Source organism: Channa argus, chromosome 17 (genome assembly GCF_033026475.1).
Source record: "Channa argus isolate prfri chromosome 17, Channa argus male v1.0, whole genome shotgun sequence".
In the NCBI taxonomy this organism is placed as follows: Eukaryota; Metazoa; Chordata; class Actinopteri; order Anabantiformes; family Channidae; genus Channa; species Channa argus.
The window spans coordinates 1433060-1504008 of NC_090213.1; the positions used below are offsets into that span (position 1 = coordinate 1433060).

The 70949-nt window shown below is 40.8% G+C and overlaps 2 protein-coding genes across 2 annotated transcripts; one reads left to right on the top strand and one right to left on the bottom strand.

Moving 5' to 3' along the window:
- Positions 1 to 17719: 17719 nt before the first annotated feature.
- Positions 17720 to 56844, bottom strand: mei4 (meiosis-specific, MEI4 homolog (S. cerevisiae)). Its single transcript, XM_067482818.1, has 5 exons — positions 56737 to 56844; positions 54634 to 54879; positions 50924 to 51441; positions 41129 to 41260; positions 17720 to 18004 (listed from the first exon to the last, which is right to left on the bottom strand). Exons 1-5 carry the CDS (start codon positions 56750 to 56752, stop codon positions 17720 to 17722), a joined length of 1197 nt encoding a protein of 398 aa, XP_067338919.1. The 5' UTR covers positions 56753 to 56844.
- A 5088-nt stretch (positions 56845 to 61932) lies between these two features.
- LOC137102967 (5-hydroxytryptamine receptor 1B-like) lies at positions 61933 to 67312 on the top strand. The gene has a single exon (XM_067482920.1). The coding sequence runs from the start codon at positions 62399 to 62401 to the stop codon at positions 63548 to 63550; it is 1152 nt and encodes a 383-aa protein (XP_067339021.1). The 5' UTR covers positions 61933 to 62398; the 3' UTR covers positions 63551 to 67312.
- The last annotated feature ends 3637 nt before the right edge of the window (positions 67313 to 70949 follow it).

The window sequence follows — 70949 nt, forward strand, 5'->3', positions numbered from 1 at the left end:
GCGGTATAGGGGGCTATGGGCTGATGGAGAAAAGCAGATGAAAGACGAAATCTGTAGAAGCATCTGCCTGAGGTTCTGCTCAAAAACATGAGCTGCTTTTATTTGCTATGCACATCAGAGAACAGTTCTCACTTCTGTTAGTTTATAAAGCTCAGAGAAAAACACCCATTTCATATGTCCAAATGACCACTACAGCCAGTGGGACTCGGCAGATTTGTCTCTATATTGACATACTCAACAATAAATTACTTTTACTTTGGAAGGGTTGCTTTCACAGCCTGCATGAGCAGAAGGAGCAATTACAGCAGCCAGTAACTTAAGAGACATATGGCACTGAGATGTCTGTGTAAATGTGTGTTTCCTAAGCCTTCTTAGGGGATAAAACATTTTTATTCACTATTGTTCAATCCTATAACAGGACAGCAACTTAACTAAACCCTCTTACAGACAAAGCCTCCGCAAACAGCTGATCGCTCTAGTGCATTTTCTGGGGACTATTTTCACGTCAGATCAATTTGTGAGAGCAGGGAGGTCGATGTGGGATGTGTTCTACATCCCTGTTATTTGAAGACAGAAAAGCTACAGCCTGTGTTTTAAATTTAACTCTGGGGTGTTTTTATAATTTAACCTCAATGACAATGTTGACAATCTTTTAGGAAATTCACTTACTTAGGATTAGATGATGAGTTATGTTTGATAAATGTCAGGAGTGATAGAAAAGTGTGTAAACTGTGTTCCGCATCTGGATGAATCCTTAATGACACTTATTCTGAGCCTATCCCACAGCATCGTACCAGATGGCTGTGCCCAGAAAACATCCTGATGAGTTCCTCAAACTACCTCAGCGACTCCTTTGGATGCCAAAAAGCAGTGGTTCTACTGGGAGCTCTGGTATTTCGGTCATGAGCTAATGCTCACGTTCCAAGCTTCACCACTGGAACACAGAGTTGCTGTGTTCCAGTGGTGAAGCTCCACCCCCTACTATTATGAGAAGGTGGTAGGTACATGCTCTAAAACTTCCAGCACCAAGTGAAATGAGCAAATCTAAAGCTGAAATACTTTATTTAAAATTAGTGAATTATTTACACGTGGGGTTTCATTTAGTTTGTGAAAATAACCTTAATTATCTCTGCGAAGGATGAATTTTTACCTCTCCCCAAAAGTTTATTTGTATTCGTTTATGACTATTTGAGTTAAAACTGGGAGGTAAGTTCTGGGTTTAACATTTCTGACACTGAACAAAGACTTCATAAACACATTGTTAGTCTACACTTTATCATTTTAAATATTAGCTTAAAACATTTTCAGTATTTCCCACATGCGTCACACTATTTTGGGCTTGTGCCCCAGTCTGGCCGCCCCAGTAAAAAGATTCCGAAAAAAGCTACACAGCTCACAAATCACTCATGAGGCAACATTAGCTCAAGCCCGACAGATCCTTACACCAAAGCTGTAGAATATATTGATTCACATTCATTTGTATTTGGTTGCATTTGTTGTGAATTAATATTTCCCAACATCACTGCCAACGTTTTTGTTTTTGCTAAACTCGTTTTTTAAAAAGACTACGAGGAGTCTAATCCCCCACTCTCTTCAATTAATATTCATATTATTTAGAAATAACCAAACACTGCTGCATGTTTGTGAAATATTTGCATTGGAAATAAAAGACTTTTCCACATAAAACATGCAATGTGTGTCAGTTCATTTAAGATGCATGAAATAGTAGTAGCTAGATTAGAGTAGATCATCTGTTGAAACTCAAAAGCTTCAGAGGCTCCAAAATAAATGACTCAGTACGATGACTACAGTGACTTTCATGGTACATGTCCGTTGAATCATTACTGTCTCGGTGTCACTCTCACTCTTCCGAGCACGTTTTCACCTCCGTCGTCTTTAACGCCATGACGATTTTTATTGGAAGTGCAATGATGATCTTATTACCTTAAGGGTCTGGTGCATAACTGAGCTGGCAGACAGTTTCATGCAGCTTGAGCCAAACACCTTTGGCTGCTGAATCTACTGGAGCAGAAGAAGGGGGCCAATTAAAAAAAAACTAAATTTGTTTAGTATTTTTAATATTTTTTATTCTTTACAATTCAACATTTTTAGGCCAACTTTTAGTATTTTCCATGACATTATATCAGCTTTAACTATCACCGGCATCCATGAAGTCCTGCTGCTAGTTTGTCTAAAAAAGTTTAACAATGTAATAATCTCTAAAAACTTGATGCTACAGAAAAAAAGAAAAAAAAAAACACATTTTGAAAAGGAAAACAAAAACTTGCAAGGTTTATTTAATTACCAGGATATTATAACTGTTAATAGAAAGAGCTGTAATTACACTCTGCATCTGAAAATTTGTTGTACAGAAATTAAAGTTTTAGGAAACACTGCTTTTAGGCAGATGTGAAAAGAAATGAAAGTTTAAAAATATTTGACGGCCCTTAACTCCGCAGTTAGACAGTGATTGAGTGGTTGCTCAGTAAGAAAGATGCAGTAAATTGCTCTTTTTAGTTTACTTAACAAAAAACAATAAATGTGACTTGTTTGATTAACATTTGAGCAATCGATTGACAAAAAATATGGAGACGACGACGAAAGCTCGACTTACTGAAAACCCCAGGGTTCTGTATAAACCAAATGCAAAGCAGGGCATCAAACAAATGTGGTGCGATTGTATTTCTGCCAGTTTCCCTCGTTTCCCTCTTTTCTTAAGCTCTAAATAACAAAACTGCAAAAAAGAATGAAATAAACACGTTTCCCCACTTCTGTATTTCCAAACTAACCAAATGAGTTTTGGTGCAGCTGCCAACCTCGTTGAGTGATCTCGTGATCTTTGACCCCCCACAGGAGGAACAGTCCAACTTGCTGTCACACAAACTCATGCTCTGCTCTGCTAAGCAGCTGTTTTCATTCTCAAAGTCTAATTTATGTCTTTACAAACGTTGTTGTTGCTCCGTCAGCCTCCGGGGTCAATGCAGACTGTGTCAGAGAATACTAATAGCATGCAAATGCTTTTAATTATGCATTGTTTATTCCATTTCCCTCAAGCTATAGTTCGATTGCGAAGTCCGTATCCTTCCGTAGCCTGAATCAGACCACTTGTACTGAATCCAAACAGGATTTCTCTTGACACACTGGTGTGATAAAAACCAGGTTAATGGAGGTTTTCTCAATCATACAGCTTCCACTCAGGTGGCTTGTTGATGTTTTAAGGGAATATTATATTTAATAAATGTTCAGATAAATACTACCTTAAAATGTTTTAACACACCGATTAATCTACCAATATCAGAAATGAACTGTCAAGTCCTCTGGTAACATTTAGAGGCTGCATCAATAGTAGTGACCCACTGGGACAAAGATTTCAAGGAAAGTCTGACCTAAGTTTGTTAGCTGCTAAAGGTGGGAAAAAAGCCCCTCTCAAAGCACCACGAGGCGAATTCAAAACGTCCCTACCGATGGCACGGGACATGGCAGAATAAGTGACACTAACGTTTTTGAGACATTTACAAAATCCAAATAATCTTTCTAACTTCATCTTGTGTAACTTCAATGCGTCAACACACAGAACAGAGTTTGGACAGATTTCCCTGGAAATGCAACAAAAATGTTATGCACATCTACTACCAATGAGGAAACATTCAGACTTAGGTCAAAAACTCTATTTCAATTTTACAGCTCAATATTATCATTTGACTCAACATACAACAAAATGGACCCTCAAAATGGGTCTAACAAATTGAAGAAACTGTAGTAAGAGCAACAGAGGATGGATCCCTCTTGCAGGAGAGACATGCAATTCCATTAAAATGAGAGTTTAAATTCATTATACTGAGACAGGAAGTCATAAATACTGTACATCCTGGAGAAAGGATGTTTTCCTGAGACATAATTATTGTAAAAATTACACAGCCCACTTCCACTACAGGAAACTTGACCAGGAACCTTTTGAGAAACTTGGATCCTCAACCTATGTTTCCGTCAGAGAAACCAGAACCTAAACTTGTAGCAATACACAACAGTAGGAGTGATTGTTTAAAGCGAAGCCCATTCGCTCCATATCATATGTTTATACTACTGTGATTCTAACCAGCAGCTATAAGGGACAAAACCCATGTGATTCTAATAATCTCAATGCTAAACGTGCTAACAGTGTTGCTACTGACAAAGCAAACAGAGCACAGTTGTTCACAAGCAGGTAGGAGCTGAAAGGCTTATTCATTTTCTTTTGCTGCTTTGACTGAGCAGACAGCTCAACTATTTCACTATTACTCTTTCAGACTATTTCAGAAGAATATCAAACAAGCTTCTTGCTTTGTATCAGAGTCATTCTGCAGTGAAGAGAGACAGGGATTTACTAATTCATCAGAAACTAAATAGAGTGATTAACTGAGCTTTGCTGAAGGTCCCAGTGTCGCATAGTGTTTCGCTTTTCAGAAAAGAGAAAGTGGGAGTATGAGGATGTTGGTGTGCAAAAGAGTAGAAAATTAAGTTCTACAGGATCACATTCAGAAATTATTAACAGAAGCTAACAGAACTCTATATAATTTTATCTGCAGGCTGCATTATGACTGGAATGACCAGAAACTATTTGTTATTCATGTCATAAAGCAGCTATCAGATTTCAGACTCTTACATTTTTAAAATTTTCATACAAAGCATTAAATCAACATTAATTTTTTTGATATACAGTACCTAAAATTATGATTAAATGAGTTCCAGTCACCATGTGAAGCAACCACAAGGGGGCACAAGCCAGCGTCTTCTTGTGCCAGTGTCAATCTGGATAAATGCAGGGGGTTGTGTCAGGAAGGGCGTCCGATGTAAAACACGACAAATCAAATATTTGAATCGTGACTTCCACACCGAATTGGTCTGAGCCCGGGTTGACGACGACCGCCACCAGTGACCTACAGGGGGCTGGTGGAAATCGGGCTACTGTTGGTTGAAGACGAAGAAGAAGAGGAGGAAGGTGTGTTCGTAGGCAGAGAGAGAAGAGGAAAGCTAAGGATGTAGGACTGACAGTAGGGACTTTGAATGTTGGGACTATGACAGTGAAGGTTAGAGAGTTGATTGACATGATGCAGAGAAGGAAGGTGGACTTACTGTGTGTCCAGGAGACCAGGTGGAAAGGTAGCTAGAAGCTTAGGAGCAGGGTTCAAGTTGTTCTACCATGGTACCATGGAGTAGGAGTTATCCTGAAAGAGGAGTTGGTGAGGAATGTTCTAGAGGTGTAAAGGGAATCAGACAGGTTGATGAGTCTGAAGCTGGAAGGTGAAGGGGTGATGTTTAATGTGGTTAGTGGTTATGACCCAACAATTGTTAAATTCCATCAATCACCAGTTTGCCTCAGTGGGCTTTACAGCCTGTACAGCAGCATAAATTAAATCAACATTCATCTGCGCTTTGTGCTCTTGTGAGATGTGCACAGTCCATCTTTTTGATGCCTGTGTTTGTAGACAAGGTATTATGATTATGAAGTCAAAGCCAAGGGGGGTTTTTACATCACAAGCAGAACAAGCAAAATGAACAGAAGGTCAAACAGTTTGTATAAAATTGTGAATACAATTAAGAATAAAACAGTGCAGAAGGGCAAATAGTGCTGAATGTACGATATGGCTGTGAGTGATTTTTATGCTGTTCAACACCTCCAGAGTTTCAAGGGAATCTCCATGAACGTGATGTCTCTATCCAATACACCAATTTGGTGAATTTTAGTTTTTCCTTTTTTGATATAATAGCACATTTACATGATGAAAGCAACAAGTGTAAACTTAACTAAAATACCAGGTTCAAACATGATGTGCAAAATAGTCGAGGCTAAAACATGCATCACCTACAAGTTAGTCATGCAAATTAAATACGCTACAGCGATGTCCGTTCCAGAATATTCAGCTCAACACAGAGGAAGCATCTGCTTTGAATAATATTCCTCTCTGGTTTAACTCCGTGCAGCTCACTGATTTTTAGTATAGATGAAGCAGAAGTGTGCACTTTGTTTCACCTGCTGTCGGCAAACACCTGCTGGCCAACATTAGATACCAGATACGCAGGGACAGACATTTTTTAATCCGTCCCTGTCTCCACTTGGCTTCACCTCTCATAATCACAATATAGCTGAGATCATTGTTAGGAGCCATTTTCAGTCTGTGAAATCTCAGTCTTGAAAATGGCAGGATCCTGCTGCCAAACTGGGGCCTTGCCGCACATTTTTCTCCTTGTCCACGTGGGTTTGCTCTGGGTTTTCCAGTTGTGTCCGCGGTCCAAAGACAAAGGTTCATTTGTGCATCTAGTAGCTTTGTTTGTGGTAGAGCGTGATCTTTCCAAATCACCACAGCTAATGCTACACTGCCAGTGCTGGAAAGTAAATTCAAGTCCCCTTTTTCACGTAGATTTAATTATGGCTGCTTTGAGTTTTCCTCTAGTACAAATCTCTTTACTTTTTACTCCATTACATTTCTGGTCAGTTATGTTAAACATGACAATAACACTTCTTTACCCTTTTCACAATAAAACCCTTTTTTCTGGTTTCTTTATGAGAACAACAGGAATCTCTTCACTAAACCAGGATCAGGCAGGAACAGCATTAGTCCCTATGCAGTAATTGTAATCTTTGGTGTAGCAGCACTTATTATGCTGAGTCTGGGACTAATCTGTGTTTACCTGCATTAAATAAGGTGCAAACAATACTACAATATTACCACAGAAAAGAACTGAGAAAGATAAGTACTTTTAATTTTAATACTTTAAATAAATCATATACTTAGTAAAAGTTACTTAGTTTAAGTAAAAGGTTCGAGTACATTTTTGTGTATTTTTTTTTCATCTACCAATGTGTGTTGCTAATGTGCTTTAACTTTTTTTTTTTTTTTTAAAAAGGGTCAAAATACCTGTTGGTTTCTCAGCATACTTCAGATAACACGTGGTCATGTAGTTTAAATTTAAACAGCCAGTCACTGCCCTATGTTCTGTGCGCCCTATGTTCTGTGCGCCCTATGTTCTATGTGCCCTATGTTCTTGTGACCTATGTTCTGTGCGCCCTATGTTCTATGTGCCCTATGTTCTTGTGACCTATGTTCTATGTGACCTATGTTCTATGTGCCCTATGTTCTGTGTGCCCTATGTTCTGTGTGCCCTATGTTCTGTGTGCCCTATGTTCTGTGCGCCCTATGTTCTGTGCGCCCTATGTTCTGTGCGCCCTATGTTCTGTGCGCCCTATGTTCTATGCGCCCTATGTTCTTGTGACCTATGTTCTATGTGCCCTATGTTCTGTGCGCCCTATGTTCTATGCGCCCTATGTTCTTGTGACCTATGTTCTGTGGGCCCTATGTTCTATGTGCCCTATGTTCTGTGCGCCCTATGTTCTGTGCGCCCTATGTTCTGTGCGCCCTATGTTCTGTGCGCCCTATGTTCTGTGCGCCCTATGTTCTGTGCGCCCTATGTTCTGTGCGCCCTATGTTCTTGTGACCTATGTTCTATGCGCCCTATGTTCTGTGCGCCCTATGTTCTGTGCGCCCTATGTTCTGTGTGCCCTATGTTCTGTGCGCCCTATGTTCTTGTGACCTATGTTCTGTGCGCCCTATGTTCTGTGCGCCCTATGTTCTGTGTGCCCTATGTTCTGTGCGCCCTATGTTCTTGTGACCTATGTTCTGTGCGCCCTATGTTCTGTGCGCCCTATGTTCTATGTGCCCTATGTTCTTGTGACCTATGTTCTATGTGCCCTATGTTCTGTGCGCCCTATGTTCTATGTGCCCTATGTTCTTGTGACCTATGTTCTATGTGACCTATGTTCTATGTGCCCTATGTTCTGTGTGCCCTATGTTCTGTGTGCCCTATGTTCTGTGCGCCCTATGTTCTATGTGCCCTATGTTCTTGTGACCTATGTTCTGTGCGCCCTATGTTCTTGTGACCTATGTTCTGTGCGCCCTATGTTCTGTGCGCCCTATGTTCTATGTGCCCTATGTTCTTGTGACCTATGTTCTATGTGCCCTATGTTCTGTGTGCCCTATGTTTGAGCACACATTCGGGCTGATGAATGAAATCTGCTCTCCCAAGCTGTAAATTGAGGACGACCGCTGCTCATTCATCTTAATTTTACAGCTTTTTGCGTCGACAGGATATGAAAGTACTATTTTCTCTTCAGCCATGTTCGCTTGACGCATTAGTTCTCCGCAGAGCAGTGGTAATACACAGGAGGACCAGACAGCATCCATCAGTCTCAATATACAAAATGAGAACCTCTCTCAGTGTGACACGCCCGACTGAACAGTGCCGTGGTGCTGTCAGGATTTATGCTGAATATCACTTAAACTATGCACATTTATAGTTCCTCTTCTTTATCATTACGTGACTTAGTGATGATTTAATTTGCGATAAATGGAAAAATCCTTTTCAAAGGACAGCCCACCTTCACCTTTGCCGTTTGTCACTTTAATCATGTATCAACAGCCTATTTGCACTGAACTTTCAAACTAACCAAAGTTCTCATTTATAACATTTACAAAGGTTTTATTAGAAGATGATTACTAACTTTTTCCCCCCTTTCTGCCTGTTTTGACTGTCCACTAAATGGATGATTTTATCCTTAATAAAGCCTGGTCCTCCAAAGCTTCCCACTGACTGCATCTGTGGCTCAGACTTCTTTGCCGTCAGTACCAGGTGCTCTCTGCTTTCTATTATTGGGATTTTTGTATTAGGAACACAAGCAGTAATCGATGCTTATTTTCAATAACAAAGCCAGAGAAGATTGGCGCTTGGGATGCCAGTCCCACCACGGGGAAGGAGGTCGATGTTTGTTAAAAAGCTTCCCCACCCAGTGACCTCATCACCAGTTCGGACATTTTCAAGTGGAACCAGCAGTGATTGAATTGGAAAAACATTCTGCACCTGAGCCTAATTTACACTTAGATGAAAAGACATGAGCTTCACCATTATGCTTCATTCGGAACTGAAATGATATACTGAGCATTGCAAGTTATGCTTCCTTGCCGAATTACTGGTTGATCTGTGCCATCATTTATTGATCAATTGGCTAGTTTTTAGGAAGAAGAAGCTGGAACTATATTTTATTTTAGCAGAATTTATTTTGCGGACAAGGATTTCCTTTTTTTTTCCTGTACAATGTCCCGTTTGGTGTATATTTTAAATAACAATTCGATAACAAAAAAAGATTCTTTGAATAACAAAGGCCCCTAATCAAAATGGCTGATATTCATGTTATCATTCTTAAAATTTCACTCACTTATCAGAGCTGCAATCGATGCATTTTAGGTCAGTAATCACAACAATTGCAGTGGACAGTAGTTGGACGATGACATGAAATGTTGCTGCAAAAACGTTAAAATCCTAACCGCAGTTCAGAAAACATGTTTTAACAGCAGCCTTGTGTGAAACCGAACCATGAAAATGGTCACAAATCTCTGACCTGCCAGAAATCTAGCTGATCATTTGAGAACCAGATTAACCGTTCAGATAGTTACTCGGGTGTGAATGTATTTAAATGGCTCTTCTACATAGAAGTAATTTGGGGTTAAAAGCTCGAGATCTATATGTGTGTAATCTGTACAGTCTGCGCAAAAAGTAATGGCACTGATTGCAATTGGTTTTCTGCATGAATTGGTCATAAAATGTTTTCTAATCTTCACTGAAGTCACAAATATCAACAGACACAATAATTATAAGCTTTTGCCCAAGAAGTTACTTAATTTCAGCAGCTCCAGATCTGTCAAACAACAACAACTATTCAGAACAGATTTTTTTTTTCCTTTTCAATTTTTCCCAAGCATGTCAGGTAATGTTAAAATTCTGTTTCAATCTACCTAAGATAATTCTGGCCTTTGCTTTGCATGTCATCCCAGTGGGGATGTATTAAAAAGCTGTGGGAGTAGAGTGAATCATGAGGACTCATTTTCTAACTGGTTGGTTTGATCCAACTGTCTGTCAGACTTTTCTTAATTTACTCGAGTGGAATTTTCATTTCTTGCCATGCAGCTCTCTAAAATATTCAACAAATACTGAGCCACACTCGGCCGTGAAAGAGGTTGTGGTCTCTTTAGATTTGTTTGATCGTCTTCACCGAGAGTGCAGCTGAGCGTGCTCGTCTTCAAATAATCAATGTGAGTGAACCCTTGTTATATTTTTCGCAATTTATTGATCAGTTGTCACCTGACAGGAATGACCCCCAAACAGTGCAGGACCTTGTGAAGCTGCTAATTAATTTGTCGAGGTGTAAAGCTTTAGTTCAGTCGTTGTAGAACAAGAACTAGACGTTTAAAATCTCGACCATCACACTGTGTCCGTCTGCTTTATAATTCTCAGTAAGAGAATTGTCTCAGTGCCCGTCGTGATGAAGTCATGAAGTCATGGCTGCAACTGTGATACTTCAGGTGTATTTTTTACAGATTGTCATGAAAGGAGGTTTGGGGAATTTGCACATTCATGAACCCTAAATGTGGGTTTTACTGTGGTTTGTCACTTTCTGGTACACATGTACCTGTTTTTTACAAAACTATCCACAAATATGTAAATGTTTCCATCCCGAGCAGGTTTTTACAGGAGTCTGTATGTTCAGGCAGCTCACATTTCTCCTCCCTCATTATTGCAGGTTTCATGCTGTAGGTCATAATTATTTCTTTTCTAAATTATTTTCAAACTAACACTGATTTTGAAATAGGCTGAAACAGGTCAAAAGCGGGAAGGAAACACCTGTCAAAGGAAGGGATATGGTGTCTTGCAGCTTGCTTAGAATGTCCATGTTGACCCCTTTTTACCATAGAACGGGCCTGGAATTAGCAGGTGAGCTTCAGAACCAAACCTGGGTGGTTCTAATGGATACGGTTTACATCATGTGAACAGCCTGGTGTTTGTGTGTTGTTTAGTGTGGGAACAGGATGCACTATGGGAGTGTGATACATGAAGGTCCTACCTCAGGATTAACAGCAGACATCTTGGTGCCAGTTTGCAGAAGAGCCCTTCAGAGACCTTGTGTAGCACATGCATCAATGGTTCAGTTAACAGTATAACATGTGGTTAAAATGTTGGGGTTGGTCAGTATGATCCTTCCAGCATGTTCTGGTTCTGCCCCTCAGTTTCGAACTAGTTGCACGTGACTGGTTAACCTCTGAAGGCGAGCTGCCAGGAGGCATTGTAAAATGCCTTAATGTCATCCAAATCACGGGCTTGATTGGAACTTATATGATTTCTTCAAGAACTTTAAATATTCATAAACCACCTCAACTGTTTCCTACTGAGGCAAAGGAGCAACTGCTGTACGAGTTCCCTCCAGATGTGTAAGCTGTGTATCCAGTCTCCAAGGCTGAGCCTGGCCACCATCCACAGGAAACTCATTTTGGCATGTATTCAGATTGGTCATAAATCGACTGATAAATTGAAAGGCTACGATCTCATAATTTTATTGCAATAAACAGGAGCATGTATTGGGGTAATTTAGCAGCTGATCAATGACATTTGGAGATTTATTGCAGCAGGATGGTGGGTTGAGACAAAATAAAGTTCTTTGCAGCCTATGTGCATAGATCTGTATTTTTGTTTTGTGGCTTCAAAGGCTGGTGTGCGATTACTTACTCTGAATTCAATTTTCTGTTGTCTATTATTATTATTATGTAGTATACTATATAAGCATGAATCTGTAGTCATCCAGCAGCCCGGCCTGTTGGTTAGCAGTGCAGTAGTGGGCCAGTAATTTATACCAACTCACTAGTGCACTGGTTCAGTAAGTAATAATTACAGCCTTTTTAATTAAGCTCCTTCCTCTCCACTTCCACTGCAGCGTGACAAAGGAGTAATTATCTGCAACAAAACTGTCATCACCAACACACATTTTAGAGAGGACTGATGATGGTTGATGAGCTATTCTTGTTTGAACGTCTAAATCCCACTAAATATAGTCTTCAGCATTCACTCATCTGACCACACATGACTCAGAGAGAAAGAAGAAGCACAGAATTTAAATGTAGTTCAATTGGTCTTTGTGACATTTGGAAAGATCATGTGTCAAACTGTCAGAGAGCCCTAAAAGATGCTAGTGGGACTTTGATTTCTGTCAAATGTCACTAAAGCAGTGTCTCTGAAGTTATTGAACCAGTCATTAGGCCTTTCCCTGGTATCAGCTGCTAAAAATCTCCAAAAAGTTTTATTAGTTTTATTTAGGGCAATTCCTAAAGCGTTTTTTTGTTTTTTTTGTTTTTTAAATTCGTCTATTTCACATTAAATTGACCACAAGTGATTGGCAGGTGTTTGTGGTTTGTAAAGAGTTTGTAAGAGTTGCTTGTAAATCTCAGCTACGGTTTCTGAAGTCAAGTGGTTACAACAAAGGGTACTAAAAGTGACAATCTAATTTAGGGTTACAATAAAATCTCCAGATACTTTAAAGCCATTAATATTGAGATCTATGAATAACAATATCTGAAAACCCTACACAGTTCAAACACGAGTTCTAGCATCACCCCCTTAAATTAAAGCGGACACTCTGCACCTTAAAAACATCTTGACTATAGTAAAGTGTAGAGAAAACATCCATATATAAAACCTGTGAAACCTGATTCTCATGTCCATTATACTTTGCTTTCCATTGCACAGAACAGATTCATTTGGTTTTTGTCTAAACAGTCCACATTTTTCACTCAAACTCCCTTTAACACACCAGTTGGGAATTTCTGTTTGATGATCCAATTTGCCAGTTGGTCTCTGGAAATAAAATCATTAGCCATCATTAGCATTTATTTCTGACTCATCTGTCAAATAGAGCCAGTGATCTAGAACATCACAGACTGAGCAACAAACGTCAATTAGTTCATACATCAGTCAAGGTCAAAAAGTCCTGAGATGTCAGGTTCATTAGCACAAATGAACTTAAAAATGGCCCAGTTCTCATAGATGAACAAAATAAATTAAATAAAATCCTCATAATCTCAAATCCACTGCTTCAATGCAGACAGACATGGATAAATCTATCCCCTTAGTTGCGATGCAAGATAATCCGATTCTTGTTCCACTTCTGTTTTGCTAATGTTTCATGTCATCAATACAGTAATATTTGACTGCTGAACTAGTCATTGATTACTGGAGAGCTGAGCTAAAGTACGAGCTTTACTCCTATTCCAAAAAGCCCAAAATGATCAAACCCCACATCAACATTAGTCCTTTGTTAGGATCAACCACTGAAAAAGCTTCAAACTAAACATATTAAAAATTAATTTCTGTATTAATTGAGGTTGTGTGGATTTAAGTAGTTCATAAATCATCCACTCCTGACAGGAGAGTGTGGATACTCCTTAGTGAAGCATTATTTACACAAGCTGCTCAAGGTTTCTGCAAGCTTTGCACACTAAGCCACTTTGCAGCCTCAGTGATTTATGTTCTCTTGCCTTATTTCAGGCTTTCCATGCTTTTATTATGGCTACAGTATTTCCTGGTTGAGTGGTCCAATGCCCTGCTGGCCACTCACTTTATTTTCCTCTAAACCTACTTGCTACATTTCTACATTTTTAATACTATAATGTACATGTTTCACATATTTCTAAACTACGCTTTAATTCTTACACGTCATACGGTTTGTTGTTAAATGCTAAGAGCACTGTTCTTTTCCTGTCCGTGTCTCTCAACTCACAAGTATGTTGGTGCCTTATAAGACTGAATTTTCAAAAACATCTCACAGATGCACACCAAACAGCCATAACATTAAAACCTAGCTGCCACCACAACAGCTCTGATGCATCAGACCTCTACAGATATGACCGTTCTGTCAGTGTGTTTGATTCAGAAAAAGGCTCATTAAATCCAACGTGCAGTTTGCATTGCTGCCCATCGCAAATTGTCGTCCTCGTCATCAGTCAACAGCACTGGACCTACTGTCTGTGGATGCAACTTGTTGGTGAAAACTAGCTTTAAATCTGATGTATCACACAGCTGCTGTCATAACAATGTGTTTATGTGGACTTTGTCAGATGATGTGATAAGATTTGCTCTTTCATGCAACTAAACTGCAAAATAATTTTGAGGGGAACATTTGATATTTGGTTGATTTATATTTCCAGCTGAATATTTAGTGCACTAGCAAAATACCTTCAGCCTGATGAAGACAATAAAAATAAATTAATAAAAATTTAAAAATTAAAAAAAAAAAAAAAACACCAGCGGGCTACAGTGATTCCCACTTCCCAGCAGTTTTTACTTGTCAATTAAAAATGAAGCACACAAACAGTGATACAATGATACAACACTGCATCTAAGTCTCCTTTTACTTTTATTGATGTCTGAACAGTAATTATCTGTGTGATCACTTGATAAAGTCTGCTCAACTATAAGACAAGCTGACTGTGTAAAAGAGACAAGCACTCGCCATAAGAGAGACTGACGCATACAACGTCTCCATCAGTAGATTTCTGAAGGTGTCCTCTAGTTTCTGGCACCAAGACATTAGCAGCAGATCCCTTCCAGTCCTGTATGTCTTGAATGAATCAAACTCCCATAGTGCATCCTGACACCAGCCCAGCACATGATGTAAAACAACACTAGACCTGTCATGTGCCCGTTGTAGAAGCTTTCAGTGGGGGGCGGGGTCAGTATGAGAACCCTGACCAGTCTGCAGACTCACACATAGCTTGATGCACCTAGAGTTCTGTTGATCATAGCCAGCATTACATTTTTAGCTCTTCTGTTAATTAAATCACAACCCAGTGTAGGATAACTGTGTGCAGGGAACCTGACATGACTGTTGCTGGTTCACGTGCCGTCGTTCATTAACCCACCTTTGGTTGGTACCTGTTGCTTTTATGATGCTCTGACCCAGTCATCCTTACACTGCTCATTTTTCCTGCTTCCCGTCTAATCAAACCCATCCACTGAGAGGGGTCACTGTGATGAAACCCACTGTAAAAAGTGAAGAATAAACTAAATAACATGCTCATTCTTCAACTGCAGGCCTATTTTTGTCAATACTTCAGGAGAGCAAGGTTTTTATAGCCTACAATTCATTTCTATTATCCCAATCTTCATCACCTCCACTGATGAAACAGCTGACACGCATTGGCTGAGACTCTCACTGGGGTTTTGTGCCGATGACGCAATCCGCCATGTTTGCCCCTGTCAATCCCATGCATGATCAGACAGATTCACTTCTCCACCGAAGCGCATTAGCCATCAGTGCACGTATGAGCAGTCCATTTTTATCTTTTAAAGCGCACATTATCCCTGCTCTCCTCTCAACAGGATATGAAAGATGAGGAGATCACAGAGAGAAGGGCAGAAACCCACAGCAGACACAATAGGAGAGATGGCTATCAGCTCAGCCAGGACTCGTGAGTCTTTTGGTCATTCGTGACGTACCAGGAAACTTGTTTAGCAGTTATTACAGACACCAAATAAGCAGAGAGGAAGAGAATATCACTGCAGAGGGTGGCACTCAGTTTCTTGAGAAGAAGGCAAGAAGCAGAGCAGGGAATGATGAAAGACGAACCAGCTCAGATGGAAAACAGATGCAGACACAAACCATTAATAGAGGCTTGTGACAGATTCTATACCTCCTGCACCACAGTCCCCCTTGTTTAGAGTGGTGGTCCACCGCTCCCCCAGTTGTTGTTTGGTCGATCCCCGGCTCCTCTGGTCACATGTTGAAGTGTCCTTGAGCTCCCGGTGAGCGTTGGCCAGCTGCACAGCAGCTCCCCCAACGGTGTGAGAGTGTGTGTGTGATTGTGAGTGTGAATGAGAAGCAGTGTAAAGTGCTTTGAGTAGCAACAGGTAGAAAAGCACTATATGAGTGCAGACCATTTAGCAGAGGTCAGTATCTCACACTCTCAGTACAAAGTACAAACTATGAGCCATTTCTACTGGGGACTGTGGTTACTGGTCTCCCCTCACTTTTTGAATTACACTTCCATCTTTTGTCTGCATAAAACTTCTTTAAAGAGCCAACAAAATCCAAATGGAATGTTGAGAAGCTCATCAGAGTCAACATTAATTACCGTCTTCGCAGCATTAGGTTTCATGAGAAGCAGTCGGTGCTTTCTGTAGTTTCAGCGAGTGATTATTTCTCCTTTTATGCTACATAGTGTACTATGCAGAACACGAAGACAGCTGGGAAAAATTCTGTGAAGATGCGTCAACAAACTAAACTAAATCATATCAGTTATTCTTCAGATTTCTTGGTAGGATGTTTTTTTTTTCCCATTAACTTGATGTGGCCTGGTGGCTGAATAACTGTGATGCAGGAGTCACACGGTTCAAATCCCAGCCCACACACCAGGTGCGTCCTTGAGCGAGACACTCGGCACTAGTTCTCACTGCTGCCCACTGCTCTCCCCAGGGGGAGGGGTTAAACGCAGAGCACAAATTTTACTTAACATGTACATGTAAATGTATATGTGCTCAAAGCGTCTTCTAACTTGAAGAACTTGCGTGTTCAACGTGTTCGACCGCTGCCGATTCCATGATGGTGAGATCTGGGCTCTACAGGCGCTGCATCATCGTTTACAGCGAATCTTGCTGTTCTTGTTTCTCATTATAGACCTTTATGACTGACTACATTTTAAATCGTTGTATTTTTGTTTGTGTCATAAGCATCAACCTACATCATTTACAGTATCCAACTGCATTTAACACTTCTTTACCCAAAAGTTCACAAGCTGAACACCTCTGCAGCATTTTAAAACCTAGAGCAAACACAAAACAGACATCTTGTATTCCCACCCAGTAATGAATAGGAGCATTGGTGATCAGGCACGTAAATAAAAATGGGCGGGTGTAAGCACTCGTTATTGATCCAACACAGAAAGCAATTTACAGACATATAAAACCCATTGGTACTTAAGAATTATTCATTTAATGGCTTTAGGTGCAAGTTTAAGTTGGGCTTTTTTAGATAAGCTGTAAAACTACTGTCTTGGCAATAGGCAACATTTGTTACCAATTAAACTGTAACATCAAGTTGTGCTTTTCATACCACTTAGAGAAAAAAATATTCATTATAGTAATAGTCCTATATACTTCACTCATTTCTTGATGGCAAGAAATTTTGTGTTCACATATCTACATCTACACTTGCAAACATAAATTTCACTGATTTTGTAAAAGGATTAAAACACACAAATCATTTAGGAGAAAACATTTTAATCTAATTCAAAATGAGTTTGTTAGTTGAATATTAAGTTCTACAAATTATTACTAAGTATTGTGATACTCGTTGTCCACCTTCAATTTTTCCATGTTTTGTGTTGTGCCAGCTTAAAAAATGCTGACTTGGAATGTAATGAGTCAATCAGTTAGAAAGTAAGACAAATGAAACCTAGTGGCCAGTGACTGCTAACAGTGAAGATTAGATTCACTTGTGCTACTGTCAACAAATATGATGCATAAAACAAAAGAATACAAGTTGGATTTCTTCAAGACTATTTTATAGGACGGTATGTGGGACCAAGTCAAAATAAACTACAGTTTTCATGGTAGAAAATGAAAACGTTACCTAGTGCAACAGTGTTGTTACCGAGGCATTTTTCATAGTTTCTGCACATTAATGAAGCTCTTGGTCATTGTTGGTTTGCATCTTTTGTTTGGATTTGATGACCACAAAAAAAAAAAAAAAAAAGCAGACTTCTCTCAACTAGATTCTAAGATTGTGGTCCTTAAAAATATGATGCATTCAGTGTTTGCGTCTAATCTGTCAACTGACTGTCAGTATTGAGGAGTTAAAAACAAACCTTCAAACACGGCCTGCCTGTACACTTGCACTTGAATCAATCTCATTTTCGGAGGAGGTCAAGAGGCTTCCTATTCTCCACATGCAGATGGAAAACAAGGGAAACTCATCTGACAACAGGAAGACTCGCTGCTCCAAATGACTCAGGAAGCCCACCTGCTCCGACCCCACCTCCTCCCGGCACAGTACCTTTGATTTCTGCAGGAGCTCCTCCAGAATCCAGAAGAGGTAACACGAGTTGTGATACTGGTCCAAGGGAAACTTGTCGAGCACAGAGCTGTCCTGTCCCTGAAAGGTATCAAACATCAGAGGTGCATACTTCAGTGACACTGTTAACCCACATCACACGACGCATAACAGTGTTAAGTTCGGTTTACATGGAGCACAGACACATTCCCCAAATTGCTTATTGATGTCAAAGTTAAGCTTGGACTCAACTACAGATGAAAGTGAATTGATTTATCAAATATGTAGATCCCAGGCAAGAATTTTCGTTAGTCCTACTAATGCAAACCCATGCTCGGCCTAATGTTCCCAGCGACAGAATCCACAGTTGAGGTCAATAGTCATGGGTAAAGTCCAGTTTCACAAAAATCTGCCAAAAGCCAATTTTGCAATAAATTTGCAATTCTGCATTAAACCACAAAACCTGAAATGTCGTTGAATATATACCGTGCAACACATGGTAGTGGCAATGTCTTGTATACTGGGTATATGTTGTTTTGTTAATATGCTCAGATTTAATTAATTTCTACTTTTTTTGTCCATTTAGTTGCCAATGTCTTGCATGTGCATGTGGTTTGTGTCGTTTTTAATCTGGCACCAGGATTCCATTGTAATTTTCTCTGTACTTCTACAGTAACATGATGACAATGACAGCTTGAACTGTTAAGAGACACATGTCACTGCTCTGCACTGCACTGCTCCTGGGGGTCAACCGTCAGTAAAACTTGTGGGAAATACTGTAGCTCAAATGTAGGTCTGAGCATCAACTTACATCCTTTAACTCCAACATTAGTTCAACAACAAGGATGTAATTCAAAAGCAATATCTGTCATTGCTCATCTTATTTGGGTCACGGGGGGCTGGAACCTATCCCAGCTGTCATTGGGTGAGAGGTGGGGTCTATCGCAGGGCCACAGACAGATATAATACACACATTCGCCAATTAACCTAACACACATGCTTCTGGACTGTGGGGGAAAACCAGTGTACCCAGAGAAAACCCACATCAGCACTGGGAGAACATGCAACTCGACACAGAGGGGGCACAGCCGTCCGGGGCACAAACCCACATCCATCAAGCTTTGAGGCGGCAGCGCTCCACTGCACTGCCCTCAAAAGCAACAGTGATTTAAAAAAAATAATAATAATCATCGCTCAAATGAACTCACGCTGGAGTAATGCGTAATGATGATGGATTAATAGATTATGCTGCAAAAATAATACAAACCTTTTAACACCTGGCAAGAAATATTTCAGAGCACACGCCGAATCAGTTTTCATGCATATAATACGGAGAACCTTACAAATCTAATCACTTAATTATTCAAACGAGCAAAGCACTGGATTTTTCCAGGATATATTTCATGCTTTTGTAAATCCGTGGGTGCCCAAAATTTTGCATGCAAAGCTTTCGGTGAGAGTGTGTCTGTGAGATGTCACCAAGAAAAACAATAGCCAGATGGCTGTCAGGTATATTCCTCTGGGCTAAAACGTTAAGAGAGCAGACAGAATGTGGCAACACCACTCAGTAACCCTTCTCACACACACACACACACGATGGGTTCGCAGCACTTTAGAGATCAAAAACACATTTTTAATAGCTCACAATTCACTTTGAAATTGAATTCACTTGAAAGCTCTCCCCCTAGCTATGCTAATTATATTTCCTGGCAAGACAATATCAAATAATGATTTAAAAGTGTTATCAGTAATATTTTACTTCCTCTTGACACATAATTTCAGCAGAGTGTCATTAAAGATTCAAAATGGTTTAATTCTGCTATGTGTCAGCTGGGCTCCAGGCTCTTGTTTCAGCTATTCCACATAACCAGAATCAAGCTTTGTGTGGTATTTGAAACTCTACAAGCCTTAAACACGGGCAAACCTCCTAATGTGGAGGTTTGTTGGACGCATTTTACTAAACTGTTTGCTATGTGCAAAAAAACTCTGCAAGTAATAAGACAATAAAAGTCTTTTAAATAAGCAGAAGCTTAAAACTGAAATTTTAGCTCTACTCACAGTAATATATGTGTTAACCATGATAACTTTGTCTGCCTTGAACATTGGGCTGTCACACAAACCCAATAACGGAGGAAGTTGTGTTAAACTCTATAGCAGCCTCCACACTGAAATATTTTATGGCACAAAGTAAGAGAGTAGATTGCAAAATCTTGAGAATTTCTGGATTTTGGGCAATTTCATGCAAGATTTTAAAAAATGTACTCCACCAACTATGTGTATGGCTTATGTGTTTTCATAAAAACATTATGAGTTAATCACCTCCACCTTGATCAACGGTGATCTTTCAATCTTTTTATTTATTATTTTTATAATTTTTACAGCCAACTGTACATTTTGTCATAACTACCACACCATACTTTTAGGCCAATACGTTTAATTGAGTACTTGTACTACCTGGGGACACATTTTGCTGTCCATGGGGCTGTGTAGCTGCAGAGTGGCCATGCTGACCCTGGTCCTCCATGACAATATTAAGACCACTAGTACTAATGATGTGGCTGATTGGTTGGCTGGTTCTACTTTCCAAAGCAATCTGCTTTATTCTTTTTGGGCTTTGGCTCCAAACAAAAGGTCACCAACTGAACAGGATTCATAATCCCTTAACTAGTAATTAGTGACATGAACCAGGAGTGCACTGGGGTTTGGGGTGTGTGTGTGTGTGTGTGTGTCTAATTTCACTGTATAATGACTGAGAATAATGGCTGGAACATGCAGCAACCCGAGCACAAGCTGCTCTGTGGGTGAATTTATTAAAAGACCTGCCAATCAATTACAGAGTGATAACCGGTTCCTCTCAGGTGTCAGATTTGTTTATGAACTGTGAATTCAGGACCTATATGTTCTGTATGTATTTATATTTCAGGAAGCACTGCCATTAAGAGACCATGCCAGGCAGTCTGACACAGATGCCGCAGAGACATTCACACCGTCTGCTGCAGCAACTGTCAACAAGATGGAAAGGACAAAGTGCATTTGGGTATAGTCGCGTGTTTTGTTTCTTTTTTCAGCATGATGATCCTCAGATTAGTTGAGTGAACGCTGCATATCCTATCTGCTGGAGGAAAGTGAATCGATATGGTTAGGAAAATTGATACAAGAGTGAGATATGGCTGCATCGGTTGAAAACTGGATTTGAAACTGATTAAGTTCCAACAAACAGCTCTTTTAGATTTTTAACATATTCTTTTAACGTAAACCTCTTTCACACAGGCACTGGAATCTTTCAATTTTATGGAACTCTGTCCCAAATTGTCAGGAGGATTCAAAGCAAGCGAATATGGGTGTTGATGACATTCTATCATTCTAAAGCCACAGCATCTCTTTTTTGATGCACAGTTCCAATGTGCAGTAACATAATTTGTCTGTACTGTCCAGTCACTGAAATCAAGCTGTGTGAAAACTCCAGGTAATGTCTGGAGCTGATTTTTGTATTTAAATGTGAAAGAGGCTTTACCCTTTCAGACACACAGTGTATACTAACACTAAGCATCTATAGTAAAGTTAGATCAGATATATCAACCTGGGTGATATCAGCCAGGCTCTAATGTAGAAGACAGCAAAAATGGGAAGAGAAGGAAAAAGCTGTGACAGAATAAACTAGACTCAAACAGAAATACACAGTTCCATGAGTTTGCATTGCCCCCTACATCCAAAGGTTAAGGCTTTATCAAAATTTGGATGGAAAGTGTCTTGTAACACCTCCGTCGGTAGAAAAAAAAATTGCTCGTTCAAGGAAGAACATTACTTAGAACTACTGAGCTGGAAAAACACTGCCATTCAAAGTAGCACTAGAGGGCATCTAGGTAGCATGAGTGCAAATAGACACTGTGCTTCAAAGTACAGTGTGAGCACAGGTAGTAGGGCTGTCTTAGAAAAGATACGCAGATCGGACATTACATTTAGGATATGTAATGATGCTTTTGTGTGTTTTGTTCTTTCAGCAAGTCTGGTGAAGATGCAGAAAATCGATTGTGTGTGTGGTGATTGTTTACTTTTATACACAATTTCTACAGCGTCAGACCGGGTTCCTAAACAACTCTATACCATCCGATTAATTTCAGGAGGAGAGGTGGTTTATGTCAGCTGTGTTGGTAAGAAGGAGCCCAAGATATTTGACTTTAATCTCCAACCTGTCGAGCACTCAGATGCCCAAGAAATTTATGAAGCCATGAGGCAAGATTCAATGGACACCAAAAGTCGATAACGTGGAACAAAAATCTAGTGGGAGCTGTGATGGAGCATCTGTTAAGAACACACAGACAAACCTGCTGGGAGGTGACCACAGAGGACCTGATGGCCTTCTCATGCACAACCTCAATTTCACAGTAAATGCCAATACTTACAGTAACCTTGGCCAAGAGATATAGAAATGTTATTTTACAATTCTTCTCTCTTTTAACAAAAAATAAATTAATTAATGTTAAATGTGTTTGACACATGAGTAACATTCTTGGAAACAGCACATGTCCACAGTCATGTTAAAAGGTCCGATTTAAATCTAATGCCAACATGCTGATGTTTAGCACATACAGTTTTCATTGTTTATCGTTTCACATCTAGAACAGTTGGGACAATCCAATCTATGTAGTAGACATTTAGATGTTTTACAAAAGGATTAAATGTTCTGGAGTTAGGTCGTGGTGCCTGCAGGTTAATCAAGGTAGTCGTGATGCCTCCCCCCCCCCCCCCCCGCAACACTTTCCAGTTTCTATGGGACTCTGTGGTCTTTGTAGGTCAGGTGAGAGACATCATCTCTCCAGTGTGTTCAAGGAAAGTTGGTCAAGCCCAGAATTTATCCAAAGGGAGTCATTCATGAGGCATCATTCCAACAGCCTCAATAGGATGGAAAGAAACAGCAGTACTCTCAGCTCATAGACATCTGTCCTCCGTTCCCCACATCTAAAGCTGAGCCCAGCCGCCCTATGCTACACACTCATTTGTATTCATTTAGCTCTTCCTTAAGTAAAATGTTTAATTCTGCATAGATGGTCCCAATAAAGGCCTGGTGGCATGATGAACTTAAGACCTAAGCAGATTGGCCAAATGACCTGTTTCAGGCTTAGCTAAACCTGAACCCCATGTCCAACATCTAGCTTGGGTCACTCAGAGGGCTTGAGATAAAGTTTGTTTTGACTTTGTGGTTTGGCCTGTCCTGTAACTGGCACGGAGTGAGAGCGCAGTTTATCAGGATTAATAAAAGGCAGCAGCAAATCCTGTCACTGGATCCCTGAGGAGTGTTAACGGGCCAACAGACCGCTCAGCCAGCCTGTCCTGCTGTTGTCATACTCCCACTTGGAACAAGCCTGGGATACATGTAACGGGGCCCTTTCTCACATCACGTACCGGTTTTACAGCCAAGAGTTTGACCCCTTTATTTACATTATTTCTGTCTGCTCTTGGTTTGGTTTCACATCGGCTGTATGTTCTTAGGTAACGATTCATTCACATTTCACACACGTGGGCAGCAGTGGTAGCCTTTGTAGGTGTATAGATCCCAGTACATTACTGCTACGTTGAAACTCCTTTATGGTGGATTTGCCTATCGACACTAAACTCTATGATCTTTTAACCCAGCTGCTTGCATCTCAGTGTTAAAGCCCTGACATTGCTTTGCAGGGAAATACAGCATTGAGAAACAACTGCCAGTCACACAAATGTCATTGACATCCCTGCAAGTAAAGTGTTCATGTTCTAAGAGACTAGAGACTAGTCCGGTCACACGTCAAAATGTCCTTGAGCAAGACACTGAACAGTGAGTGTTGGCCAGCTGCATAGCAGCTCCCCCAATGGTGTGTGTGTGTGTCTGTGTGTGTGTGTGTGTGTGTGTGAATGAGAAGCAGTGTAAAGTGCTTTGAGTGCCAATAGGTAGTAAAGGGCTATATAAGTGCAGACCACTTACCATTTACTAGTAGTATTACAAGAGGCCAGCTGTCCCCATACAATAGGTGCTTTGCAGAGCAACCACTGTCCTGGTCAATGAGTGTCGACATACATTTTTAGACTTTGTGCCCCTCAAGAACATGACGGAGCAGAGCTGCTACAGTGCAACAAGGATTCTACATCACATTGTTCACGAGAGTTCAAATGTGACTAATCGATACCATGTCGTACAAAATGCACATTTTTGTTTTAATCTGTTGGATAAACGCAGATCCTCCTCGAATGTATGTGGAAGAATCTCCCAGGAGAAAAAACCTGAATGGTTTCAGAAATAACATTCAGTCTAAAATGGGCTGAAGCTGAATTCCCCTTTATGAATTCCTATAGTGTTTGTGCAGGAGGTTTTGTTTTTGGGAAGGTGAATATTAGAAAGGTGAATGAAAAAAGGGTGAAAGAGAAACACATGCAACCAGGCTGTGGGTTCAATAGTATCTGGGATTTGTAATTTATTATGTATATGATATGCATCTTAACTAGGCCTGCATGGTCCAAATTGAAGTTCATTTCCAGTGACAGAGTGAGTGGATGACTCATTGTTTAATGTTTTGAAATCTGACAGAATCTATTTTGAATCAATAAACAGGGTCACGTGGGTCACTCTGAAATGTCATCATCACTTTTTCTGTCCGTACACAGCAGATCAAATATAACTCATTACTCATAACTCATTACTGGGGTCAAATGATGCATCGGTACTGAGACAACGTGGGAATAATAAACCACTGAACAATTTATACTTTGGGGCTCCTCGTACTAGTGTTCGAAAACAGTGAGTGAAATGAAACCGAGTAGACCTGCAAAAGAATCGAGTTAATTACCACTGGTGGGATTTGACTTTGGGCCTGGATGTGAAAGAGTATCTCAATTGCGATAAGGACAAAACTCACAGATCTGTATGCAGCAAGGGAGCCCGAAGCACCTTGACCCAGATAACATCAGCTGCCCTGAGATTATAACGCGGCGCCTGAATGGGATTTAATCGTCCATTTGATTAGACGTGGAGCTCGTTACCGGTCTGAGGGGGCCACGGGCAACAGACAGCCGGCAACTGATGGACAAAGTCAGACAGAGAAGGGGGATTACATTTTCTATAGTGGAAGAACAAAGCTAGATACGAATTTCAGTCCAAAATAACTATAAGGAAATTTTAACAATGGCTGCGATGTATAATCTGTTCTATTAATAATTAGTATGCCAATCCTTTTCTCAATTAAACGACTATTCAACAGGTCAATAAATGTCCCAGATGATCTCATCCAACCAACAGTCTAAGGGAAAAAAGTACTCGTTTCATGATCGCTGTTAACAGTGCTCGTCTGACACATTAAATACCCTTTGTTTTTGAGGGTGACTCTCAGTTTGGCATCAGAAGATTCGACCTCTTAAAATAGAGGAGCTGCTTCTTGTTGCTTTGAAGACCCACGTATCAAAGTGCTCATTTCCACAGCTCCTTTATAGCTGATAAATGCTGCTAATTAGCTTTCAACCTCCTATGACTCAGGGCTTTTAACGCTGTTTGCAATTCTAATGAATTACTTCAGTTCACATCAATACCCATTTCCAAAAGGTTCCCCCCCCCCCCCCCCCCCCCACCACCACATTGTACCCGAATAGCTGAATGAAAAGGAAAAAGACAGAATGGCAAGGAAGTAAGACAACAGAATAGAATATGGAAAAAGTACGACACAAGGTTAATGGCTTAAAATGGAAAAGGCATAAGATTTTCGCAGTAAATGCCAAAGAAGACGGACAGGAAGAGGAAGGAGGGACACAGGTACAGAGAGCGGGGGAGATGCTGACAAAGAGTACATAATCTAGCTGTGAGTGTGAAGGGCAGTAATTTACTGATCAAGGACAGAGATTGATTTGTCGCCAGAGTGGAAAAGAAAGCTCACAGTGTGCTTGAGAAGCTTCAGCCTACTCTCCACCACAATGCTGTCAGTTGGACAACACTGCATTACCGTGTGAAAGCACAGGACCTCGGCCCAAGCTGACCACGGCTTCAACTTCACCGAGGTCTGTCCGAAGCAACTGCCAAATCCAGTTTAATGAGATCTGATTTGAGTGGTCAAACGGCACCTATGTGTCAGATTTTTAATTTTTCCTTCCTTTTAATTTCACCTATAAGAAAAAAAAGACATTCTTCTTTCTATTCTCACTGATGTCAAAGATATGTTTCATGTGCATGCATAACAAATCTGGCTTCAAAATCTATTCCAGATCGTCCACTGCTCTGTGTAATGAACAATGTTCTGTCCATTTCTGTCCAAGCTGGGCTTCCTGAACTGCCAGCAGTCTTTTCTGATGTGAGTGCCTGAACAGAGTTGGTTTCTGTTGACTGGATATCATGGTGGTGTGCATCCCAGTGAGCTTATCTGATATCACAGCATCCTCTCGTCTGGATCAATATGAAAAAGTATCAGTGTTAAACAAACCTTACAATCGGGACAGGCCCCGAATTACAGGTGACAAATCTGAACATGCCCTTTTTCCAACGAGAGAAACATGGTGTTTTTAGTGATTAACATTAGCATTAGATTATTAGTTAGGCAGAAAGGGAAAATAAAGTAAATTACAGTGGAACAATGTCCTAATTTCAAAGCAAAACAACTGTGCAGCGGTGGAGTTCGGACAATAAAGACCAGTTAAACCCCATCAATGTAAATACAAACAATTAGCCAAGACAGTAATCATCTGTAATTTTTGCTTAGCAGCTTATTAAAATGCACTGAAAGCAGAAATAAATACTGTTTTGATCGTTCATTCTTGGTAAAATAGGGTCGAATATGAAAAGAAAAAAAAACCATTTACATAATGTCTTTAGTCGCATCCACTCAGCGTACGACTCTCCTTTGAAGTGTGCCACTCTGGTACTTCCTGGTGGTCCTCCATGAAGTGACTATCAGTCTTACAGGCAACATGGCCACTTTCAGTCTTCTCGACCCCCCTAGCAGACAAGTCCTAGGAATTGATTTTCTTTTTGCCTCCGTCTTGTAGAAGCATCCTCTTGCAGTGCTTTATTTTTTCCCCTGACCATCTCTTTCAAGGCAATAAACTGACAATCTACTGATTCAACGGACAGAAAATCGATCCAATCTCATCCGAGTCAGCGATTTCGGGGCTCATACGTTGACATTTTGAATGCCCGGGGAGGTGGAAAAACAAAGGTTCGTCTTTATCTCACACACATACATATTAGACAAAAGAAATAAAATAATACTAAAGTACAGGGTCACCTTGTTTTCTAGAAGTTTATGTCAGAAGAAAGGTCCATGATTATTGTCCTTTTTTGTTAAATGGTCTCATGAGAGGAGGTCAGTTTTGTCACATCCCTCAACTGAAGATGGCTGATGTGACAGCAGGTTTCCCCGAAGAGTAAAACTTAGTATTTACAGTCTTTGCCTACTTGCTGAAGAGAATCAAAAGCTTTGAAATTGACCAGAAAAATGGCACATGCACAGTGTGGTTTGGTGCAGCGCTGCAGGGAGCGATTAATTAGCAGTCTACTCGATTCCGACTGTTGGTTGAACAAAGACGACATACAAGAGGTCACTTTGGCCTGTTGGCATTTTACTTCCTGACATGCTGTACAAGCAACAACAATAGGGTCTATATAAAGATGTTGCATTAGCACAAATAATTCTCTCATTATCATACTGGATCGAAGCCAAACCACCATTAACACGCTCACATTTAGTGGATTTCATTTCTTCCATGCCAACACTACGTGTATTTAAAGTTGTATAAGTCAGACACGTCAGTGGATTTTGAGAATGAAATGGTCTCAGACGCTCTCTGTCTCTGCTTAGTCATAGTTCAGACTGTAGTGCAGGGGTTTTTGGTGCCAACTTTAATTTAGTTTTGAGCCAATTTACTCTTTAAAAGCACTTGGAAATTATGCAGATTTGTGTAAATATTGGCTAAATTAATTTTGCATCTTCTCCAGCAATAACAGCTACATTTTTGCCACTTCATCAAAAACATTAAGTCTGCAAACTACAACGTGTCTAAGGGCTTCGACTGATAGTAGGTCAGTCGTGGCTAACAGACAGTCTGGTGTCCATTACTGTCTAAAAACACTTTATACGGAGCACATTTAACTACCATTATTTAAATAAAAGGGTGGTGACAGGGTCAGTGGTTCAATCCCCGGTCCTGGCTACATGTCGAAAGTGTCCTTGGGCAAGACCCTGAACCTCTAGTTGCTGCTGGTGGGTCAGGTGAGCACCTTGCATTGCAGCCACCGCAATCAGTGTGTGTGTGTGTGTGTGTGTGTGTGTGTGTGTGTGTGTGTGTGTGTGTGTGTGTGTGTGTGTGTGTGTGTGTCAAAACTGTAAAGCGGTTCGGATAAAAGCGGCCATTTACCAACTAAGTAATATTATCTAATGATTCTGTCCACTATAAAAAGAAAGGAAAGAAGAGTAAATTTCCCACGCTGGGGTCTTCAGACGTAGACCCTCATATCACGAAAGCATACATTTCCGATCAAATACTGCACTGTAATTCCATAAACTTCTCTGCCATTATCTATCAAAATACACAGGAGGCATATGATTAAGGAAAGATTAAGAACAGTGGTGAATCCTGTGGATTATGTTACTGAAAGCAGAGACATGCGAGCACTGTGGGAGGAAGATGACAGGTGGAGACAAAGACAACAGGCAACCAGAGAGCTAAAGAATGCTAATTAATTAAAGCGTCACCACAGATTCCACCAGAGCCTCAACACAAAAGATGCAAAAATAAAATGTCACTCAACAGGATCTGCATGAAAGATACTAACAAGACAAGCACAGAGATAATGGTGAAGCACTTCGTTACAGTTTTACCTGCAGTTTGCTGCACAGACTGTGACAACCGTCATAATGTTAAAGGGCATCCTGATGTGTGTGTGTGTGTGTGTGTGTGTGTGTGTGTGTGTGTGTGTGTGTGTGTGTGTGTCTCTGACCTTGTTATGGTGTTTATGGTGTTCCAGTGTTTCCCCTAGGATTTTATTCAGCAGCAGCGGTGGTGAGTGAATAACCACAGACTGTGAATCAAAGGGGGTCATCATGTTCACCTTGTCATAAGTGAGTTTGAGACTTGACGACCTGGAGTCAAACATGTCTGAATGAAACTGCAAACATAAAACAGGCTGCAGCTCGAGTCAAACTCCTGACAACCAGCACATATACACACAACAAGCACTATAAGGCAATAAAAATTTATTCAATACAAAATTATGTCAATTTGTTGTTTATTGTGGGACACATTTCTGTGTTTCCAGCTGAAAACATACAGCAGCCTGTTGTTGCCTACTGACCACCTGCCTTCTACTGCTCTGGAGAACATCTTCAAATCTTTTTCTCTCTGCTGCTGCAGCTGTTGTTGCCGCTGTTGTTGCCACCAAATAACTCAAAATTCAAAAATGTATTTAGCTTCTCAGCTGATCAGAACTGAAACTTTTTTCCTGCCTTAGCGCTTGTCCTTGTTTCATCCCATCTCTTAATTACATTGCGGCAGGTTGCGAATTTGGTGGGTTTATTTCACTTACTTTAACCCCTTCTTTAAGATGGTCAAAGAGGGGCAATGCTTAGTTACAGCTGCTCAGTCGCACCCAGAACAAAACCTTATCTTTCTAAAGAGGTAAGTTTTTAAATTCAGTTTCAAGCAGTAGTCAAAACGTGCACAGTCTTAATGTTGGTAGCCATCTTTTCACGCCACCCTGCCTGTGGCTTAAAAAGCTGTCTGATTTATACCCTTTGTGTCTCCAGCTTTGTCAGCACCTGGAAAATCCAGATTGTTGCCATACAATGGTTTTGTTCATGGTGCACTTGCTGCATCAGGCCCACTTCTCAAAGCACCGCTGATTCAACTCAACACGCCAGCCTCCTACAAAGCTGCACCGAATAAAAACTACAACAGTGCCATCATTATTTGTTTTGCTGCAAAGGTGTGTTATTGGTTTCATTTCCCCCTGAGGAAAGGAGCAAAGCTGAGTGAGTAGGGATAAAAACAGAGGCAGACACATTATGACAAAGCTCTCTGCAGCCACTCGAGCTCACGGGATGGAGGTTAGGGATTCTCATAGAACCTTTATAGGAAGATTATGTACCTGACCACAGACTTTATACAGCACTTGACAACAATCAGGACTGACCTAAGCCCTTTACAAAAACATAAAATAATAATTAAAATGAACATTCTGAGGTCGTTCAAGTATCAAATGCCTACTTGAACAAGTGAGTCTTGGATTGTAAGTATGAAGCTCTAATATAACATGAGTATAGGGAAGCAAAGAGTTGCACAGCTTAGGGGCAAAAACAGCAAAGGCTCTGTCAGCCCAATGCTTTGACCTGGACCTAGGTTGAGTAGAACTGAGATTACGATTTGCCACATGAATAGTAACCGGATCAGCCAAATAAGAAGGTGCCAGACCATTAAGGGCTTTGACAGTGACCAACAGCATCTTAAATTGGATCCTGAAGTGAATCGGAAGCCAACAGAGAGAACGCACCATAGGGGTTATGTGCTCACGCTTAGATGCATTAGTAAGAAAGTGCCGCAGCATTCTGCACCAACTGTAGCCGCTGAAGGATTGGATGGTTAACGCCAAAATACAGCACATTACAGTAGTCAAGCCTCGAGGAAATGAAAGCATGAATGGCAATTTCCAAGTTCTTGTGTGACAGAAAAGGCTTCACTTTGGCGAGAGCGCAGTTGGAAAAAGTAGTTTTTAACCACAGAGCTCATTTGTTTAGCGAACTGCAGCTCACTGTCAAAAATAACACCACGGATTCTGACCAGTGTTAACAGTGGAAGACAGATTTCCAAGGTCAATATTACAGGGTTTCCCTTTGTCACTAGATCCAAACAAAGTTACTTCAGATTTGCCTTCATTCAAAAACAAAAGAATTGCTGCCAAGCTAGTTTTTTAATATCTGCTAGACAATCAATAACCACCTGGCCAGAATTTTGTGATGAGCCATTCAGTGGTGGATATAACTGAACCTCATCTGCATAGCAATGAAAAGAGAGTTTATGTTTTCTAATGATAGACCGGTAGACAGGTGAGACTTTAACCAATTAAGTGCTGTGCCACCAGCTTATCAAGATGAGATATAGGGATCTCATGGTCCAGAGTTAAATGCACAAACCTAAAACCAGACTGAAATTTCTCATAAATACCATTTAAATATAAAAACACTATTATTTAAACACCATTTTCTCTAAAACTTTGGTTAAAAAAAAAGGTAAATGTGAAACTGGTCTAAAATGTGATAAAACTGGAGCATCAAGGTGGCAAAGGGGGAACCACAGCATGTTTAGAAGCATCCAGGACTAACCCCAGCTTAAGACCGTCATTAAAAAAAACAATAAACGTAGGACCAACTCTACTAAAGAGCTCTTTCAGTAACCTGCTGGGAACAACATCCAAAGGGATATTAGTAGGTTTCAGAGATTTTATTACAAGAAATAAGAATAAATGATTAAAAAGGACACTGATGAAAAGGATTGCAACAATCCTCAAAATCATTAACAGCAGTATGAAGTGCAGGATGAGTTGATTGTTGTGAATAAAACTCAGGGATTTTGCATGTGATCATTAATAAATAGTCGCTTATATGGCGCTTTTTATCCAAAGCGCTTTACAATGCAGCTTCACCTGACCCACCGGGAGCAACTTGGGGTTCTTGCCCAAGGACACTTCGACTTGTAGCCAGGAGCGGGGATTGAACCACTGACCCTGTGGTCCATGGTCAACTGCCTTACCAACTGAGCTACAGCCGCCATCATTAATAACGCTTGATAAAAACTCAGCCTTACCCAATTTCACCGCATCCTTATATTAGCTTAAGCAGTCTCCCAGATAGTCCAGGGAGAAAGGAAGAATGTCCTTCTCCCATTTGCATTCCACCTGCCGAGCACGAGTGGCATCATTAAGCCACAGGTCCACTGCAAGCTTACAGACTTTACGTCTCGGGGAGGGGGGTGGCTAAAGTATCCAAAAATATTCAAACAAATAGAGTCCAACAAAGTAACAAATTCATCTGGACTCGACAGGTGTAGTTCACCTAATGGTGAAGAAAACACAGATGAAAAAGCATCAGCAGTCTGAAGATACAGGACGGAAGTGACAGACTGACAGGCCTGATACAGTATGTGGAAGAGGAATGGAAATGTCAAATAACACTGGGAAATGATCAGAGATAATGGAACCGTCCTTGCCCTTCTTAACAAGAAAGAGTCCCTTTGAAATAACTAAATCAAGGGTATGTTCGTGTAGATGAGCAGGACCAGACATGGATTGAATAAGATCAAATGAATCCAATAAAAGTTTAAAATCTGAAACCATCTGGGAGTTGCTAACAGCATAAATGAATATTAAAATCCCCATAAAATAAAAGCTTGTCATATTTAGGAGTCAAGTTCAGCATATTCATTAATAAATTCCACAGTGTTTAGGAGAACGATAAATAAGAGCAAGCAGCAACTCACCCGCACAGTAACAGATGCCAGTGGAAATCAGTTTACACATGAAACCATTTTCAAAAACCACCACGACCAGTGGAACGGGAACATTAAGAACGGAACATCCAGAGAGAAGCAGCTCAGGGAAAATACTGTTATTGCCAGATTTCAACCATGTCTCAGTCAGCAGAAGAAAATCCAACTTTAAATCTTTTAAAATAAGAGAATTGTTCCCAATAGTCCGGGCTTTGATAAAGGTCGTAGAAATCTTGGTGTGCGTCTCCATGTCAAGAGGAGCCTGATCGACGCGTCGGACGTACCTCCGGGCTCTGACCTTTTTGAACGGCCTCAACGGCCGACGAGGACGTGGTCAAGTCCCGAAATCTCCAAACAGCAGCTAGTACTCACCCGGGACACAGCACCATTGGAAGCAGACATCACTGTCCGTAATATCCAGACGGCCGAGCAGGTGTCGTCCTCAGGTAAACTTTCAGCCTCACCAACACACCACCTCTTTTACCCTGCCACCTAGAAATGTGTATGTTTTCACTGTGCCAACTCTATTACTGAAGGTGGACACAATTATGAACCTTTTAGTACAGTGCAATACAACGGTATTAAATGCTGCATCTTCCAAAAGTTCCCAAACATTTAGAAATCAGTTTCTACGAAAGCTGAACAACAAAGCCCAGGACTACAGAAAGTCAATCAAAGTCATGACGTCATGTCTTTAGCTTTTATTCCATTAGCATGAGCGACTCAATGCCATCCCCCCCATTTACCATTTCATCTAATCATTTGTGAAAAGACCAAGCTAATCCCCAGGATTTCTTTCCAAATGTTAATTCAAACCACTGCACCACAAACTAGCAGATTAACTTTCAGAAAAGTCTGGAGTTGAAACCTTTTAAGAAAGTTTTCAGAAGGAAACAGAAAAACCATGAAATATAACAAAGATGGAAGTGAACTTTGTATGATGTCTAAATAGCTCTCTGGGAAACTATTAGCATGTAACACACCACCTGTTGCTCAATAATCTGGTGAATAAAATGCAGCTTGTGCTGTTCATGTGCTGAAAAAAACCAGGGGCCTTTTGCCAATGCTACAGATCTGCTACTGACGAAGGGCAACCGCTGCATCGCTTCATGCTGACTTTGTCTGTAGACCTACCTAGGTTGTCATCCATGGTAGCAGTAAATATTCAACGACACGAGGTTAACGTGGTATCAGGTGGGTATCAGAGACGTTTCACGAGTACAAACATGAGTACACAAATGCAGCGTCGGTATCAGGGCATTTCTAGTTCAAAGAAACTATAAAACATACTGAATTTCCAGACTTGACTGATTAATCACTAAAACCTCACAGCTCTGATCATATGGAGAGCATATCAATTGTACATTTCATATTTGTTTATCTTCCTGATCATGAACTCTCTTTGGCAAATGCAAATGTATAACGAACCAAAACACTAAGAATAGAACAGGTGCAGGAGAAAACTTTCCAGACACAAAAGTGACCCCCGTTCATCATGCAGTAAAAGTGCAAACGTTGTGACTGGAATAACCTCTTATTTCGTTTAGCACGTAGCACATCAGTCAGACGTTGGCCGAGATACAGCATCCCTGCTCTGTACTACAGCTGCTAGAATTACACTGTTTAGAGAAAAAGTTCCCTCATGCTTCACAGTGCAATGTATCAGACATTATTCCATCACAACTGTTGGACATTATGGTCTTTAAAAAGACAGATTTACAAAAAGGTCACCTTTTGCCACCAATGGAGGATTTCGATTTCTCTCCATTTTACAGCTACTGTCTCTAGGAAACAACGACCTGGAACCTCAACCATGTCTTGGTGACACACATAAGAACAAGAACAAATGACCTTTAAGGTGCCAGTTTCTTGAACATGTCATCCGTGTGCACAGCGGCACATCTTACATCTTCTTAGGGCCTTTCTCCAAATACCACTGCCACTCACAATGACAAAAGAGTTCCATTAAACTCACAGTTTTTGAGAATGAATCACCTCTGAGTCAGACATTACTATCAAGCATCACACAACCCTGCTCCCATAAAATGTCCGTACCAGGGGCATTTGAAATTCAGGAATCAGCCCTCTCCTGATTTTTAAAAATGAAAAGTGATGTTCCGAGCAGACCTGGAGCAAAGGAACTAATCCCTGAGGATTTACTGTGGGCTGCAGAGCCGACAGAGTAAAAACTTAGTTGGCACTGGCCTTTAGAGGCATCAGCTATGATGCTCATTTCCTCTGGCTCTGCCGCCACCACTGAACCCTGCACAAGTGAAAATTCATTCATCACCTCAAAGCCAGCTGTAATATCCCCGAGCCAAACTAATATCATTAAGGGCAATAATACCAGACAATGGCTGGATGTGAAACTCATCTGACCATTCGAATCAGACAATAAAACATAAGTTTTATGGGATCCCACACCAAATGAAGCTGAAGTGGAAGGTTAATTAGCAAAGCCACCAACATTCTCCACACAGACATGCTCCACACTGGCTCCCTGATTTCATCAAGACTAATTAAATGTGGAAAAGGTTAAATAACATGTAGATTTAGCAAAAAATGTTCATGAACACATATCCACATACCATGTTTTTCAATACTGATGTGATTTAAAGCAATAAAATGTAGAAAATATAAGACACAAGAGATGCTATAAAAAGCTAAACAGACACACGAGCCACTTTTATAAAAGGTGTCCAGATTTAATCAACAGGAAATAAATCTGGAGCAACAGTAATAGTTTGAAATTATGACTGTAAGAATTTCCTTCTTTGGCTTTTATGATTCTCCGTCCGTCGGTCAATATTGAGTCTTTGGCAATTTTATAAATTAATTCAAGCTGCATTAATGTTTTTACAGTCAGGCTGGAAAGTATTCAGGTCAATTACTCATTAAATTTTTTTTCTATTGCAAATTTAGTCCTAAACAGGGAAAAATATTCATGGTACAGTAGTTAAAGGCAAACTAAATGTAGAATTTTATATTTTAAGCAGATCAACTGCAACTGGCCTCAGATGGAGTCAAGTTCTAGATTCATCATAACATTAAAGAGAAGGCACCTGACCACAACTCGGACTGCTACAACACAAGGTTCTAAAAATGATACCAGAATTATGGCTTTGATATGAATACATGCCAAAATATCTTGAAAGTCATACTGAAACAAAACCAAAAAAAAGTCACTCAAAGCAAACGGTTTAGAAAAATCCTGAGGAAAAACTAGAAATGCACCAAGTAAATTGTGAGCACGAGCAAATCACACGGCTCACATGCAAAGAATGCACCAATTTTCAAACCTTATGGCATCAGATTAATGGGCAGTGTGATTAAAATTCAAAGCCTGAGAAACAATTAGTCAAACAAGAGAATATGTGCAATTATGATTTTGTTTTTGTACAAATTAATAATTGAGGTCAATTGTAAAGCAAAACTCCAAATTTAAAAAAGGGGGAGATTGAACACCTGCTTCTGTTTCAGTCTGTTAAACAAAACACAAATCCCTCTGTGCTCTGCTGAAACCGTGATAAACATCTTACCATTTCCTGACACAGACTCAAAAAGTCAAAGGAGAAATAAAACTAATGAATTAGTAATGAAAATACCAAGTTTTATTGTTTGACCACTGCCACCTTTACACCAAAGCATGTCAGGGAAACTCATTGATCCGTGACGGAACAGGACTAAGATGAGATGTTGTGGCCCTTTCCTGCAATCCACCCGCCTTCAATCCTCTCCGGTAAATCCACACACGTGGGTGAAATGAGACAGCTCGGCACAGGCAACCCACAGTTTGCATAAAAGTCAGACGCTGGGACAGTGACAACAAAAAGGTGCATAGTAATAAAGTCAGAGTGGTATTTTTACTGCCCAGTGGTTTAGTGTTACTGCTGGATTTCATGGTGGCTTTGTCTGCTCGGTGTTTGCCACCGACAGTCAGGCCCTGACAGACCGACACAGCGTCCAGATGGCACTGCCTATCAGTATGCTACGCCGCTCCAAGGACAGTGGCAGGATGCATGTCAGGATCACTGGCCTCTGCCACCCTGCTCCTGATGGAACACTCATGACTCTGATGTGTCCCCATGGTACAACAAATGTCCTTAAAGAACTGTGCAGCTTGAAACTTAACTCAAGCCTCAATAATGTGCAAATGCATCGAGGAACAGCTAAATCTAATCATCTCCATATGGGGCACGTGCACATATGAAGTTTCTACTACGTATTGTTCTTCAGTTGTTCTGATCACAACAAAAACCAGCAAATTAGCTCATCAGAGCAGTGGTCACAGTAATATGCAAATGGATGCATACATTGTAATGAGCGCATCTGTGCCATATGGAGTAAATATCACGGTGTAAATATAAAGAAAAAGAATTCTACATGGTACAGCTGGTAGAGAAGCCGTGTTCTCATAGGAATTCCCTACAATGCATGTACAGAGAATCAGGTCTGGAGTTGCCTTTGAACACATAGCACACAACAAGGGACTGCAGAGGTCTGATGGATCCTCAGCCACTGGAAAAACTCCATTTGATTTAGGCGAGAGGTGGCACCTGGGTCGAGCATGCAGGACGCAGGACAGGACGCAGGACAGGACGCAGGACAGGACGCAGGACAGGATGCAATCAGTGCGCCGAGGAAATATCTGAATAAACCTAGATGCATCTTTGCCCGTCAATTTCCACACATACAAATCTGCACTGAACTTACAACAGATTAAGTAAATTATTTTATCACATATATATTTTATTATATTTTCTTGCTATGAGGGTCATTTTAAGTCATTGCTGACAATAAATAAAATCCTGTATGAAAATACTGTATTAAATGAGTTTGTCCAGGGATGTTGTGTTAATTTAAAGTACATACAATAGTAGTTACAGTTCCAATTGTAGTTATTGTATTTCTATTAAATAACAAAAATCAAAAAACTGGAAAGGAGGCAAAGAACACATCCATTTAGATTTTATATGTCACTGTCGTGAAAAGAAAATCCTGCATGCTGAGAAATACTTCTACTTAGCACTATTGACAGGGAGCCAGAGGTCTGCTGCTGCTGCTAACAAAGAAGTGAGGCAGGGGTCTGTTTGTGGCTTTGACTCAGCCTGGGGAGCATCTGAAAGCTCACAATTTTATAGGGTGCAGAGTTATGTGTTGTTAAAAAGGACATGTGGATCTCCCACAGGGTATTTGTACAGTCCCAGCAAGTCCTCAGCAAATTGAGGACATAGTCTACAGTTTAACTTTATTGAGTTACGTCTTAAGTCTGCTGTGTAGCAAAATGTTAAATGTTCTTGTTGGAATTAAATACCATTACATTTGCTGTATATTAATATACAATACAGAATGAAACTAGAATGTTTCAGCAATCTTCTATCTGTGCAGTGTGAATTTAGATTGTCAACATCTTGACTCTGCTTGAAACTGCAATGTTTTAGATAACAGACTCAGATAAGAGACGTTTGCATTATATCACATTACATGTTTGGATGAATCTTCCATCCCTTTGAGCTCATAACATCAACATTTGTGTTGTTTTGTTTTAGAACATGTAATGTTTCTAAAGAACTGTGCTGTTTAAACAAAAAAAGCTCATCTATGCCATCGATATGTGATGTTTATTTCTTAATACGGCACAAAGGGTCCTGGTGCTTGGGAACATCAGGGTTTTGATGAATTCTGTAAAAAGGTTTTGTCTTGAGTTTGTCTGTAAATCGTCCAGAACACAGGACAAACATCCCAGCCCCAACTTCCTTCACACAAAAAATGTCCTAATTTAAGAATGAAAAAAAGAATCTATTATTTAACAATGAAACCAATTAGTTTTTGGAGCATTGCGCTGCTGAGCTCCACAAACCTTTATCCTGCCAACCTTTATGCAACCAAATCATTCATACATTTCCCGTTTAAAGCTTTAACGCAACTAATAAAGTGTCAAACAAGAATCTTCCAACTGCACATGACCCTTGTGTCCACTCTGTAGCTGCTTCACAGTAACGTTTCAGAACAATTGTCTGTTTTTTAATTGATTTTATCCATGAGAGCAATTATAGCTAATATGTTTATCAACAGACATGTACAAGACAACTTGTACTAGAGAAAGTTACTTGATTTCTCACAAAACATTTGCGTTGACATTTCCCAATATTGGAGATATTTTCAATTATGCTCAGAAACCATCGTCTGAGTGTGTGAAGCTCCTCAACAAACAAATGAACTAAGCAGAACACTGGACACATTTGTGGAGGGTGTCTACAGGCTCTTAAGTAATACAAACTGCAAACGTCTTAACATGTGGACTGGATGAGGGGACCCCTAAGGGCAGCATGGGAGAGGTGTGTGGTTATGTTTCCAGGATCATAGGATCTGTTCCAATAGTCTAACACAATCAGAGGATCAGAGGACCCAAGGGTTGGTTTAATACAGTTAAAACATAGGGCTGTCAACGGCAAATTGATTGCACTGCATTAATATGAATTCTGTTCTGATGACCAGTTTCCTCCTCTGTGCACAGCTCAACAGTCCAAGTGACTGAGTAAGGACACTGACCAATTCTCAGCATTGTATTTGTTCACACAGAGTGGATTAGGTGAGAAACCGATGCAAAGTTATACTTGTGGTGTTTCTAATGCAGTTTCTTCACTGTCTGCCTCTCTGTCTAAATGAGGGCGGGGCTGCTCCGTCTCTCTACCAACCCCCCAGAAGAGAGACAGATCACAGCTGAGGCAACAAAATCACAGTAGATCATTTTATCACCCATCAAATAAGCACAAACACGAAGGTAATGTCAGCTCTGCCTGTAGTAGACAGTGAGTTTGTTCAATTGCAATGAATATGCTAAAACTATAGTTCTCTGACTTCACACATGTAACACACACACACAGACACACACACACACAGTGGGAGATCGTTCGAGTGAGAAGCATCCTTAAGGGGAAAACATTTCATTTCAGTGCATAGTCAGCACACACGAGGCACAAATGGTAAATGTTCTGCACTTATATAGTACTTTTCCATCTATTGGTACTTAAAGCAATTTACACTGCTTCTCATTCACACTCACAATCACATGTGCACAAACACACACACACTCCGATGGGGGAGCTGCTATGCAGCCTGCCAACACTCACCGGGAGGAACTAAGTTGGGGTTCAGAGTCTTACTCAAGGACACTTCGACATGTGTCCAGACTAGCGGATCGGTGGACGCTCTACCTCCTACGCCACAGTCACAACATGACGGAAAACTTCTGCTACGGGAAACAGTGTTTTGTTTACGGCACATCAGAGCTGTGCATCTAAAAGAAATGTGTAACATTTTGAAAAGGGTCCATAACTCGACTACAACGGCAGTTAAACAAGTCGGTACCATCAGCACCATCCATGTACCTTGGGTTAAAAAAAGGCCCCATTCCATACAAGGTCTGGGAACAGTGAAGTTAACAGTGTGTCATCAGAAACTTAAGATTCAACAGTTGCAATCATTATCATTCGCTCTGGATAACAGCATAAAATATTAATGGAAATATAGACGTCTGATGTACAGCTTTTACATAAAGGAAGGCACAGAGCTCTCCCTCTGAGAGAAGGAACCACAATGAGCTTCAGGCAGGCAGCTAGAAGCTCAGTCTTCAAACACTTTAAAAGCAAACTCATTGTCCCTCCTTTAGCCTTGAGAGAATAAATAGGAGTGGTGGGGGAGGTAGGGGGTGGGCTCCGACATTTCCATGGACACACAGATGGCCGTCTGCACGCTTTGAAAATGTCAAACAGCCACATTAACAGATCTATGCCGACATGGTGGTTAATTTAAGTTTGCAATTACAGGTCTTTTTAATGTGCAAAGGAAGCTGATCAACTCCACTCGTGTGTCACAGTATGTAGAAGATGTGACTCCACAGATTCCTGCTTACAAACAGCAACTAGCGACGCTTTGTTGGGGACAATGGCTCCACAGAGCTGTTTTGCATTGTCAATATCGCCAGTAAACAGTGGGTTTAGCTGTTTTTTCTTTATCTTGGCTGTAAAAATGCAGCAGTGATCGAATACTCTTTTGGCATCACCCAAGTCAAGAGGCTCTCTATCGAGGAGCAAGAGAAAAACAGGCGTGAGTGAGCAGGACAGACCCTGCTGAGTGGGAGGGAAGCTCAGCAGGATGGACGAGAGGATTGAAAGAGAAAAAAAATAAATAAAAATCATCTTTATCCTTTTTTAACACATTTTCACTTCGATGAACCCCTGGCGGCTTGCACTCAGCTCTGCCTTTCATATGAGGAAGCCGGCCGATTGCAGCTCGAGCCAGGCCTGTGACTCAAAGCTACTGACAGACGTTTGAATACAAAGCAGGAAGGAAACTTCTAGGACACGGTATTGATTACGGTGGTTTAAACATGACCGTAGCAAGGAGTCAATAGGGCGCACCGTTGGCACAAAGGCTGGCTCTCCAAGAGCAAAAAGGTGAAATAAATTAGTGCATGAGAAGGGGAAGGAGTCAGTGGGGGAGAAAGCCAGAGAGAATCAAGAAATTCGTATTGCCAATATGGTTTGAACTGAAGCTTAATTCATGACTATATGGAGTGAAAAGTCAGGTCAAATATGGGAATTCAACACAACACAATGGAGACGATGGAGGGAGAAGTAAGTACCGTCACTGAGACAGGAGATGCAGAAAGAAAATAAAGAAGCCAAGGATGAGAATGTAGTGGGACAGGTGACATGAAGCAATGGGGTTGTTTACCTGGAAGGCCTGCCAGAGCAGATCGGCCACGTCGCTGAGCTGAGAGAGGATGTGACCAATGAGAAAGGACTTTGACATGGTGCTGCTCCCCAGGGTAATCAGGTACTGCATCCGTTTCTCTGCAGCCCGGAGCTGGGGTTCAGAAAAACAAGCTTTTATTAAAGCTTTCCTTTAACCAGCCTTTATAGCACACATCCGTCTACTATTTGGGTTAAAATAAATGAACCTCATCAATGTTACAGTGGGACCAGGACAGTGGCAGCAAATGAATTGGCAAATCAAGCAATGGGAAAGGATTCATTCATGTAATTCCATTTTTGCTAAAAGTGAGTCAGTGAGCCTCCTTCGGCTGTAGCAGCAGTAATGACGGCGTTTGTGCAGAAAGAAAATATTCCTGGAGCGTGATCCGTTGTCACGACAACCACCCTCCAGGTTTACCGGTGCCTCCAGATAAATACAAACATTTTACGACCGACATTACCACAAAGAGCAAAAGAATAATATTTCAGAAATTACATTTCTATTTATCTACCCGTCACATTCAGAAATGGATTCATAAAAACAATTAGTTATTTCAGATGTAAAGATTTGGAAAATGGTTTTCATAAACACAGCAAAATATAAGAAACTCAACTATTGACTTTACAATTACAGTTTGACATTTAGCTGAAACCTTTTTCCAAAATGAAATACAAGTAATTGACACTAAGGGCAACTTTGGGGTTCACAGTCTTGACCAGGGACACATCGACATACAGCCAGGAAAACCCTGTGGTTTGTGGACCACTGCTCCACCAAATGAACCACAGCCACCGCTCTGGTACTTTTAAACTTTTTTTGTTCTGAACAGACTTTACGCAGTTGGGAGGTTTTTGAAACAAATGCAATATTTACTTATTTTTTTAATATAAATGCAATGTTGACGCAGGACAGAGGGAGCCCAGGGAGCTGAGACTTAGATGCAAGTCCAGTTTATCAGTGCAATTTCTAAACAAGTAAAACTCTTAGAATGACAGTAATAATCAGCTCTGCCTGTGGTCTCCCATCCACTGTCATGTTAATCACAGCAGCTCGTTGGCTGATTGTTAATTACTATGACTGCGTGGTAACGATTTAGCTCAATTAATTACAAATCTTAAAGCTGAGCAAATTACATAGAGAGGTCTAGAATTATTCATTAAATCGAGGAATCTCAGTTTTAAGTATAGAACTTCCTAGTAGTATATAACAGGAATTCCTTATAATAATAATAATAATAATAATATCATGAATAAAACAAAACCCCGAACAGAATAAGCAGCATGGTGGGATTCATTTTCAACTTTTAAATCATTAATTTACCAGTGAATTCTATGTGGAGTCAGGGGTCAACAGGGGAACAATGGCACTGCATATTTTCCAGCCTGCTCCTGCTAAAAATCATGCAAGTAGAATTTGTCACACTGACATACTCCCTTAACAAGAATGGAACAGACAAACGTAGGGACAGACATTTGGACATGGTATTTGGCAACACAATCCCTCTAGTCCCTCTTTTGTCAGGAGAATCCAAGGCTTTTGTTCAGTATGGTTTTGATTTCTCTTTGTTATGCTTTACATGTGCTCAGATTCTGCAGCAGCCTCATTCATATTCACTCCGTCTTTTTCATATATTTAACTGGTAGCAGTCCAACAAATCTAGACTGTCCTCTGTTGTTGTGCCAAGTCAACAGGTACACGACTGAAGCTGGGGGGAAATAATTTGGCTCAAGGGCATCACAAGCATTGTTGCTTTTCACTTGGGTTTGGGGAATTTAACTAGGAACCTTGCAAAACATTTAAAAGCAGGCATCAAACAGTTTGATGCCAACAGCTGATCAGATGGCAGCGTTGGTTAAGAGTTGGCAACCGGAGGAGAAACAAAAAAATACATTTAAAAACTACCCTGAAATTAAATTTGCTTCGCATTGCCAGTGCTGCCGATTACCCGGAAATGATATGAGGATATTATGTGAAATTGTCTGGAATGATTATCCTATCAAGAGATTAATTCATAATATGAAACAACTGAAGGGAGGAGATTGTTATTCTTTTTTTTTTTCTGATCTAAAAATAAAAGGTTTTTTTTCAGGCTGCAGTGTAATGAAGCCTTCCCTCTCTCTGCTTCAACCTGTTTGACCTTTTGATGCACAAGTTTAATCAGACTCAGGCTCATCTGGTTTATGTGGAGTCAGGCCTGAAGACCGAAAAACCACATAATAGAAGCCGTCATTAAAGTATTGGTTTTGCAGTTAAATCGTCTGATTGCATTTATCTGCTGACTGACCACCACTTCACCATGTCTACACTATTCTGTTCATCTATAAACATCTTCCATTCAAGAATTCTGACCTTGTCACCGACTGTATGTTGAAAATCCTGCAGTACTTCTGTCATGCTCCAGAAAGTAAGATCAACATTTTGTTACGATTCACTCAGCTACCACCAAGGGGAGAAAAAAAATGTTTTCCAAAACTAGGGACATTTATCAAATGTATTTTTTTTTTTTTTTTTTATCAAATTCTCTTTTATTGGTCACCTGAGAATATTTAGTGTTTCTATTTCATTAGATATTTTTTGACTTAAGCTTGTGTCTACATTAGGACTTAGCAGTATGAAAAATATTAGCATTTTAACGTTTTGGCTTTAGTTCAGACACTCGTCACCAGTAAAACAAATGAATGTTTTCTTCCCAGTAGGCAACAGCAAAACTCCATTACAGAGTCCTTTAGAACCAATCTTTGTTTCATGGTCACAACATTGTCCTGACAAAACAACAGCAGCTCTGCATTTTGAACAATTAAAAAGAAAAGACTCTTTGTCTTCTTAAGTCCGTGGAGGCAGATTATGGCATTGTTTTGGAAAAGTCCAATTTTAGAAAGACACTTGCGGAAGCTGAATAGAGACCTGAACCAGAGAAACTCCTGCTGTGATACACAATCATAAATACACATGATCCACATGTAAGTCACCGTCCTGCTCTCACACTATTGTCCAAACAAACCTCTGAGCTCATAAAGTTCAGATTTTATAAATGTAAGGAAATTGTAAGAAAATTCAGAACTAGTGAGGAACCTTTTAGTAATGTCAGTCACAATGCCGCTATCCAATGTAAAAGAGTGAACAACTCCAGGACCTAAACTTGCTGCATTTTCTCATTCTTCTTTGAATGTTACATCTTCCATCGTTGCCTTTTAAATAAAATGTACTTTTGTAATTCTTTAAAACCTAGAAAACGCTTCTCCTCACTAAGGGGTTCATGTCCTTAACACCTTATTTGGAAAAAAAAAAAAAAAAAAACTGACAAAAGCTACTTTTAACAAACTTGCAATCCCATTCTTCTTGTTTACAGCCATATGCTCTAGAAATAACACTGACAGGCAGGACTGTCTGAAAATTAATAGAGTGATAAAAGGTGCACTTGAGCGTTCTGTTTGGGGTTGAAACCCGTGAAGTGAGCTGCATGCAATATATGAGATGGTAATAAAAGTTCTTCCTGTAGACTAAAGGATGGCACAGTAAGACAAGGCGGTTGTGAGGCTGTATGAGGCCAGACACTAAACTCTTCTCATCCCAGAAGGGCTATTAAGTGAAATATGTCTGCAGTTCAACACTGTGAGAGTGACATTTGAATGAAGCCACTTGGGATTCAGGAGCTGCAATTTTATCGTCTGGGCTCTCCATCACATCCAATCTTCTTCCTCGCAGACCGTAACAACTCCTCCAGGTGTGTCTGAAAAACTGAGCCAATAATAAGAGCTGTCCTTATGAACGAGGCAGGACATGCCGCTGGGTAAACTGTGCGGCTCGCAGCATTACTCCTGAAGATGGAACACACTCAGGCTGCAGCACTTGGCCACTTATTCAGCTGGTTTCATTGTCTAACTACAGAGCTGCAAAGGGAAAAAACAAAATGATGGTGGATCCCTACAGTAGCAAACCTGCACAGAGACTTGCTCTTCCCTCTGTGTCCGTCAAAATACGCAGTTTGATGATGTTTTTCCATTTTTTTCTGACATAGGAAAGTGAGTTAATCAGTTACAAAAGACATCATGACCAGCAATTTTCTATTTTTTAAACCAGTTGAATTTGATTAAATCTTTTATTAATTGTGGAGTGAGGTCAGCGTGTTCGACCACTGCCCCCAATCATTTTTATTTCAGTTGAAACCTAGTTTGTTTTCATTTAATTCTGTCCTACCTTGTTTACTAACTTCATGAAGCAATAATAATAATAATAATAATAATAATAATAATTTGGCCTTCTACAACTGTTACAGACATGAGCTGCAGCCTGCCAGTCAAATTTATATTGTATGAATGTGGCAAATTATGTGTTGTTGAAGTGTTGAAAACATTTATGTAGTAGCTTCAGATTTTGCTGTTCAATTAGTGCTGATAGAAGCCATTTGGGTTAAATGCAGACACTGAATTTAATTGTAACGTGTATGTGAAAATGCATGTAGACTCAAAGACGACCAATAGAAGCCCAATCAGTTGTAGCTTTTAGAGCTCAGCTGGCTGTTATCACTAACTGCTTGGACTATAGTTTTCTAAATTATATAACTGGTTCTATGTTTTTTTATTGTAGTATGACATAACATTATATGACAAGCTGGCGAAGATATCATGAAGCCAGATTTTGCATTGGTGATGTCAAAGCTACTGTACACAAACACAATGGTTATTTATTCCTTTATACTGTGACTTATAAGCTATTACAGCAGAAATCCATTCAGAGGTTCGTGAAGAGAATGTAACCCGGACAATCTTTTCCATCTCCAAATATAAAATTGTTTTGAACAGCGTGTAAAATAATTCGTCTCGCGTCAGAATGTTTTAGAATCGTGTCCCAGTACTTTCTTTCCTCTGCTGGCACTCTCAATCTTGTCAGGGGTCTTTTGGGCCTTAGAATTCCCCCTGCCCTTCATCTCCGACGTCCTCCCCCATCTGAACTGTCTCAAACAATCGTTTTGACTGACAAAGCGATGAAGTGTTCACAGAATGTCAGCGGGCATCCTTAAAGCCATTTACAATGTCCTCATAAATAGTATATAATTATATATCCATAGTACATGGAATCCTTAGTGTGATAGGGCACATGATCCTCTGTGGGCAAAGACAGCAGTGACTTTGAAAAACATGTAAAGGAGCCATTTTATGAAGAAGCCCAAGTTACGCTATAAACTGCAGGTGCAAACATCATAAACACCGAAATTGACCTAAAATGTTAATGGTCTGTGTGCAAGATGTTAAACGGAAGCCACAGTTAAAGTTAAAGAGTTTAAAAGGATGTGAAGGGCACGGTTAGAATCAGCTGACGTGTAATAACAAGCAGCAGAGGTTCACTAACTTAACATGTCAGTTTAACTGTAACCCAAGAAAGCCGGTCAAGTGTCAGGTGAAGCTGAAGTGGACTGTGAATTATTGGTTAGTTGGCTTATTAGTGACTGTAATTGAAGCGATTGAGCTGATGTGAAGAGTAAAAAGTAGCTTAAGTGTGAGTCTTTGGGGTTGTGTGTCCAAGTTGTGCTTTACTGGATTTCTGTGCCTACTTTGAGGAAATTCGCTTAAGGTGTTCGTGAGATACCACATTCACAAGGAGGGAGAAAGGGACAAGCGGACAGACAAACTTAAGAAGTGAACCTGGAAACTTTGGATCAAATGGAAATTCAGAGTTGTGGCTTTTTCAAAATAACAACAGAGCTAAAAATAAGACCGTGAGCCATTTTGCCTGTACCATTACTGACGATCACTTACTTTGGAAACTAAGCGTTTAGATTAATTTCCTACTTTCCAGCCTTTCCACTAATTTTAGTGAAAAGGTAAAATCATCTTTCAAAGGCTTGTAAGTTGTGTCCCATTGCAGTTCCCATCCAAATTACTGTTCTTGTGGGGTTTAAAGCATTAATTGCTGGTGCATTTCACAAAAGTAATATTACATAAGTTGCTATTGTAACAGCATACTTTTTTTTGCTTATACTGGCAGCATCAGTAAATTGAAAAACATTGACATTAACTTGACAAGAACCTGTAGTCGCTTAGAAAATCATGATATCTGCCAAGAACAAAGATGAAAGTAGGGCCAGAACTTTGAAAGAACCATATGGTTCCATTGTAAGATCTATAAAACATGTGATCACTCTTTGATTTCCATTGTCCAACAAACAGATTGCTTCCATTCATTACAAAACATATTAACTTCTGCTTTTCCAGAGTGAAGTTGCATTGGCAGCAGGTTTTACAAGGTAGTGTTGCATGATATTGCATTTGCAACAATAAGTTGACAATTATTTTTTAACTAATTATTCCAAATAAATTTTTATTGCAGCCTTACAATCTATTCTTGAAAGTTGAAGGCTGCCTATAAAATATTCGTGCAACATCTTAAATGGGGGCAGTGAACACTTTTCACAATAACAACATTTGCAATGTACTATAAAGTAAAGATTGTTGTACATACAAATATATATTTAGTTCCAATGTAGAAGTTATGCGATATCACCACAGCTCAGTTTGCTTCAAAAACATCAATTCTACCTATAAAGTTTCAACACCAGCTGTTCACAATTAATGCACAAGTCTTTTTTCCCCCCAAGCTGCCATTTTGGACCACAGTTCACCCATCATACAAAAGGGCCTCCACTATAGAAAAGGCAGAGAATCCAATTTTTCCAGGCAAGGTGGCCTCAATAGACCAGTATGCGCTGAAGTCACAAGGTGCTGCATTCTGAGCAACAGGCACAGCTGTGTTCAGTGACCCAAACCACCCACAGCCCAATGATCACATTTTAAAAGCTCTTTCTCTGCCCGCATACGCCCACATTGGACTCGGTAACGAGTTCACGCCCATTCACTGACGCCTTGTCAGAACACATTCTGAAGAAAAAAAGCAACATCTAAAACAAGGAGCAGGCTGTGTGTGACAGTGAGCACATCAAAAACATTAGCATCACAAATTGGTGATATCAAACAGTAGCAGTATCAAAGACAGGATTTTTACTTTAATTTGTTTAATTGCTCTCTAAACAATCTATAGGGTTTATGATGAAAATACAAGAGTCTGCGTAAATGTGTGACATTTAAAAATACAAAACTAAATAACATTATCGATGTTTTGATGTGTTGCTGTGAAATATTAGAAATGGGGGTTTCAGGCACCGTTGGTTCAGTTGCAACACGTTTGCAACACTCTATTTTTGTCAGAACTGTGTCTTTTCTAAGTTTTGTGCTATAAAGTATTAGAAACGTCTGTCCTCCCACAGAACCTGCACATCTTTGTCTCTGCATATTCCACTGACAGATCCTAACAGTGAGGACACCTGGGGAGCTCTTCCACATTTTGATGAATTCAGGACGTCACTGAGAATATGTGGCCAGCTTGAGGGGGAGGGGGGGGGATGTCCTTCTCTCGGACATTAATACAGGCCTTGACTACGGTATGGCTATAAAATCCTAGTGTCCTTCATGAGGAATCAGGAAAGAAAAGAATAAAACCATTCCATAAGTTCCTACTGTAGTATACATTTTTGAGGTTTTCTGCTACTATTGCCCTGAGGCAACTCCCACCCCCAAAATAAGGGATGGCCATATGGAAACATGCATTAGGTTTAAGCACAGTGTGTCTTCTTAGTAATTTAAATGTTTTATTCGTCTCTTCTCAATCAACGACTAATGGACGCTCCCTGAAATGAAATGATTTAGTGCTGATTCTGCCTCCATAATTAAGTCCTGTCCTTCTACAACAATCACACCAACTAACGGTCACTGCTGGTTTCATTTATTCTACATTATAGTCATTGGTTGTCTGGCTCTAAGTAACCTGTCCTATAAGGCTGTCAGCGACTTGCCTCTTTTGGGGCATTAAAGTTTATCAGAGACAGATTGGTGCCGTGTTAATGGAAGTGCTCATTAAATTTAAATTATTTACCCCCTCCTCACCACCATCATTAGTTTCACTGACAACTGCTAAACATCTCTGTGCTGCTTCGGAAGAAAATTTCCACTTTCTTCACTCTTACTCATGACAAACAGAGCGAATTAGCCGTGAAGAGGAAATTGCCTGCGGCCATTTTAGCGGGGTAAGACGTACTTTGAGCGTGTGGTGAGAGGCAGACGGGGAAAACTTCATCCTTGTCAACTCAGGCTCACTTTCATCTCCATTACCCTGCTGTCAGGGCCTGTCATGATAGTAACATGTGCAGGTCGCTGAGGGACTTGCACAAAAAGCTGTGAAGTCAGTTTTACAAGCTCTGAGCTTTGACTGAAGGGTATAACAGGAGGATACTGCACTGATCCTTTGGTGTCATGAAAATATGTCCGTTCAAAGGTTAAAGTGGATTATATATACACAGGTATGTGTAACGTGAGCAAAGCCTCCTGTTAGCTCATTTCATTTCCAAATATAAATATAATATAGCAAGTTTTTGGGGAGGTCAACAAATAGTGTGTATACAAACTAGCAGCTGACCGATACGGATTTTTCAATGTCCAATGTTGATCTTCACAGAGCACGAAGGGCAAAGCCTGATACTAAATATATTCTTTTTTTTCCCCTTCTATTTTTGCATCACATACAATTTATTAAGAAATGAAGCAAATCTTCTCAATTTTAATATTTAAATATTGAAAATATCTGAATGAAAGTAATTTAAATAAAAATACTGAGCAAACTAAATGAATTCAGACAAATGGGACTTAATTTTAGTTTAAAAAATATTATTGCTAGAGCAACGAGAATATCTCATGCTTCTCACTTAATGAAGGTTCGCCGATAATATTCTGCTTTTTTATGCTTTGTGTTCTGATTATTTTGGCTGTAGTGTTTGATGCTGCCGTTGAGTGTTGCGTTATATTAACAGGAGTTTGCATTATTTTGTCTCTGTATATCAGAGTACAGTATTAACAGAATATTTGTAAATCACACAGCAGCTCATTTAACATTAAAACAGTTAAAAAAAGAACATTATCACCTTCGTGAAGGACGACTGTAGGGCTGATGGACGAGAATTACTCAGTTAAAATTCAATCATTTCTGCAACAGCAAAGTCTCAAAATGTGCCCCTTGAATTTAACATACTCCCCGTAAAATAAACCAGAGTCTGGGCATTAATCACTGACCCTCTGTGTGAACAGGGAGTCCACTCTCGGCGGAGGGAGGGATGGGTTATGAAGTGTGGGCATCTGTCAGTCGGAAAGGGCTCAGCTTTAAGAATCCTAGCCAACTGGACTGAATGGTCCAGGCAGCTTAGGTACTTTTATAGTAAATGTTATTTAGCCTTGAAGCTTGCTGTGATGGATGAGAGACACAGCAGGAAGAGGGAGCCGGAGGAATCCCTGCAAGCTCTCACCACATTCCTCCTGTTTGTCAACTTTTTATACACCGAGCGAGTTGTGTCTGGCCATCTTTGGGTCCTCATTTGACTAAACCTCACAGTCAGACGTTTCATACTCAAACATGTTTACTCTGCTCCATTGTTTATGAAACATCTACATGAAACATCCACATATATAACAGCCCTACTTATATACTCTGAAGGTAGAAAAGATGCTGTTGAAGAGGTTGTTGTCTTGTAGCAAAGTGATAACAAGCAGCTGCTTCTTTAAAATAAATACATTTTGTTCCTGTTACAAAGTTGATTTTTAATTTTAAAAAGCCACATTTTTTTTTCTCCCTTTAATTGTTCTCGCTGTCAGGGGTAATCTTCCAGCTCTAAGTGGCCACTAAACACTAATGAGGAAATACCGTGTGCGTGCAAACATGGCTCCTATTACTCACCCTGCTGAGCTGATTGCTGTGCAGCAGCATCGCAGTCAGCTCCCTCAGCGACTCTTCCACATGTCTCACGAAGTCCACAGACGGCAGCCTCTGAGAGCAGAACAGGTCCATCGCCTGGGCTGCAACCTGGCAGGCCTGCAGGACGAGGTCACGGGGGGGGTCACCCAGTGAAGGGGGATCCCTGCATGCTGTCACCACCGAGTCAAGGAGCTGGCACACAGAGTCCACCAACAATGACCCCGCCTCCCCATCGGGGCTGAACCATGAAGCTTCCAGGCCTCTGCTGTTGCCCTCTACCCGATTTAGGGCACACAGCGACTGCAGGAAGTGCACATGGGGCAGTTGTGCTGTCCCCTGAGGCCCTGCAAACAAACAGGATGGAGCTGGTGGAAGAGGGGGGTCCTCCAACATGAGGTCAGGAGTCTCGGAGTCACAGTCTTGTTGAAGAGCTGAGCGTTGCACTACACTTTCTGAACCGAAGAGATGATGAGAGACATCATCCAGCTTGTTGCTTTGACCTGGGTAAGTTAACACGGAAAAAGATTCATTTCAGAGGCTGTATTGTACAGTACAATGTATTTCTGCATCTATTTTTCTGTACTTTGAAATGAAAAGGGCTGTCTGACCAGATTTTAGACATATTTTAGACATATTAAAAACTCTAAAAAGCTCCATTTACAATGAATCTCAAATTTAGGTCACGTTCAAGATGTCTTCCTTTCCTTTTACATCTATCACAAGATTTAACAAAAGCAAAGGGGCAGTAAAAGTGTCAAAATGTAAAAAACTAAAAAATCCTGTTAATAAAAAGAGCCACCAAAAAAACTAAACAACAACTACTTCTACGTAATTGAAGCACAGCTTCTCAGAGACCCACTACCCACTTCTCAGGGTTAACTTCATTAAATTTTCATTCCTTATATTGTAATGTAATATTTTAATTCCTCTTCCCCAATGCTAAACGCTAAGTCCTACTTCTGTTTAATAGTGTCTGTGTTTACAAGCAGCTCCACCAGCATATTAGTACGACCTTCTACTTGAGTGACCTTTTCACGAAAGGGTCACACAAACAGAAATGTATCAACATGCCTGTGTGAGAACTGTACGATATTTACTGTGTGCAATGCAGAAAATGCCAAGGCCAAGTTATTTCAATCTCAACTTCATACTTTTACTATCATTCGTTGCAAACTGTGGTTGTTACGAGCCACAGCCCTAAAAGAAGTTATTCAGAGAATAACCTGTTCAGAAAGGGATTTGGGACATGAGGACACCAGACTGCAGGAGGCAAACTGACAAGAACTGAACATACAAATTATACCACAAAAACAGAATAACTAGTCAAAATTCCTTATTAATTGTTACCAATTATTATAGACCTCAATATGATCCCTGTCATTAGAAAGGAGAGAGGGGGACTTGAACATTACAGATGTGTGTGATGCCTCATGTGTTTCAGGTCTGTTCTGGTTTTACTCTAAAATACAATCTCGTATCACCATTAACATCCAAACGTAACGTCTACATTTTCTATTTTACAAGAAAAATATACTTTCCCAATGTCCCTGTAAGTAAATTGCTTTTGCTGTGATGCAACATTAAAACACTGAGGCCAGTAGAAGGGTAGAAATAAAATAAGCTTGTTTTTTGTGATGCCTACTTTAAATGAGTGAAAAGCTTTTCAGACAAATGTGATGATTTTTTAGGAAAGACACTGATGCTTTATTGTACCATCAGTTGGTTCATCATTTTCACAGCTTTTACTGTACCGTCTCCCATCAGCCCTCAGGGTGTTAGATTTAGGATGACAATTGTCTTCCTTGAAATAAATGCTGTCATGAAGCCACCAATATTTACAGCTTTGTGTGTGTTGTTGTATATGGGGCAGAGGATTGGTTCAAATATTTTCTACAGCAGCAATTCTCAACCTGAGAGGATAAACTCTTTAGGGGGCCTCAGTGAGCCCAGGAGGGGTCCTGTCGGACTTTGTTAGGCGCTTCCATTCAAAGAGTTATTTCTAATGATCACCCATTGAGAGGCTTCCCCCAGACACATCAAAGACCCTCTTTTGGTATGAGTTTCTGTACGGACTTGTGACGAGTCTGGTGACTTTTGTAAAATCCCTTAAAGCATGTTGATCCTGTCAAACTAACAGCGACCTGTGTCGTATTTCAACTATGACACAAATATTTATCATTCAGATTGAACTATAACATTTTAAAAAAGGCACAATCATGAGCCAGCAGCAAATTGCCACAGGGCTGTTTGCCTCCCCAGGAATGAAGGCAGACACCGCTCAGTCTCTCTCAGAAGCTGGGCTGCTGGGACGACCGTGATGGCACCGAGCAGAGCAGATCTCACGGTGCTGAAAACGTCACATCGAATGTAGTGGAATAGAAATGACTGGAGCTTTGCTTGCAGAACATTTTGAAAAGCAAGATTTTTCACTGCCCTCTGCAAGGAAGTAGGCAAATGGACCCACCACAGTGTCCCCAGTGACTATAGACCTGTGGCTCCGACATCATGAATGTGCTGAGGAGACTAGTCCTGGACTGGTGAAGCCATCTCTGGACCCCCTCCAGTTTCCATATTATCCTCAACTAGGGGTCCACATCTACACCCAACTGGACAAGCCAGTAAAGACAGCTTTGAAGACCGCAGTGCTTTTAACACAACCCAGCTGTCTCATCTCAGTTCCATTATTTTGTGTTTAGTAGTATTTGGGTAGTTTGCATTCTTCTATTTGTCCTTGATGTCTCCTTGGTTTGGATGAGGTGCTTTTCCTTTCTTTTCTACTCGTCTTGTCTAGAGCAGCTGTAACACGGCAACACAATTTCCCTATGGGATCAAAAAGGTTCTTTGAATCTTGAATCTTACCATTTTGTGACACTCGCTGACATAAATAACATATGTGCTTTAGAAATATGTTTCACTGGCACGATTTTAAATCAGATACAATCTTTTTAATTTATCAATACATTCTGAGACCCTTTGGTCCAACATGTGGTCAGGTGCTTCCGGTTCTGTTCGTGGAAAATGGAATTCAATGGAGATAGTTAGAAAAAGCCCACCAGTGCAACAATACAGTCCCACAATTTACAGTAAACAAGGACCAGTTTGGAAAAGTTGGTGCTCTGAAAAACTTCCAAATGAGCAAATTACATCACACAATTAAGCACCTACCACTCAATAATACCCCCAAGTGTGGGTTTTGGCACAGACCTTGACTCTGTTTGTGCAGCACATGCAGATCAGTCAAAGGGGGAATAATACACTGTGGACCTGACAAATCAACACTTGGTAGGATTACACGTGTAATGATTAGAAGCCCTGCGTGATAAAGTCGGGACAACAGGCTAAATGTCTGAGCTCCTCTGAGGATCGAGTCAGATTGTTCGTGTCCTTGAGAAATCCTCTCCTCAGACTAAAGGCATTAGCAAACACACACTGTGTTTGTACAAGTTTATGAACTGTCTGCAGTTTTTGGACACGTGCTCCTTTTATTGACCCCTAGTGTCAGCTGCACCCAAGGTCACTGGATGAATTATTCTGAAACTTTCCATGGTTGAAACATTTGGCTAAAGTAAAACTGATAAATACTTAGATTATTCTAAACTTGATGTGGCAACACAATCCAGACGTGCTGCTGCTTTGACCATGTAAATATTCATCTTATGTTCAGTAACCTACATGCACAGGTAGAGCCATACCTGCCGGCTCCATGCCGCTCTTGGGGTTTGACGTCAGCCTGGTGAGCAGCACCTCCTGCCGCAGCCTCAGCACCTCCTGCTGCAGATCCTGGGCTTTTTTCTTCCAGCTCTCATCCTGGCTCTTCAGCTTGCAGGCCAGAGCCTCAGCGTACTGTCGGCCACTCATACCCTGGGGCTTGCTCTTTATTATGGCCACAGCCAGGGCCACTTTGACTTTCATGGAAAACCACTTTGCTTGATCGGCTCCTATTAAAAAAAATAATAATAAAAAATTTAAGAACATTATCAGGTACATTGAGGCTTGCTGCAGAAAACTGAGCAGCACATCCACCCCACACTGTAGGTCATCTCAGGATTCAGACCCTTTTATCATTTCACACAATAAACAAGTTTGAAAAAGCAGGTATAAATACCGTTTGGGACATTTTGAGAAAACGCTGCTATCCATGTACATTATTCATATGTCCTTTGCTTTCTGCTGTAGTTTTCTCTGTGCTGCAAACAATCTTTCATTCTGCTGAATATTTTCATAATCATTGGTTTTCTAAAATGTCAGAAAACGGTAACATTCTTGTTGTGATTTCCTTCTGTCTAGAAATGGCTTGTTTAGTTTTCACAGACAATATCTAACAATCTCGAACTCTCTATAGAGACAGAGACAGAACCATAGGTATTTGCTAAAAAATTACCAACACAATCTTACTGCAGCTTTTGTTGACTCTAAATGTCAGCGTAGAATATCCTTTGCACCATCAATGAGTCAACTATTTGTAAAAGTCATAAAATGATTATTCAGTTCAGTCAGATCAGTCAGCTATTTTCATCATTATTGCACACAAACCACATTATTTTCACAGACTAATTTGGATTTAGGAAACTCTAATGCTTTCGGCTTGTGAGGCTAAATACACAGACAGTTGATCAATAATGAAAACAATGAGTTGTAGCTTATGAAAGCTTTGTTTTTGAAATAAAATCCTTCTTAGCAAAAGTACAGTGAACCAAACACTGTGTATTTTATATTTCATACAACTTTTTACCAAAACAACTGTACTTTTCTATAATAAATAAATAAAAGTGAACAACATCTTGTAGCCTCATAAACAAGACAGTAACTAGATCTAAGCATTCTCTCTATTTCACTGATGCTGAAATATTCAACTACATCCATGACTACTTTCATTTTGTTAAGGAAAATTGTAATCTTCTTCTTTTGCTTTGGGCTGTTTCCTTTCAGGAGTCTCCACAGTGAATCATGTGCCTCCATCTAACTCTGTCCTCTGCATCCTCTTCTCTCACTACATCCATAAATCTCCTCTTTGCTCTTCCTCTAGACCTCCTGCCTGGCAGCTCCAACCTCAGCATCCTTCTACCGATATATTCACAGTTTCTCCTCTGAACATGTCCAAACCACCTCAATCTGGCCTCTCTGACTTTATCTCCAACACATCTAACATGAGCTGTCCCTCTGATGTCCTCATTCCTGATCCTGTCCAACCTCGTCCCTCCCAAACAGAGAACCTCAACATCTTAAGCCCTGCTACCTCCAGCTCTGCCTCCTGTCTTTTCTTCAGTGCCACTGTCTCTAAGCCGAACAACATCTCTGGTCTCACCACCGTCTTGAACACGTTTCCTTTCATTTATCACACAACACACCTGACACTTTTCTCCACCCGTTCCAACCTGCTTGCACGCGCCTCTTCACCTCTTTTCCACATTTAATGGAAAATTGTAATAAAAATTAGAATTAAAAAAAAAGAAAAAGAGTTGAAGGGCTACCAAAGTATTGACCGAGTCTCTTGTTTTGTGATAGAAAATCAAATCTTAAATGCTGAAAAGCATCCAATCATTCCATCTAACAAGTATGAAGCAGCTAATGTTGGTGACCACAGTGATTATTTGAAATAACTTACTGGAAGAAACATTGTACATCTTTAAATTAGTTAGCTAATTGTGGCAAAGTGCTGCTAGCTAACGCTGCCGAGCTACTGTAGAGCGACAAGCTAATGCTAAGCTAACCGGCCCGTTACTACTTAGCTCACCAATCATTACTTCATCGTTTACTTCACTTTGTTCATTTTAGGTGTCAAACACGTTCATTACCTTTTAAAGGCTCCATTTGTCGGCGTGCGTCCTCGTCAAAATCCGCGTCATACTTTGACAGACATCAATTACATTCACTGCTGCGCAGGTGTTGCAGAAAAATGTGGGACCCGGAAGTTAGTGACGCTGTAAAATTCAAACTTAATGTCAACAAGCGACTCTCCGAGTAAATCAAGTATCCAACCGGTGTTATGTGTTCAAAATCAGATCCGATCACAGATGTCAGCATTTCAAATTATCTTTGCATTGTTGTTGTTCTAAGGTTGGGGTTAATTTTGCGTCCCCCAACATGCAATTTCAACGTTTCAATGTAAGAGCATGCAAACCTGACCTTTACCCTGACGTCGTCATCAGATGTAAGAAAAATGGTCAAGTACTGTATATAAAAAAATCTGACAATAAAACATTCGTAATAACTAATTGTGCATTAAATATTATGTTGATGAGAACAAAATCTTTGCTTTACTCTTTCAAATAAGGGGTATGACATGACTGTGTTTGCAAACCCGTCAAGCTCGGCATCCTACCATTAGCTTCATGTGGATCTGAGGTCTTTTGGTTAGGTCAGTTTCAGGTGAAACAAGGTGACCGTCTGTGCTTCTTTTAAAGGAACAGCGGCTCAAAATAGAGGTCCAGCTGGATCCCTGAGCCCAGCCACCTTCCTAAAACAGCGTCCATGGTGTGACCCGGTGAAGGTCAGCTGAAACTTACCTGGAAGGTGGAGAGCTTTGCTAGGTGACTCAGCTCTCTGCTGACTAAAAGTCATCAATACCACGTCTGCTAGACCTGCAAAATGTGGATATAATGTGCACTGGGGAGGGTGGAGGGGGAGTGAAGCGTGATCGGTGATTTATGTATGAAATTTCACTTTGTCCAGGCTGGTACACAAATAAATCCCCAACTGATTTTTCAATCTTCAAATTAATAAGCTGGTAGAAGTTCTGCAAAATGACACTGAGCTCCTCGTCAATCTGTCCCACAGTCAGCTGGTCGCATCATTAGCTAGATTTTTAGCAAACTTCCTTGCTCACTACAGGACAACAGCTTCTGTCTGCAGAAGCCTAAGCTGTGGTATCCTCCTCTGATTTGGACTTTCTGTCCCCTATAAGAGCACCTCAGAGACTGAGCAGGTAGACACAGGACAATACAATTTTTAAAAAGTGGGTTTTTATTTACCCAAAATATAACAAATACAAAGACATTTTATTCATTACTAATGAAGCAGGTCAACAAAACGTAGCTAAACTTAAAATACTACAAACTGAACTACAACACAAGTTCTAACCAGTAACGAGACCAAACTGGCCTAAAGAACATATACAGTATATATTAGCTGGAAAAAGCAGTAAGAGGGGTTACACAAGGGGTAAACCTTACTGTAACTAAGCAAATTACAGGCACACACTCGACAGACAGTTTACAAATATACTTTTTTATATACATAAGAAATTTAAAAAACAAAACATATAATAAATAAAGTTTTAAATAAGTTTTAAATAAAGAAAAACTCCCCCCCCCCCCTTGCATTCAAAGCTTGGTTCAGTCTGGACCTAGTAAAGGTATTTAAGCCAGAAGGGGGCCTCACTCCAATCTTTTGCTTGGTTGAACAGCATCCCTGGACCAGCAGAAGGTGAACTCAAGAAAATGAAGGTAAGAAATCTTTGATAAAACTAATAGAAGCATTGACAACACTGAGGCCATTACAGAGCAACATTGTCAATCTGTAAAATGTTCATTCCAAACTACAAACCCCATTTGCAGAAAAGTTGGGGCTGTTTGTAAAATAACAAAACAAATTAAAAAAAACACTGATCTTAAACCATAAAGCTTTTATTTTTCTGAGAAAAGCAGAAACAACTTTCAGCGTTCGCACTCAAGTTCATAGGTTCATACTGTGCCAACCCAAAACAAACTCCACACACTTTAAACCGGGGACAGACGTGGACAGCAGGCCAGTCGAGCTCAGTCTCTCTGCATCAAAGAAGCAGCGCTTTGGTAGCACGTGCAGACAGAGGCCTCGCTCTGCCCTGCTAGAGTAGCCACTGACTTCCTGCAAAAAGACACTGACCTGTCCCCTTCCCCCCCTGCACCTTTCACATATAACAGCCTGTATGGTCTTTGTCCTGTTCGGCACAGAGAACCTGATGTCCATCATTTCCCAGATCTTTTCAGAGTATTATGAACTGTAGCTGGTGAAGGACCTGATTTCTTTGCAGTGCTGCTGACAACCTCTCATGAGGTTTGGCACAAAGTGATGAGACATGACTGTCTGCCTTGACCTTTTCTTCTAAACACGGAGCCTTAATGCTCCTTTTATACCCAGTTATGATCCACTCACCTGTTACTAACTGACCTGGTCATTGTGGAAATATCCAGAACAGTGTCAGAGCAAGTGGAATCTTGCGTCACTGTTGAGTCTAAGTTAAACGACAATGCTGCACAGAAACTTTAAAGAAATGACCAAATCATAGATTGTAGTTCTTATTGAGATTTGCCGGATTGGGATTTTGTTGTTAAAAAGCACCCAACACACACTCACACACACACGGCTTGTTACGGAGTCTTGTTTGTAATGCTTCCACTTTTACTTGGAGTGTTGGTTTTCACTTGGTGCTGCACCTTGTAGCCTCACTGAGAAAAGCTGCCACTCAAACGCCGCGAGCTGATGTCGCTGCAGATGTTGGCTGTTAACACTGCTCATCTGTTTGTCTCAGATTATGTCTGAATGAGCGCACGGTCACTGAGAGCAGCACAGGTGTTCTGCGTGGCTGCATCATGGCTGTGATGAACTGTGGCTCACACACACACACAGTCGATGCTCAGTGTACTCCAGGTTTGATTGGTTTGAAAATGAAGATGCTCTCCAGCTTCATGCCTCACCGCGTCCTAAATGCATGACAAATATTTACTTGGCAGGCTGTTAATTTACTTCAAATATTAACATTGTTGACAGACAGATGGAGCGGCACAAAAAGTTCTTTGGAGAACAGCAATTTAGTGTCTTCAGTGAACGCAAACTGACATTTGGGCAATTCTCAATTCTTCTAATAGCAGAAAAAAGACTGAGAGGAGTTAGGTTTACTACCATTACAGTGTTTGTCTTGACGAATTCATGCAGCTGATCCAACAGGACAAGAATCAACACCAACAAAACACCTGGACACATGATAAACACACTGTATATCTCCTGGAGTTCAGTTACTGCTATTGGCAGCAGACAATCATTTTTAATTTTTGTCCACCCTGACCCCCTTCCTCCACTGACCTTATATCATCATGGAGGTCTCTAGTTCCAGTCTGCTTCTTGGCCGCGTTTCACATGTCTCTCATCATATTAAGCTCTGTTAAAGTCTGAGAACTGTCCAAAGCCCTGAAGCTGCTGTCCTCACCAGCTCCATTCACTAGTCTGTCAGAGGACAACGGGGCCCGTTGGCCTCACTATAAACCCTCAGGCTGCATGACCCAGCTGTGGGCATTTTTGAAAGTACTTCAGAGAGAAAGAGAATGGGAACTTTCTAGTAGGAGAAAGAGAAGGAGCCAATGTAAAAATGGAGATGAGATTTGAGTGAAACGTATTGCAAAAAAATAAGCCAGTTTGAGTGTTATCACCACAGTAAACTGCTGTTATCAGTTGTTCTAACATCCGTGCTTCCGTAGTAAGAAACTGCACCGACCTGCAGGTGAGAAGATGCAGATCCTCCATAGTTGTTAGGATTAGCCAGCGTGTAGTGGCCTGTAATTAACAGTCTCATAAAGAACAGCAAAGTCGGTGGTAGCACTCGTTTTTTTAAAGTACTGTGATTTTTCCATAAATTTGCATTTAATTTTAATGCTTGTGACCAAGATCCAGTGCATGATTATGGCCTACTGTGCCATGGAGCCGGACATCTGTGATGCTGATAACACACTTTGAATATTTTGATATTTATTAGTTATGTGTCATTAGCCTCTTTGTTTCGCTGTTTGCTTAATTGACATCAGTTATTTCAGTTTGTTTCCATTGTGTAAATGAAATGTGTGTGTATGAAAGCAGAGAATCTGTGAATGGACAATGGACCATGTTGCCTTCAGTGTCCTTCTAGGTTTAAGCCGGTACATTATAAAATATGTGCATTTTTATTGGTGGTTTTCCATTCTTTAACTCAACATACTTTTAGCGCTAGGTTTCGTGAAGCCAAATGTAATCACCGATTAATTAGAACATTGGTCTTATACACCAAGAAGTAACTGTACCATGTTCAGCAGTTCCTGAAAGTACGCACAATAAATTCTACTACTGCTACTACATCCCTGAAGATTAACATTTATTTGCAGTAATTTGACACCCGTTCAAAAAAAAAGGACCTTGAAAATAGAAATTGAGAATAGTTCTTCGGAACAGTCTTCGTTAAAGAATGAGTGGATTTCAAAGAGGCCTAAACTGGACATCTGTAAAGGGCAAACGGTGACAAAGAAGACGATCGACCAATGACGACATCCCAGTTGGTGCAGAGAAAGGCCGATATCAGCTGATTTTATCTCATCCCACATAAGCCACCGATGGGGACAGGTGAGGTCATGTCCTCTGTATTGTTTGCTGGAGAATTACAATTCTAAACACATGATGGGATTTTTTCAGAGGCTGTTTCCATTATGTTTTGACTAAACATTCTTATATTTCACTACAGGAAACTAGTCTTTTTTTGGTGATTTCAAATGGTCCTTGTGATCTTTATCAACAAGTGAGTTTCACTCACCACGTGTGTCCAGTAAAGGGTCATTTCACATGTCTCTGGCATGTTCTCAGGACTGTGAGATGCAGCATTTGCAGCTGCTGGAAGCCATTTTGCCTTTTGGCTCTACAGTACATCTCTTTCCTTGTGATGTAAGTAAATCTACAGTCTGATTTTCATTTGCAGATGAAGTTGGAACTGTGCAAATCATATGACTGAATACTACTAAAGTAGCTGAGAGCAATTTTTGTTATTATCTTTGCCTGATAAAGTGTAGAAATCCGGGGGGGCAGGTTTGAATAGAGGCCACGGTTGTTAAAGCATAAATAAATTAGATATAAGAAAATTATTAAAGCCAAGACTCTCTTAACCATTAGAGAGGGAGAGAGGGAGAGAGGGAGAGAGAGAGAGAGGGAGAGAGGGAGAGAGAGGGAGAGAGGGAGAGAGGATGGGAGGGACAGAGGAAGAGAGAGATAACAGAGACGCTATAAAACCAGCAGTCAGACTTCAGTACCTCTGAACTTGTGAGGAGACTCTGGGTGGATTAAAAACGTGTTAATGCAGATCTTTCCATTTTTACTCCAACTCTGGATTGTGATATAACTTGGAATTTGACAGGAAACGACCTGGGGATGGGAGACGGGTCACTTTGTGTGCCGCTTTTCTTTTCGTTTCACGGATATCGAAATAAATGAAATGCTGTGAAATGCTGCGGTTCAGTTGGTTAGGATGAAGAAGAGGAGGCAGAAGTGCGTCCCCGTCGTCTGACTGTTGAGTGACACCGCTGCTGATGCTGCTGCTCTTCTGCTGGACATGGAGCCGCGTCTGTTCTGGGTTTACGAAAGACGAGAAACGGGAGCGGTGGATGAATATTTGAGCGATTTCCAAGGGATCTCCAGGCTTTCCTTTGAGCTCAATGACAGGGGGGTCTGAAGAGGGAAGGTGGAGGGATGGAGAGTGCCAGTCAGCTCAAACCAACGCCTGTCATCTACGGAGAGCTGTTGAACATCTCCACCAACTACTCCAACGCCAGCTTCACGTCGAAGGCAGAGGTCAGGGACTCTAACTTGGCTTTCCAGGTGGGTCTGGCGGTCACCTTAGCCCTCATAACTTTCGCCACGACGCTTTCAAACGCGTTCGTCATCGCCACCATTTACCAATCCCGAAAATTACACACGCCGGCGAACTTTCTAATCGCCTCTCTGGCGGTCACCGACCTCCTGGTGTCCATTTTGGTGATGCCCATCAGCGCGCTGTACACGGTGAGCCACACCTGGACTCTGGGGCAGGTGGTTTGTGACATCTGGCTCTCCTCAGATATAACTTGTTGCACCGCGTCCATCCTGCACCTGTGCGTAATTGCGCTGGACCGCTACTGGGCCATCACGGACGCAGTGGAATACGCCAAAAAGCGCACGCCGGCGCGCGCCGCCGGCATGATCGCCACCGCCTGGGTGATCGCCATCTCCATCTCCCTGCCGCCTTTCTTCTGGCGCCAGGTGAAGGCGGAGGAGGTGACGAGCTGCAACGTGAACACCGACCACATTTTCTACACAATCTACTCCACCTTCGGCGCGTTCTACATCCCCACGCTGCTGCTCATCGCCCTGTACGGAAGAATTTACGTGGAAGCGCGAAAGCGCATCCTGAAGCAGTCGCACAACAAGCCGGGGAAGAGGCTCACGTCGGCGCACCTGATCACCAACTCCCCCGGCTCGGTGGCGTCCACCACCTCCCTAAACTACGGGACGAACGACACCTCCTCCTGTGACACTACCTCGTCCGTGAACGTGAGCCAAGTCAAAGTCACTGTGTCCGACGCGCTGCTGGAGAAGAAGCGGATCTCCGCCGCCAGGGAGAGGAAGGCGACCAAAACTTTAGGAATAATCCTCGGAGCCTACATCGTCTGCTGGCTCCCGTTCTTCATTTACACTCTTCTAGTGCCTGTCTGCGAGTCCTGCTTCCACCTGGAGCTGTTTGACATTTTCACCTGGCTGGGTTACCTCAACTCCCTAATCAACCCCATCATTTACACCATGTCCAACGAGGACTTCAAGCAGGCTTTCCACAAACTAATTCGGTTTAGATGCTGCAGGGCATGAAGCACCAGCCATTATCGCCCCCACCTTCGCACCCCTCCCCTAATCATCTGTATAATGCCAGAATTGAATCAAAGCCACAGTCACCCAATCCCTGGGTTTTTCCTGAGGGGCCACATCACCAACACCCAGATTGTTTATGATAATGAGGCTGCAGAAAGAGCTTTTATCTGATGGATGGTGCACTGTGGAAATGCAGAACGAACGGCCATCATCAGCCCTAATCAGTGGATTCGGGAAAACTCTGTTGGCGGAGAGATGATGGTGTGACTTGGAGGAAGCCCATAGCCCCTGATGCAGGGGCCCCGCCTGTAGGTGCTGCACTGGACTGTAGCCCACAGACTCACTTTGCCATATGAGTTTGACAGTCAACGTGAGTTGGCTCGTAAGCACAAACAGCTTAAGACTAAGCTACCATGAGCCCCAAGGGCAAAAAATCTGAGTGCGTTTCATTTCCTGTCTCAATAAAGGGAAATACTGGTGCCTACAACAACTAGTTTAGTTCTTCAGATGTGCCTGGCACAGATGGAGATAAACGCATGGTTTCTACCGTCAGAAAAGAACATTTTGTTTAGGTTTGTGGCCAGTGCAGGTTTTTCCCTTTTGCTGTGGCTGATGTTTATTTTACTGGCTCCAAATGAGTGTAAATGTATGAATCTGTTTGCATCAGTGTGATTTTTACATGACTTTGCCATAAGAGTCTGGGACGCCTGCTATCACACTGTAAATTAATGTTAAATGATCCACTCTGGGAGTCAGAAGAGCCAGTGTTGCAAAACACATTCCACCTACGAGAGCTCGATTCTTAACTGTTAATATTAGCTTTGATGTTTCATTTCATATCAGACAAATTCAGATCCCGGCTCCAAATCTAGTATCGAACAGGGCTGATAGTGCTAGGTTCCTACAATCATCTCTATTTTTGCATTTGTGTAAGAAAAAAAAGAAAAAAACTAAAAAAAAAAAAAAACAGCTAAAAAAAACACACCTGCAAAAGTTGTGGAAGATGATAAATATATATTTCAACATGTCACAGAATTCTGATTAAAATCCCTGTTTTCCTTCCACCAAACTATCACATGTTAAATGTCAAGCTTTAGCTGCTTCTGCTGCTGATCCCTGAAAATATTTCTGAGGTAAAAGGAAAAAAAATATCAAACTGATAAACATCCAAGTCTGCTTTCTTGCAGTATGTCAGAAAAGAAATTTAAAAAGTGAAACAAAAGTGGTGGAAATTACATGGATTTACACGTCCAGGGCCACAGCAGGACTTTTTCTTTTACTTGAAGTTGACACAAATTACACTTTACAAATATTTGTAAAGTGGATCCTGTTAATTGATTTTACTTATAGTTCTTGAATCTGCTTTTACCTCACTTTGAAATTAAAGCATTGTACATTAGTTAGGTTTTCTAAACTGCTTGAAATTGCTCTTAAACCAGTGTGTAAAGAGATGGGATTGACATGAAATATCATTTAACTATTTCGTAAAAAAATGAGGAAATTCATTTGGTTGTTTTTGACTTGTAAAATGTAGTAATTAGTAAAAAGGTTTATTAGAGATGACAGTGTGGAGCTCAGTATTTCCAAAATCCCGCTATGTGAACGGCACATGATTGGCTAATATGTGCATCTCCAAACTGTGCAGGAATGTGTAGCTCGTTCATTTTTAAAGGGCGACTTCATCAATGTATTACTTGCTCTCTATGGCTTTAGTTAAGTGTAAATGTACATCCATGGTTTTAAACTTCCCTCTGACTTACTTGTATTAAAATATTTCTGTTTCTAGTTGAAAAACTCCTCGAGATGACATCACCTGGAGGAGTTTTTCACCATAAGGAGTTCAGATGATGTCATCTGGAGGAGCTCTGGCAAAGGAGGTTGATTACCATCTCCATAGTTTGAGGAACGAGATGACGTCATCTGAACTGAGGTTTCCTTCAAGTGATGTCATCTGGAGGCATTTTTTAGCTAGAGGTAGGGAGATATTTTGATATAGGGCAGTTAGAGAAGTTTACATGTTCATTGACATGTACCAGTCAAACTAGATCCAGACAAAGCAAGTTCAGTGACCTTTGTCAAGACTTTGATGCAGCAATCGATGCCACTCTCATTTCTGTTTAGTCAAACCTGGTGCCTACGTTACCCCCAATGAATGTTGAGGTCGAGTTGCTGTCTTCAGGTCCAACCATCACGTGACATCACTTGGTGTCTGGGATTTACTGTCAAGCTGGTTTCATTGGTCAGTTATCATTGTTACCATGTTGCCCGTAGGTCAGTTGGCCAGTTTAACACAAACTGCGATCTTTTCCCTTTTTTCTACTGAAACCCAAGACTGAAGAGTTGTGCTTAAATATAAAGTTGTAGCTCTGCATTTAGATTTATAAATTTAACAAGGTAGCATGGTGAAGCGGTTATTACTGTCCCCTCACAGCAAGAAGGTCCCCGGTTTGAATCCCTGGTTGTTTGCATGTTCTCCCTGTGCTTGGGTGGGTTTCCTCCGGGTTCCTCCCACAGTTCAAAGACATGCAGGTTACTTAGTGACTAAATTGGCTGTAGGTGTGATTGTGAGTGTGAATGGTTGTCTATGTATGTCTCTCTGTGTTGGCCCTGAGACATGTCCCGGGTGGACCCCACCTCTGGACCAATGACAGCTAGTATAGGTTCAGGCCCCCATGTCCCAGAACAGGACAAGAGGTTAAGTTAATTGATGGATGATAACGCATGATAAGCACGTCTTGAGCCTTGAGGCAGGTATTGACCTACTGACCTGTACTGCGTCGATGGGTGGAGACGAAGGGATAACAGGCCAATGAGAAGCTTGACAACATCCAAATCAGATTTGCCATCAGACAGGTTCCTTTCAGATTAGTCAGGACATTTTCAAGAACCTCAGCCCAGTTCAGTTTCCGTCAAAGTTCCCAATCAGCATAGCTTTGTGTAGCCACTGAAAGCAGCCTGGCTTTGTCTACCAACGCTGACTAACACATGTGTTTACTTAACCCGTATTCTACATCAAATGTACTTTAACAGTGTAAAATAAAAAATGCCATTACATTATATTATAGTGTGCTTCATAGTGTAACTTAAAGTTTGTACAGAGCCAGGCTTGCTGTTTCCCCCGATTCCATTCTTTATGCTAAGCTAGGCTAATATAAGGGGTCATTCTGGCTTCCTATCATCTGTACAGACCTGTGAGTGGCATTGATATTTTTATTTTACACCCGGTGAGAAGACCATAAGGCAAATTTGAAAATATTAATTGGCATGTTAGAAAACTGACTAATTGTTCCCTTCCACAAAATGGCTGCAATGCCTTTGTTGCAATAGCAGAAAGTCTATGTTAAAAAAAAAAAAAAAACGGACCACTGACCATGTCCTGATATATGACAGCGGTTTCCCCTAATTGCATCAAAGATGGCTGCCAGAAATTGTGGATCCCACTTCAGCCTCTTTTTCGGCAGGCGTGTTCGAGCCAAACTACAGTGCCGACGTACTGTAGCCATCCCGCTCTGTGATGAATAGCCTCTTTGTGTAAAGTATTGATCCGCTCGGTGTGTAGCTCATCTGGTGGCTCTGTCAATCCAATGGACGTTGCATTTCATCCTGGTTTGCTTCTGCTGTACAACGCTTCTGCACATATAGGCGATGCATTGTAAGCGCTCTGCTCTGGAGGATGAAATCCAACCCACTTGGAGCACAAAAAAGCACTGCTGCTGTTGTGAAACCTGACAAATATCAATAAAAAGGTCCATGGCATCATGAGATGGTGGTGGTTTGCCCACGTTTTCATCTGTTTTGATCCTGAGGCAGGAGTAACGCCGAACATCACGACAAAGGGAGTTGACGTCTCGTTTATCACTGTCAGAATCTGCTGTGCTGCCTGGTGGTGGATTCGCTGTGTGACAGCACTTTGTAACTTAATTAATCAGCAGGGACCAAAGCTAACTGCGAGGAAAATGGCTAATGAAATGCTTGCATCTCTGAATCTATACGTACAGGCATTAATGTGCCCAGCTCAGCGTACACGCAGTATGAGGGTCTCCTCACTCTTCACTGATTGGTCTGCAGCTTCTGTTCACATTTTGCATTTGGGAGCCTGATGTGATGTGCAGTGTTTTAAAAATGAGCAGCGACAAACCCTAAACGTGCATGTTGAAAGTAATCATCTCACGTCTGCAGCACTTCCTGTGTCCCAGTTCTAAGTGCAGTCACTCAGTAGACCCCCCCCCAAAAAAAGAAAAGTCAGCACACAGACTAAATGCCCACTGATTTCTGACTGTCTGGTTACTGCACAAAAGAAGCGAAGGAGCTGCTCACAGCTCGAAAGCATTTCAATAAAGTGTGAAAGCAAAGCTTCAGAATAATCTTAAAAACAAGAATAAATCATCGAATGATTTGCTTTCTCTCTGTGAGGTTTAATTACAATAGTGTGACTGATTTCTGACGGCACAGACATCTTTGTTTGGAACTTGAATTTTACTAGTTAGTACATTCAGTACTATCTGTCTTCACTGTACTTTAAATTTAGGTAAACAGCTTTAACTAATATGTGGGGGAACCAGCATGTCAGAGTGTTGTAGAACAATTAGCCGATTAATTGATCAATCATTTAAGCAAAGGGGGGAAAAAAACAACTAAAGTGGAAAAGAATTGGTTCTAACAAAGTTTCTTATACTTGATTTGTTAGCAGTGAAGTATAATTACACTTCAGTTTAACCAGAGTCTCGACTTGTTCTTTAGTCTTTTATCAATTTCTGAACGGCCTAAATGTCCACTGGAGTCTGTAGTCAGCTCAAAAAATGTACTTGTTTGAAGCTTTCTTCACTTATTTGCATATATTTCCCATCATGCATTTCAACAAGATAAAAAAAAAAAAAATGTGCCAGAATTCTTTTTTTTCTTCCCCTTAGAGAAAACAATTAAAACATAACTTGATTGACACCATTTGATGTTTGTTTCCACACGTGTCTCAGAGGAGTTTGGAGCATTTTATGTCAACCAGAATTAAAACCGTGAACTATGATGAACTGCTGATATTCCTGCTGCTGTAATTATTGATCACACACCAAACATCCCAGCTCGTTGGTGAACCAGGGTTTTCATGTGGATCCAACACATGCTAATCATAGCACATTAAATCACGGCAACTCAAAAGTTTGTTTCTTTGAAAATACGAGCTTTCTTATGACTTTATTCCCTGGTGGTGTATTGAGTCAAAATAAGGAAGATTTCCAACACCGCGACTCGCTGTCGTCTTCTAGCGTCGGTAGAAAAACAAACCTACGACACAGAGCAGTTAGATAAAAGTGGACATAAACAATTTAGGATTGATTTCCAATACGCAAAATAGAAAACATGACCTGACGTTCTATTTCAAATGACACATTTAGAGACTGTGAAGCCTTTGCAGGAGTAGACAGTGTTTGTTCTGATATCTTACACTGACCCTTTGGTTTATTAGAGTCACGTTTTATAAATGCATCTTAAAGCTTTTAGTCATTTTCTGAATTATTTGTGTTCTATTCCAACAAGCCCCATATAGACGCTGAAACCACCAACTGATTCCTTCTACTGACTGGTTACGCCGCTAAACACAGTAAAGTCTGCAACCTGGATGACCTTGTTAGTCTGAGCAGTGGACGCAATGAAAAATGACTAAAACCACACTAGCCAGACACAAACTGTGCCGTCCCACAGGAGATGTTGCATGTGCGCAGTCGACCAGGTTTTGGCGACAACCAAGAACAAGCTACTGATGGAAATAAACCAATCAGACACAACATTATAACCACCTGTGCAATTTGTTCATTTTAAACATTAGAACCCTCTCTTCTTATAGTCCACTCCACTTCCCACTTTGACCTCAGACGGTCATGACGTTACAACCGATCCGTGTATGTCCATCAGACTTGCGTAGTCTGGTTTGAGTCATTTTTCACCAGGTCTACAGCTCAGACTAACAAGCTCATCCAGGTTGCAGACTTTACCATATGTATGAACATCCATCGTATCTTACTTTCATCGGGGAAAAAAATTGACAAAACCTGAGCCAATGGCATCGTCTCCTTTTTTTCAGAATTTAATACTGTTGTCTCTCTCTTAAGAATCGATCAGAGCCTTGGCCCCCGTTTACCGTTTCCATGGTTTGACACTCGGATAAACCATGGCAACACGGGCGCTGCTGGAAACGTGTCATGCTGCAGAAGCCAAATCCACACTGACTGGAATACAGATGAAGGCAGAGAGGTGACGTCGCAGTGGCCACATTCTACCTGTGTTCGGATAATCAGCGCATTTATTTTTAAAACATGATGTGTCATATCATCCAGGAAATGGAGGGTTTTTTTAAAGCACGTAAAAACCGACTGAACATTTCTCCTACTCTTGAGGAACAAGAAAACCTGGAGACACAAATTAACGAGTCACATTTGTGGTATTGTCACAGTAGATTTTCCTAGTTTGTTGTGGGGAACGTCTGTTTCCAGTTTCCACATGTAAATAGGCCTCGTTTTACAGGGGAGATGTTAATCCTGAAGCAGAACACGTCCGCTTATCCTTAAAAACAGCCTCCCTCTCACTGCTTTATCATCTTCCACAGCTCATTGTCTGCAGCGCCGCAACAGATTTTTACCTCTTGATGATATCACACATTTCATTTTTTGCTCTCTGGTGCTTTGGCCTTGAAAGCGCCAGCGACTACGAAGTCAGTTGCACTGAATAAATGTGCGTGTGAGGATGGTAAAGCAGCTTCTTTCAAATATTTCTCTACAGTTTGACTGTAGTCGCTGCAATAAAAAAAAATCAGCTTTTTATGGAATTTGTCTATTACTCAAAAAAAAAAATGTTACTAAACAAAGTCAGCTCAGGGTTTAGTCAGTGGCTTATTCAACAGTGTGTCATTTTTAATTGTCAAAAGTACTTTATGGTCAATTTCAGCTCTGACTATTGGAAAAAAGCTCAAATCCAGCTTTTGAGCAGTGGTGCAAAAACCAGCAGCATAGAGCATTTACCTCTGCATGGATGATTTACATAACACAACACCTTCCAGCAGACATAGCAAGGAGTCTGTGCCTTTAGGTTGGAAAAATAAAGCTGTAATGTATCTGTGGGGCTGGGAAACAATGGCTGAGCAGCAAGTTTAGTATAAAAAATGAGGTTTCGACCAAAATGAGGTATCGTTGTTGTAGATCTGTGGGGCCTCATTATAAGCGACAACATAGTGAACATAATCATTCAGTGCACATCATGACACGACAGCTAGGGATGTCCCAGTACCAAGTTCTGACTGAGTACAAGTACTTATATTTGAGTACTCGAAGTGTTTTGTTGCTGGGTCATAAAATCCTCATCAATACACTGCAGTTAAGCAAATCCCACGAGAACAGATTCTCCCATGTTT

Bases quoted from the DNA above. Each gene is read 5' to 3' on its own strand.
- mei4 (XM_067482818.1), bottom strand. The intron at 51,442-54,633 runs GTATGGCTCTAC...TAACTTACCCAG, and splicing joins GAGCGGCATGGAGCCGGCAG to GTCAAAGCAACAAGCTGGAT. The intron at 41,261-50,923 runs GTGAGTAATAGG...TCTGAACCCCAG, and splicing joins ACAGCAATCAGCTCAGCAGG to CTCCGGGCTGCAGAGAAACG.
- LOC137102967 (XM_067482920.1), top strand. From the start codon at position 62,399: ATGGAGAGTGCCAGTCAGCTCAAACCAACGCCTGTCATCTACGGAGAG.